This window comes from Amblyomma mixtum, chromosome 2 (assembly GCF_055824585.1).
Source record: "Amblyomma mixtum isolate Tamu chromosome 2, ASM5582458v1, whole genome shotgun sequence".
Taxonomy (NCBI): Eukaryota; Metazoa; Arthropoda; class Arachnida; order Ixodida; family Ixodidae; genus Amblyomma; species Amblyomma mixtum.
The window spans coordinates 216169044-216241132 of NC_143013.1; the positions used below are offsets into that span (position 1 = coordinate 216169044).

Here is a 72089-nt window from a genome sequence, read left to right on the forward strand (position 1 = left end):
TGATGTTTCAATACAATATACAGACCCTTGAAGCTCGGGGAAGGTTACTAAGGCTAGGATTTCTCTTTCTACTAAAAAATAAGAAATTTTCAATGGCTTCCGATTTGTATCTTCAACCGATATCTTCCAGGTCAACAAGAAACAGGCACACTGAATCATTTAAACCTTACTATGCCAGAACAATTATGTTTAAATGTTCTTTATTCCCCCGCACCATTACGACGTTGAATAAGCCACCATCATCATCAGTAGTTGACACCGATGCCTTAGAACAGGCCGTTCAGTGAAATTGTTTTTGCTCACGTCTTGCTTTGTACTTTTTGTTTTTTGTTTAAGGTGCCCCTCCTACCGGGGCCCGGCCTTCGGCCTGCAGTATTTATTTATTTATTTGTTTATTTATTTATTTATTTATAAATACTGCGGTCTTGAACAACAAGACAATCGCAGGTGGGTACATAAATTGTGTAACACCAAAGGACAAAAAAAAAATACAGCAGACAAGGCGTCACCAGCAGCGATATTACTACATCACACTGTACTGTATTGTTTCACATTAGAATACATACACTGCAGTCATAGATCCAAGCATATAGCAGGTTATAGTTCTGTAAATCAGAACAAATTACTGAGCAACAAACACTCAAAACTCAAAAATTCGTCACGTGTTGCAGAAGCGCCTCAAAATGGGACAAATAATTCTGTTCGACTATATGACCAGCAAGGTTGTTCCATTCGGTAACAGTTCTAGGAAAATAGGAATATTTGTAGCAGTTCGTTCTTGTGGATAAAGGTTTTACGGAAAGAGAATGTCGCAGGCGCGTTGCATAACCACTAGAGTAACTAACAATTTTCGAGATGTCAGTGTTGTGTTGCCCATGAATTAACTGGAAAAAGAATTTCAAATGACAAATACGATTTCTATCAGTAACGGATGGTAAGCCACTCTTTTTAAGAATATTAGTGATAGAGGTGCGGCTATAGGAATTATAAATAAATCTTACTGCTTCTAAATGTTCGAAATAAAATCAACAATAAAGAAGGCGTTACGAGCGCAGGCTACCGGAACTATTTTTAGCAGCTGTACTGGTGTCGTGTTGGATCCTCGTTTCTTCCGTGACCTTCGTCGCTTGCGACACTTGGGTGGTCAAGATATTTTAATTTCTCGTATCGATGATGCATTATATAATCGTTATAAAACTTCTGCAATAGGCTGCAGCAAACACTAGCCGATTTATGGCAAAATCTGAAGAAATAAGCTTTAATATTCACTATAAAATGAATACTAACAACTGGTTTTTAATAACGTCTTTTAATTCAAGTTGGCGGAATCAAAACGGGCCTTTTCTGTTATATTTCTGTCCCACATTTTGGAAAGGATGGAACTGTTTCCCTCCAATGCATAAACGACATAAATGGTGCTTCTGGATGCTTATATTTCAATACTTCTTTCAAATGCTGACGTAAACGTCGTCATTTAAAGAATAAATTTGTTCACGACGATCACATTCAGTACCTCTTTTTTTTTAGTTGTCAAAGAGGTGCCTTCATATATATTTTTCGGCACTGCTGTTTGCTCCTTTACGTTATTTTATTAAGCAATGCTGCTTCCCAGGGCTTTTAGCTTCCAAGCTTCCTAGAAGTATCCGTTGAGAAGGGAATATCTAAAATATAAAAGCAACACTCGACATTCAGGTACTTAATCTTTTTTTTAAATAAGAATGTATTGGCTGCATTTCTGAACATTTGTTTTGATTTCACAGTTTCGAAATGAGTTTAAGGTTCGAAAAAATACTTTACTCTCTTCGAAGACACAGACGTCATGGAATATTCTCTATCAACTGACGTCAGCCTTATTAGTTTTTTTTTTATTTTGAACGTACCGCCTACGAAAACAAACTTTTCAATCTAGGACCACGCGAGTTCTAAGAATTTTGATGTGCGAAGACATTTATAAAGGTCATTATAGAATAGCATTTATTTACACGGAAAGTGCGTACGTCACATGCTAGTGAACTGCACGATAAGTAAAAAAAAAAAAGAAGTACTTTTAACTCTCTATCCACAATCTGTTTTTGATGGATTCACACTGCCGACGTTCGTGTATAAAAAGCCGCAGAAATTTTTTCTCCCATAAAATACATACCCCCATCTAAGAACACTTTCCTGTCCTCAGAACGAGAAGAATGCATTCGACAATCGTCTACGTTTGTCTCTCAGCACTGGCAGTGTTTGTAGCTCTACATGGTGAGTTCAGCGTTAAAATATTTTATGATTTTCGAATATTTTACTGTGAAATATTTCATAGAAACCATCATTAAGAACAATAGACTTTATAACAGCAAGTAATACAAACTGATCACGAATGTTCATTTCTTTCGACTGATGAAGACTTTCATTATTTTAGACCCTACTTTTTGTTTGCAACCTCAGGGCTGCCTACGGTTAAGTGCGTGGCCACACTGTGAAACGAACTTGTCCTTTCAAATTGTATGCTCTGCTAAGGCGCCTTAAACACGTTGTGTGAGTAATTTCCTCCGCAGAGCCAAATTCTAGTGCTCTCTTATACTGCCCAGGGACAGCTATTCACCGCAGCTAATTATATTTTTTCGTGAGATGGTTTTAAGCTAGAGAACCAGTGTTGTCTGAACATGGCTTGGTAACGCCGTATTGGCTGGAGTAGATATATTTTCGGCATACGGGCCACCAAAGCAGCATTCGAATTCAGAGAGACAAGTGGAGAAAGTTCATGCAGTTTTGTTTAGGTTAGATATAAAATAGGAGGTTAAAATTAGTTGAGTAAAATATCTCTATTTTGCCGGCGGGTGCCTTTCTACTTGCACCGCACCTACACACTTAACTTGGAGGATGTAACGGTGTAATAAAGGCTAAAAAACAAGCGCGCGAAAAGGAATTCAGTAAAGCTCTACTTTGGGCGAGTTGTTTCAGGTTGAAGGAAAAAACTGTAATGGCGCAAGAAACGAGGGCACGGAAGGCACACAAAAGAAAGTACTGACGTCAACTCGCAACTGGGGTTTATTGCAACAAGCCTTCATTTTTCTACTATAACCAAGTCGTATCAACAAATGCATCGACGTTGAACATATAAATCGGCCATTCCTGCGAACACTAGAAACGCAGTGTCGCTGATTACTACGAAATCTACCCTTTCACTAAGTTGTTTATGCTCTGAGGAAATCTTCAATGTTTGCTTTCTGATATCTCAACTAGGCTCCAGACTGTTTTCTGCTCTAGCGTCATGGCCCTGTTTCAGTTAAAAAATTTGTTGTCTGTGCCCGCGTGAAACATCCACGCACCACCGCCCCTGCCAGAACGAAGCAGATCGTGGCACCTTTTGGACACTTTCCGTGGCCCCGATTGCGGCCTCTGCACTGCACCTCCTCTACAAGATCATACACAACCCTCCACACCTCCACCTTCCAGTAGCCTCGGTGGAAATGAAATCTGTTGTGTTCTATTCTGCTCTAACCTTGATGTTAATATTATAAACGCATTTTTTAATTGGCAATCAATCTAGCAATTCGTTTATAAATCCGACACAACAGATATTTTGGGGCACGTGCCGACATAAGCAGGCCATTGTGTGAATAAGTGTCGTGGTGTTCAATATCTGGTGAACACCTTTATAATCTTGGTTCAATGCGCGTCGTATCATTAAGTATGTTCTTGGAATATTGCCCTAAGGGGCATTTCTACTGTTTGAAGTAATATCTCGCATCAAACAATATTTGGTTGCAAAGTTCTCCATAGTTTATTTCGAATTGCGGGCGCTAAACACAAGCAGTGCCTACAAGCGAGCGCTTCTGTATTTTCTACAGCGAGCGGGTCACCCCCCCCCCCCACCCCTTTTGCATCACGCTGTCCTGATCTTTCCTTGCGCCCTTTCCTGCATTTTATTTCTTTCATATATCTGTACACAATTCCGTTATTGTACAATTGGCTGCGCGTCAATCACCCAAATAATGAGGCAATTTCTTTAACTGGCACTTCTTCCGGTTTGCATAATAGTTGTTACTCCTATCCCAAAACATAATATGGCAGGAAGATACGTTTGTTGCAAGAATATTTAGTTAATTCCTTGATGACATTTTGCTGTGACCTGCAAGTGAAGCTTAAACCTTCACTTAGAGTTTGTTTGACGTGTACTTTGAAAAGCAATTTTTAGATTAACCAACGTTCTATAAACTCAGCTTGAATCCATTATTTATTCTTAGTTCTCAACAATGTATATATTCTTCAAGAGGGATTTACATTCTCATAATTAGCCGTGGCGCCGATATTCAGTGCCTGTCTCTTGTAAGCATACCTACTGAGACGGCCATCTAGTGACTTGTTGGGAAGGTGTAATTAGCAAAATAATAAAAAATATTAGAGCTTTAATAAAGACCCTAGCACTGCCACAACAAACAGAACAGAAAAGAAAAAGGTGTGTCGGAAGTGAATATTCCTTGTGAATCATATCCAGCACTTCTGGGCAAAAGTATTTAATAAGAGGAAATCTTTTATGAATGAAATTTTTCCCTACATTGCCACATTTCACTATAAGAATCAATCCACGGACCTTCACTCTGTAGGAATGCATTTTTTACCACTAACCTCTTTGCTATCGTAAAAAACGTCCCCCAGTGGATTTATATAGCGGTCGTTACTGCTAAATGTGAGCGATGGCAAAGCATTACAATAAAGATTTTTTTCCACGCATGAGAAGGATGCACCATTACCTTTAATATTTCTATATCGGCACCTTACAATGTTTCGATATTCCATTTTTTTTTACCTAAGAATGCTGGACTGTATGGCCAATGCTGCTCGCAGCGTGTCCGCGGTTTGTCAGCATTTTCTGTTCACACAAATTACCGAAAACTAGGTGTACCACATGCGCTACTTCTGTTAGATGCTTCTTAAGTCTAGACAGTGAAGCACGCGAAAACCATTTGACTTGTAAAGGTATTAATTTTTCTTAACTTTTGAGTGCAGCGGAGAAACTGCAAGACTTTTGGACTTTTAATCTTGATTTATTTTTGTTGCGTACATCTGCATGCTATTATAATCTCGAAATATTGGCCGGTACAGGTGTACAGATGAGATTTGAAATGTGAGAAGTTCGAAACAAGCGATATAAATGTTATACAAGAGCGTTCTTCGACGGCAGTCAATTATAGATTTTATATAGGTCCTGAAAAGTGAAATAGTAATGTAAAAACAGCATTTCATTTATGCCAACGGAACTAAATTGTCTCTCCACCGACACTCTTGATAGATATTATGCTTCGCTTTGTATTTTGAAAATCGCGAAAACAATATTAATCATCAGTTTTAGCTGACTTTCGTGTATGGTGTATGCAACTGGCACATTAGAAGTATCTGGATCTTTCACTTTGTCTAATCGTGAGTATCTACAAACCATAACTACCCCAGGTTGAGTTTCCAACACTTCCCTTTTCAGTAGAGTGAAAGCCTGCTCCGCTGCATTCTTGGATTAGGTTGTTATCGATGTTAAAAATAACACATAACTTCCTCTTATCTTTTTTTTTGTCCAGGTACACATTTAGGTGCTCTTGCTGAAGAAGGTGAGTCCACAAAACCATTGTATTCCTACATATGTATTTCTGCAGACGGAAGTACTGTTAAGCGAGACAATCGCAAATAAACACACCGATAAATATTTTACCAGAGTGAGGAGACCTACCATGAAACAAATGCAACGTGGCCTATCCGAACAAGAATCCTAATTTGACTTAGACCAGACAGTGAAGCGTAAATATGACATCTGGGGCGCTATGCTGGAAGGCCCGAGTTTGCTGAAACTCGGAATCTTCCCGAGCTCTGGCGACGCCCTCAGATGAGTGAACTGATGGTAGCCAGACAAAATCCCACCCTCGTCACGCCTCCAACTTCATTGGGTTATCTGGATATATTCCGTGGTTTATCATCACATCGGCGCCACCCCATCGGCTTCTTGGGCGGTCTACAAAGAACGGGTCACGTGAGCCAACCGCCGGTGCACTTTTCATTTGTGTGTCGCTCCACCAAGTGCACTGCGTGTGCAATTAGACAAACGAGGTTTGTTGAATTTTATAATGCACTTAATATACCTTTATAAGCATTTTATAGTGTGCAAGATTTGGATTTAAAGCGCTTTGGAGTGATTTATGCATTATTAAATTTTGCTTTGTACCGCGAGGGAACGCTACCAACGCCCGTCATCAGCTGACTGCCAATGGCGACGAGGTACATGTGCAACGCTACGGAAGTAGTCCGCAAAAAAAAAAAAGAGAGGTGTATCACTCCGCGCTGTTCTGTGGCCGTGTGGTCTAACGCGTCGCTCCGGAGAGTCGACAGGCAATGGGAGCGCGTGGGTTCAAATGCCGCATGGTGAAACTTTTTTATCACACATTTTTTTTCATCGCAAGTTGAATTTCGGGTGACTTGAATGAGAAAACTCGGTTTGTTCAGAATCGCTTGAATATTATGCCGTGTTCTGAAATGAACTGCATGCATCTGTTCATTTCATGCATACCGCGTTAATGTGAGCTGTCCGAAATTCGTTGTCAATGAGCTCGCACCGGCTTTTGGTCAGCAGCGGCGGTTATCTTCCCGATTCTGAAGCATTGTGACTATACTTTTTTACATGCAAGTGAGAGGTGTGTGCGAAAGATGACATTCATTCGTCGGATTTAATTAATTAGCACAGTGGTGAGTGCTCTGCAGTGGCCCGATTAACAAGTGGCCATCTGCAACTTTCGATTTCGCCGTTGCCGAGGAGCCCACTTTTTTTTTGTGGGCCTCTCTTAAGGTACCTGGCATGTTATGAATTGTTCTGTGGAACCGGTTAGGGGCTGATTCAGTCTTCGCCAAAAGAGTCTGGGACCGACTTTGGCACTGTGCTGTAGTGTAGCCCAAAGGACTTGGCGAGAACAATTATTTTTTTACTGATTGCAATGTTCAATGCATAATGTGCCTTCCTCGTGAAATAGTTGGCCTTCACCATGTCAGGGCTGGACTTCGAAGGGGCCTTTACGCCAATGTAGGTCCCGTCGACGCATCCCACGACGTCTGTGATGCCGCCGCGCAGAAGGAAACGCTCCTCAACATACGCACGCTCGGCCGCAGTCGTGGGCAAAGCGAGCCACCGCTTCTGTACAGCCGCGTCGTTAAGCGCGTTGGAGACGCCCCTCAAACAGCGGCTCACAGTGTTTTATTGGCGCCCAATAAAACGGTCTGCGCCGACGCGAAGCTCCCGGTCGCGAAGAACCGGAGGGCGCAGAGGACTTGCTCTTCGACCGAAAGCGAATGAAGCCCGGTACGCACTTTCCGCAGGCGTGGGTCGTCGCCTAACTATTTACATAACCATCGTACCGATTTTTTGGAGAGGCGAAAATGTCGCTAGAATTCGTCGTCGGCCAAGTCAGTAAACGCGTCCAGCCGGCCGTACTGACATTTGCCGTCAGAGGAAGCGATTACCAAGGCTGCTGCTGCTGCCGCCATGACAGTCCCGAGATGAATTCGGGGCACTTCACCGTTCACGAGTTTAGCTCCGAGTTCACCTGTCAATCAAAACCATTGGTCACGCCCCCGGCGTGCCGTACATAAATTATAGGCGTACGTGCTATGGGTGGGCCACTCCCAACATCCCTGCCGGCTACAGGTATGTTGCGCGGCTGTGCTGATTGCTGGCAGACATCGACGATGTTGACCATCGAAATATAACAGGCAAAACGGACGCCATCGCTGATAAATCTAAGCACCTCTGCGAAGGATACGCAACGTGGCTAAAGCCGCCGATTTCTTCGCTCGCATACCAAGATTGCACAACACTATAGCCTGTTGCAACCACGTAAGACACAGCACAACGCTGAAGGCGCGTCACACCTGCTTGCAAGGCGTCAAACACGGAGCACGACGACGAACCGGTGCTAGGAGCAGGTCCTACTCCAACAATATCGCACACAGATGTTTGGCTTGGCCGTCCTTTCATCGGTGATAAAGCTCAGCATCAATGTGTCAAACACATCTGGGATCGACAAACTATCGCTGCTCCAGACCCAGTGCAATGAAGTGTTTGTAATTTCTAGCACGCAAGCACTGCGTACTTCACAACCGTAACACCTTTCTCTGTTATAAGTCCGATTCCATTATTACAAACAGGATCCCTCACCTGCCCGAATGATATTAATGCGATGTCCCTGCGGTGTACAACGGCGATCGACGTTAGTGACCAAACCAGTCCGCAAAACCTTGAAGTGCGCGACGTTAACAAATACCCTCTTCACAGCTTTTAGTCAGCGTCTGATGACATAGGATGAGTTGTGTCGCTGGGTAGCACGCTCTTCGCATCCGCAGTGCACTAAAGAGGCGTCACACACAACAGGCATACGTAATGAATCATTGAATACAGCCAAACAGCAATTTTTTTTTTCTCACACCGCATCACAGCCGCTCGCACGGCCAATTTCTACCGCTGAGATTCGCCAAGAGCGTTCTAAAAGCAATGGTTGGCCATAGCGGGGTGCGGCAGCGGCCGTAGCAGCGGAGAGCTCCACCTGAGGTCACTGCAGAGAGCAGCAGTGACGCGAGGGTGCAGTGAAGTTCAGTTTTTTGCTTTTGTTTATTATGCAAGCCAGAAGATGCATGACTGTTATATTTTGATATACGACACAATAAAATATATTATCGCAATGGCCGAAAAATAAGACAGATTCAGCGTGTAGTAGTTGCCCAGTCTTTCCAGTCGAAGGCAGCGCTACCGGCGGCGTGTCAGCGCAGGAGCTCTCGTTTTCGACACGGTGAGCTGCCGCTCTAGTTCGTATGCAAGCCACGCTGCAAGCAATTGCCTCACTATTGCCTCTAGCGGCAGAAAGTGTCAAATCTTTGTTAATTTCCTAAAGCTATGTTTTTCAACAACGCTTCATTGGATTCACATTTTAAAATACATTTGGAAATGAACAAAATGTTCATAATATTATCTGTTGCCTTTTAACGTATTCGAGAGAAGAGAAAGGGTTGATACAAGAGTGCACCTAGTGCGCACTGTTCGTCTTCGGAAATGGAGAGACAGATAGAGCTGAAAGAGAAGACACGCCTTTCACGCGCCCGAAAAGGCGTGTCAAACAGCTAGCGGCGGGTGTGCAGATAGATAGCAGAGAAGTCACGATTTCGCGATTGCTGATATGGCGCTGATAACTTCAGGTAGCGCTGCGGCCTGGTATTGCGCAGTGAATTGTGTTTGAAGTGTGAAACAGGCGCGCAGGGTGCGCTTGTATCGCCTTTACGTTGCTTTATCTCTACATTTTATTGTCCGCTGCCTGCGCACGTTCCGCGCTATCTTCGTTCACTGACTGCCGTCATCGCAAACTCGGGCGAGCGCCAAACTCGGGCCTTCCGGCATAGCGCCCCTGCACTCCCTAGGCCCGTTGAGCCAGCGTATGGGGCTAGATCATCTGTTTAGCAGAATTATATGGCGTTCTGAGGCAGCCTACGTGCGGCTTAACCTAGGAATTTCACAGAACACCGTTTTTTTCCTTCCCCTTATATGTTCCTTTATAAGTCCTTCATAACCTAGTTTTTAAATTATTCCAGCTACAAGTTCGCAGGTTCAAACTAATGCAAACACATATATTAACATTTGGATATGCATTAGCTATTTATAACAAAATTTACTAAACGAAAGACGTTAAAGCGGAAGATTGGGCGAGTTGGTACGACATTTTCCTTAATAAGAGCGCGAACTTGGACGAGGACAGAAGAAAGACACAAGGACGGGGGCTGACCTGCAACTGAAAACCAGACGGCCAGACGGGCAGATGCCTAAACGAATGGCTAAAACAACACAACAACGTTCATAACACCGTGAAAGGGCATCTAGGCATTCACTGCAGAGATTGTTAGAGCGGAACTTGCCAGCCGGACTTCAAGAAAACCAAGGTGATAAGCAAACACAAAAATCACCTAACGCGTGAAATCATTGAAGAGGAAAAATTCACCCGGTTAGCAGAACCTTGTGACAGCAGCCCCCCTTTGGCACTTTCATCTAAAGAATTGTACTTTTTATCGACCTACAAGTGATATAGCGTATGGCTCCTTCAATATCACGTTGGAGTGTGTATGAACGATGAGTGTGTATGATTGGGTATGTTGTTTTCCTTTATTGTTTGGTCGCCACCCGTTTATTTTCACTATCCAAGCAATAAAATTTTCAGTTGAAAGTAAGCGCCCGTCCACATGTATTTCTTCTGTCCTCGTCCAAGTTTGCGCTGTTATTCATGAAAATTTACTAAATATGTTTTTATTTAATTGGTAGCGAAGTATACAGATGACTCGCTTTGATTGAAAGTATTGACAGTTTCTAATGACTGCTGCCGGGAAGATTTCTTAGTCTCCATTACAGGAAAAATGATCGAATTGGCGGCTGCGCCAAACACCATCCTTGCGTGTACAAGTCACTTAATGTTCGTACATGCATGAACGAATCTAACTGTTGGGTGAAACCGTAGTGCATATCACTTGATCTTCAACAAAATAACACTTCAGTGCCGAAACGTAGGCGATTTCGGTGATGGTTTTGGATCACATTATGCAAAAAAAAAATTCCCCATCAAAGAATGAAAGTTGTCCTTTGGGCTGGGTGGCCATTAGACGCAGCCGTGATTTGGCCACCCAATAGACTTCGGGCCTTGTTCTCTCCTCTTACCGGGAAACCAATGCGTGGATCTTCAATTCATATAGAAGAGACAAAAAAAAAGCGATTTATATGTTTGGACATATCATGTGCCTTCGATGTGAGGCTTGTCAATAGGCCACGTTCTATGTTATTAAGCTGCTTCGTGACGTTGTTGGTGGCATAACCTTTTAAAGGTGCCCTGCACCACTATTCATTAAAGTTCCGGGTATGCTTGGTATATTAAGGAATGAAGCTTCACGAATATGCGCAAGCAAGACTTCTTCGACGGATGCAGAACTCACCGCTCTTAGTGTCGCCGTTGAACACAGCGATCAGCAGCGCCCTCAGCAGTGGTCTATTTTCACCGATTCCAAAGCTGCCCTCCAAGGCTTACAAGCTACTCTTCGCAATGGAGCTCATGAACAACTGGTCGCGGAAATTCGACAACGCCATCACTCTGCCATCAATGCAGGACATGGCATTATCTACCAATGGCTACCGGTGCACAGCGGCATAGCGGGGAATCACCGCGCGGATGTGGTCGCGCGAACTACTCACCAGGACGGCGATTTTGCGTTGATCCCCCTTTCGAGATCAGACGCAGTGGGCAGGCTTCCCGCACTTGCACGGGACATCACGATTGCCGCGTGGAATTCCAGCCAATTTTCCCATTCACGTTTAAAATCCTTGCACCCAGATGTGAAGCTCCGGCTTCCATCCGTCCTACCACGACGCTATGAAACTTTACTGTGTCACGTGTGCCTTGGTGTAGCTTTCACCAACCATTACTATTTCTTAATCGGAATGGATAGCCCTGCATGTGCCATCTGCGGGTATGACGAGACTATATCACACATTGTTACATTCTTTGTGACTGCACAGTCTATAGCGTCGAAAGGCAGGTTCTCAGCCGTGCGCTGGAGCGTCTAGATCCACGCCCACTGACTGAAATGAAGATCCTTGGCCACTGGCCGCGGCTATCGTCGGCGGTGAAGGCCTCAAAGGCACTGGTCCGCATCTAACGGACTTCTGGCCTGCATGACACACTGCGACTTGACGAATGATGACTTTGATGTGACTTCAATTTTCTGTTACTCTGCTTTCTCTTTCATCTTTTTATCCCCTCACCCCCTTCCCCCCCGTGTAGGGTTGCAAACCGATTATTCTTGTGGTTAACCTTCCTGCCTTCCCTCTTATTCCTCCTCCTCTTTACTCTTAAATGGGAGCGATGGCAAAGTTTTAAAACAAAGATTTATTTTCACGCATGCGAAAGATGGGCCATTACCTTTAATATTACCTTCAGATCACTCGGGATAATTTTTGACGCCTGTATGAGCTGGACCGCACACGCAACACATCTTCGTAAGGAATTAGCTCCTTCCGCTGGTTTTCTTGCTCGGTACCGCACTGAATTTCCTCCCTGTATAAAACGAATGATTTATCATGCCCTATTCCAATCACACATTAACTATTGCCACATAGTTTGGGCTAACACATCCAAAACAAATCTACAGAAAATTCTAATTCTCCAAAAGAAAGCTATCAGGATTATCGAAGGTGCCAGTTTTACTGCCCATACGGCTGAATTGTTTATTAAGTGTGAAGTAATTCGTGTAAATATTTTTCTTGAGTACCGCCTATTATACTATCTCAAATTTTCTTCACCATCAATATGTAATTTTTTGCTTAATATCGCAATGTTAAAGCCCATAGAAAAATATGTTCAAACCCGATCAACTGCAAAATGGACACTTCCACGCACTAGAACTAATTATGGTAAACAAGCACTTAATTTTCTTATACCTAATGTTCTAAATAGCTACGAATCTAACCAGCTTAGCATGTATAACCTCCGACCACATGTTTTAAAGTGTGCTTTGTAAATAATATTCCATAACTTCTTATCATACATTGTAGTTTGTGTATGTATCGGTGTCCTGTTCCCATTTGTCATCAACCCACAGTGTGTGTAACTTTCAAATGCATCTTGTTCAGTTTTAATTGTTTTTTCTAGTTTCAAACTACATCCCTGTGTAGCAATCCGTTCAATTGTAAATATTAATTCTTTCTATAGTGTGCTCGTATGCGACCTGCCACCGTTGTATGAATGTGTTTATCTTATTTATTATGTTGTAATGGCTCTTAGATGAGCCACAGGCATTTTCAAGCTATTTTTTTAGCTTTTGGCCTGTGGCTCATTCTAAAGAATGTGCACATTTTTGAAATAAAGTTTGGATTCAATTCAATTCAATCCAATATTTAAACATCTGCACATTACAATAATCCGATATTCAATTTTTTTTGTCCAAGAATGCTGGACTGGATAGCCAATGCTGCTCACAGCGTGTCAACGGTTTATGAGCATTTTCTGTTCACACCAACTATCGAAAACTGGGTGCGCCACATGCGCTACTGGTCTTACTTACTTCTTAAGTTTAGACAGTGAAGCACGCAAGAAACGTTTTGAGTTTTAAAGGTATTAGTTTTTCCTAATTTTTCAGTGCCGTCGTGAAATTGCAAGACTCTTGGTCTTTTATTCTTTCTTTATTTTCGTTGCGTATATCCGCATGTTATAATAATATCTCCAATCATTTGCCGGTACAGGTGTAGAAATAAGATTAAAAATATGAGAAGTTCAAAATAAGCTATACAAATGTTACAGAAAAGTGTTCTTCAACGTCAGTCAACAATAGATTTTATATAGGTCCCAAAAAGTGAAATAGTAATGCAAAAGCAGAACTTCATTGATGCGAACCGAACTAAATTTGTCTCTCCGCCGACGCTCTTGATAGGTATTATGCTTGATTTTCTATTTTGAAAATCGTGAAGACAATATTAATCATTAGATTTAGATGACTTTCGTTTATGGTGCATGCAACTGCCACAATAGAAATATCTGGATCCTTCACTTTGTCCAATGATGAGCGTTTACAAATCATAACTACTCCAGGTTGAGTATTTAACACTTCGTTTTTGTGTAGTGTGAAAGCCTGCTGCGAGGCATTCTTGCGATTTGGTTGTTATCGATGTCAAAAATAATGCATAAATTTCTCTTAATATTTTTTCAGGTACAACATCCATTGCTGAGGAAGGTGAGTCAGCAAAACCACTGTCTTCCTACATATGCAGGACTACAGACTGAAGTGCTGTTAAGCAAGAAAATCGCAAACAAACACGGCGATAAAGATTTTACCGGAGTGAGGAGACCTACAATGAAACAAATCAGACGTTCTCTATCCGACCAACTTGCCTAATTTGACTTAGACCAGAGAGTGAAGCGTAAATATGACATCTGCACTCTCTAGGGCAGTAGAGCCAGCGTATGGGGCTAGATCATCTGCTTAGCAGAATTATACGGCGTTCTGAGGCAGCTTACGTGCGGATTAACCTAGAAAGTTCACAGAATACCCTTTCTTTTCCCCTCCCCTGTTATAAGTTCTTGATGACCTAGTTTGTAAATCATACCAGCTACAAGTTCGAAGATGCGAACTAATGCAAACACTGATAATAACATTCTGATATGCATTAAAATATTTATAACAAAATTTACTAAATATTTTTTATTTAACTTGTAGCGAAGTATACAGATGACTCGCTTTGAAAGTTTTGGCAGTTTCTACTGACTGCTGCCCGGAAGACTTCTTAGTCGCCATTACAGGAGAAATGATCGAAATGGCGGCTGCGCCAAACACCATCCTTGCGTGTTGAAGTCACCTAATGTCGTGCATGCATGAACCAATCTAACTGTTGGGTGAAACCGTAGTGCATATCACATGATCTTCAACAAAATAGTACTTCAGTGCCGAAACGTAGGCGATTTCGTGGATGGCTTTGGATCACATTATGCAAAAAAGAATTACCCATCAAAGAATGAAAGTTGTCCTTTGGGCGGGGTGGCCTTTAGACGTAGCCGTGATTTGGCCGCCCTATAGACTTCGGGCCTTGTTCTCTCCTCTTAACGAAAAACTAATGCGTGGATCTTCAATTAATGTAGAATTAACTAAAAAAAGCAATTTATATGTTTGGACATATCGTGTGCCTTCGATGTGAGGCTTGTCAATAGGCCGCGTTCTATGTTATTAAGCTGGTTGGTGACGTTGTTGCTGATACAACCTTTTAAGGGCGGCCTGCCGCACTATTCATTAAAGTTCCGGGTACGCTTGGTATATTAAGGAATTACGCTTCACGAATATACCCCAGCAAGAATATTTTAAAATCATTTAGCGGTAGCAGCATTATCTGCAGTTAGGATTTGATTTTCACCTCTTCAAACTATTCTCGCCTCCTATTCGCATGGTCAAGGGTATGTGCACTTCTGCTGCCACATCCTACCTTCGATCTAGCGGAGCGCGTTAAAATTCCCCGCAGGGCTGAGCTGCATATTCTACGTGCATATTCTATCCGCTGGAAAAAATATCATGGGATTCGGTCACTAGGTGGAGCTGGAATAACCATTTTTCCTAGAAGACAAGTCCCTTTTAACATTTGGATTTCGATCTCCATGTTAATAAAAAAGAACGAGTCTATACGCTTGTGTGCCGATTATCGCTGGCTCAACGTGATTACAAGTAAGGATATTTACTTGAAGCATAACAGTGATAATACCATTAGACTCCCTCCATGGCGTGGAATTTTCTTTCTCTCTGCATTTACGTTCTGTGCACTAGCACGTACGCTTAACCTTCGACTGTAAGAGTGGAGCGCAACAGCTTGTTACAGCGCTGCTAGATAGTCCGCGGAACGCCGTAGCCCGTTCGGCACGACGCCTTGGCCCTTGGAAACGCCTAAAATGTAACAGATTTTGGAGGAAAAGTAATGACGCAGTAATTTTCTCACATCTCTCAAGACATCTGAACCGCACCGTAAAAGAAGGGAGGCAGGTGGGATTGGACGAAGAAAGAAAGGAAGAGGTGCCTAATGAAGCAAATGAAAATTGTATTTGAGGAAAGGAAATGACGCAGTAACTGTCTCACATATCTCGGTGGACCCCCGTAGCCACTAATTATGATCTCCGGTTGGAATTCCTCCCGCAACCTATGGTCTAAAGAGAGAGAAACGAATTTTAATGAGGGAAAGGTGGAGAGGTCGGCCGGTGGTAACATGGCCCTGGCCTGCTACTCCACACTATGGTCTAACTTAACTAGTAGGTTTACGCTCACGAATCACGGAATCGTATGCACAATCCGCGACATTCTGCGCAAATGGTTGGCATGATACGATTTTTTTGACGCACGGTCCCGACAACTACAACTACTACTACTACTACACCGACGTCTTTTCGACCGAATGAGCTGTATACGCTGTCAAGTAATAATCACGGAGATCACGGAAAACATCAGCCAAAGCAATGCGAAGTGTAAATGCAGAAAGCGCCACGCATAAATCATTGGAAATTCAAAAGAACCAGCCCTAGGGAAGCGAAATAAATGACCCCTTTTTAAAAAAAAATTTCCTCGTCGCATAACAGCATCTGATCGTGTTTAATTTTTTTGTAGTGGAAGCGATCTTTGTAGTGGAAGTAGTGGATCAGACGATCTGATCGTCTGTCAATTTTTGTTTGGGGGGTGGGAGTGGTTTGGCTTTCTCACACCGGTGGATCATCCTAAAAGGGCGTTCTGCTTATGTTGCTAAACGCATGAGACTATACAACCACCTCTTTATTTATTTTTTTGCTGTTGCAGTGGTTTCGGTTTCTCGCCCATTTTAGAGAAATTAAAAAATGCAACACTAGAAAAGTGGGTGCCCAATACCTGCACAATATTACTTGCAATTCCTGAGCTTCTCAGTACCCACTTATCTAGCCGAACTGCAGTGATCACCTGTATATCATTTTGCCTCATCATGAGTACATATTTTAACGTATCCTTGTTCTCAAGTATGGTGCGATATGGTCATAAAGCTTTATTTCTTTTTTTCCCAGGTGAAGTTACTCCCGAATATTATGATCATATGTACAGTGGTGAGCAGCCTTGTCTAGAACGCTTGAGCAGTGCGCACTTGGTAACAAAAACCGAAATTAGAGAGCAGCCCCTCATTACAGGGCAAAGTTTTCGTGCCTGCTTTGTTTACGAGGCTATCTGGCGCTACTTCCGTGCAAGCGTTGCAGCTGGACCATAGAGGCTGCCACAAAATCTGGATTTGTTTGCAAGGAAGTGCACCGCCCGAGCGCTCTAGACAAGGCTGCTCACCACTGTACATGTATATCATACCTTTTCGACGCTGAACAATGTTGCTAGATTTACAAGCTAACTCAAGGGTAAACCAGTCCATGAGTGCTGTATTTTATGCGATGCTAATTTTTTCACGGAGAAAGTGGAACTGAACAACGTGATAATCATCGCGTGATTATCTCAATCTTTCAAGCAATAATCACAAGCATCAGTAGCACCTATTAGGTTTCTTGTTCTTTCGTCTTACAATGCATGCCCAACGGATCTTCTGTTCAGATGGTTGATGTGAAAAAAGCTTAATGCTTTATCTATCATATTCTTTGCAGAAAATTCAACTGATTATGATTATGGAAATGGTAAGTACGGCATGGTAATTTTTTACCTTGCCTGAATAATGGTGATGTACAATTTCATCTGCCCCGAACCAGTCTGACTCTTCAGTGTGACTTCACTCTTTAAGGATGCCGTCCTTTTTAACCACTTAAGTTTATTGCTTTCTGACTGTGACCAATTTAGTTTAGCTTTGAGACTCCTGGGGGTGCTCTAGACAGTGTATTTTTATTATCGCTTGTACTTATTTTCACAGGGTTCTGTCTCTGTTCTGCGTTGTGCATTAGTAGTAACTTAAGTCCTGATTTCTTGTACGGAATGTTGTTCGCAAGAGGACATCAATGCGGGTGTGCAAGACCAACTCACGACCACTCTGAACTAGAAAACTTCTCAGTGCATTGCAAGAAAAATACATATGCGCAGATTGGTTCGAAAAATACTTATTGCTTTCAAGTTAAAATTGAAATCCGGAAATCAAGCACCTGGGCGTCCGCGTTTGCTGCTTAAACACTATGGCGCAGCAGTAATGCAAATTTGATAATTTAGTCTTTCAGAGCGCAGGTCTGTGGCGCCCGTTTCTGCGTCTCGCGAAGTCACCATCAAGTCGCCGTTGTCCGTTGTAACTAGGAGTGGGCGCCTGTCCCGATTTAAACCTCGAAACCAATGGAGCGGGAGCTTGAAAACGAAAGGAAAGGCGCATAACTGCCCTCTTGGAACAGTGAACACCTCAATCATGCTTTAAGCTGCCTGGCGCTAATGACAGATGTGCGCTGCATGCGTTGGCATTGACAACGTTGTGCCATATTAAGGAAAGCAAGAGCGCATGACTAGCTCCCTGGGTTAGTGGACGCGGGAATCGCGCGTTAGGTACGTGGGGTGATGAGAGAGAGATGTGGGCTGCAGGTATTGACAACATTGTACCAGAACCGCGTCGCTGAAGCCACAGGCCGTCGGCGTTCATTGCGTTCATTGGCGTTGGCGTTGACAACGTTTTACACTCCGATCATTTTAAGGAAAGCAAGTGCGCATAACTGGCTTCCTGGGTCGGCGGACGCCTGAATCAGGCTTATAGGTACCTGGGGTGATGAGAGAGAGATGTGGGCTGCAGGCGTTAGAGCTGACAACGGTGAGCGAAATCTCGCGATCAACCATTAACTGCCACCTGCCAGGGTGGGAGGGTTGGTAGGGACTTTAATATACATCTAAAGACAAACAGGAATTTGTTACTACTTATGCGAGAGAACATCCCGTTCCTCTCGCTTGTAACGCCTCCCATGTCTGTGACAACCTAGCGAAATACTTGCATAGACCTCGTTGTTGAGAAAGAGGCATTGCTGCAGCAAGAGGAGCATATATCCATTTTTCCGACAACAAACCTTCCTTCATGACAATCAAGAACTGTTAGTGGAGTGTTTATGAAGAAGGGAAATATGTGAAAAATAACAAGTTGTCTGAAATTCTGCATACATGTCTTGCTCGAATTCTTTGCCTCAATCTATCGAAAGGCTGAAACAGCTGATGAGCTGCGCTCAAGTTTCCCATTAGGAAGTAACGTAATCGTCGGCAAATTTTTTTAGCCCTTTAATTTCTGCCGGATATGAAATATTTTATTGCAGATCCTTCTCTGCATTTTTTTAGAGATGCCCAATTTAAATTACTCTCAGTAGAGCCCACTTGCGATCTAATTTTCTGCTTAAATGTTTCATCCGCCTCCTCTGTTTAGGAGACCTGAAATATCGCGGCATGAGGTTGCTACGATGACGGCAGTGAGCCCTACTAGGCACTTACCTCGTCCATAGCCAGTTGCAGCTTTTGTTGCTTCATTCGCGGTATATTATCACCGTTAATGCATCACATCCGGGACGTCCCAGGATTTTATGTTGTTTGCCGACCATGACAAAAGCAATAAAAAAAGGTCAGTTACCGTATCTTAGTTCGCGCTTCGTATATCAGACGTCTTTAAGCTTATCGTTGCGCTGGACGCAAAAAGAGCGATGTCTCAGGATCCGCGATGTGCGATACGCTGCGTGGGTAAACTTATTATCATGCTGACGGCTGAGCGCTTCCGTTTGGCGACTACTAGCACATCCGACCATCAACTAGATGCGACCAAAATATCACGAAGCGGGCATCGTGCATAAAATTTTCTCGTGCGTTCCGTAGAAGAGATATTATAGTTCATTGGATTCACAGGTGAGGGCAGCAGCGGCATGCGCCACATACACACTTCCTAATATCCGCTTGGTAAAGCGTGTGAAAAGTTTAATCCCCGAAGCGTGCTCGGTATCACTCTGGGGAGGACTGTACATTCTGCAGTCATGTTGAGCTTGCATTACCCTTAATTGCAATATTTACGTATATTTTACAAGTCCAAGCTATCAATACATATGTGCATGTTGTATTTGCTTTAAGTGAAAAGTGCAGTCTGATAGGTTAATCCTTCAGATCCAATTCTCATTAGTTCTTTCTGATTACGACCTTTGCGTAAGTACCACCACCTCACAAAGAAGATTGCTGACAAAGGCATACATGATATTTAATTATTTATTTATTTATTTATTTATTATGTAGTGTAGCAGCCGTGCTCGCTCACTGCGGTGAACTGTAGTAGTGAAAGAAGACGACGATCCTGAGGTGTGACGCTCGCTCGCAGCCCGAACGCTTGGCCTGCACCTTTGCTGAACGTTGCAAAGCGACCTAGGTTCTGCTCAGCCACAACCCCATCTTACATTTGGTGGAGGCTGCTGTAAGTTCCCCCTCTCGTCCTCATCCTGGAGCTCCGTAGCCGCACCTTACCTTCGCCGCCAGTTATGCCTGAAGTCACCAGCCAGACAGCCCCCATCCCGTCGCCTACCATCCTGTGTTCTGGCGGGCTCCGGCAGCGAGATCCCAGCGTCTTCAGCGGTGCCGACGACCACGATGTTGACGACTGGTTGGCGACTTACGAGCGCGTCAGCGCCCACAACAAGTGGGACGATGCCACCAAGCTTGGTAACGTACTATTCTATCTCAGCGACGTTGCCAACTTGTGGTTCCGCAACCACGAGGCCGACTTGCCTACCTGGTCGTCCTTTAAGACCAGCTTCTCGGAGGTATTCGGCCGCCCAGCTGTGCGCAAACTGCGCGCCGAACAACGCCTCCGCGCTCGCGCTCAGCACGCCACTGAAACCTTCACCAGTTACATAGAAGATGTTCTGGACCTGTGCAAGCGCATCAATCCATCCATGCCGGAGGCCGAGAAAATTAGCAACATCCTGAAGGGCATCTCCGACGACGCGTTCCAAATGTTGCTCGCCAGGAATCCGCAAACGGTGGTGGATGTCATTCAGCTTTGTCAGAGCTATGACGTCCTCAGGAAGCAGAGGAATTCTACTCGCCGTTCCGGAGTCCTCGATGAGTCCCTTCCTGCGCCGGCGATCTGCAGTCTGGTCTCTGACTCGGCCTCCCTGCTTCCCCAGATCAAGGCCTTCATACGGGAAGAAGTGGCCCGCCAACTGTCCCTACTGCCTGTGTCTGGCGACCCTGCGTCACCCATCGATCCCACCCTTCGACGCACCATCCAAGAGCAGGTCGCCGACGTTTTGCCCTCTAGCCCTCGGCCTCCGCCTGTGGCTGCCCCCCTCACCTACGCTGAGGTTGCCGCCAGACCCCGACGCCCCGAAGTCTACGTTAACCACCCATCTGTCGCACCGCTACCACCTCCGCCGGCACCTGTCCGTCGTCGCCTGCCGCCTCGCCGTTCCGTCATGAACCCATGGCGTACCTACGACAACCGCCCCATATGTTACTCCTGTGGCTTGCCGGGCCATGTCGCCCGGCTTTGTCGCCAATACCCGCCGAGTTTCCGGGACGGGGCAAGCCCCTTCCACTACGACCCTGCGCCTCCCTCGCAACCAGTTCCCTCCGGCACGCCTGCGGACTCCTTCCACCTTGACCGCTCTTCATATTCTTCACGCCGGTCGCCTTCTCCCCGTCGCCGATCTATCTCTCCCATGCGCCGGCGATCACCCTCTCGTCCGGAGGAAAACTAACAGCCGCAGTTCCGGAGGCAAGAACTGCGATTCCATCGAACTGCCCAAGTCCTCCGTCTTCACCTGCGAATGTTATCGAAGTATTTGTTGATGGCGTCGCCGTTCTCGCCCTTGTAGACACGGGCGCTGCTGTATCCGTTATTAGCGCAGCCCTTTGCCGTAGACTCCGTAAAGTGACGACGCCTGTTTCGAACTTTTGCCTCCGCACTGCAAGCTCGCACCGCATTCAACCTCTAGCATTATGTACAGCTCGCCTTGTTATCCGGGATGTTGTGTATATCGCCGAGTTTTTCGTGCTGTCCTCCTGTTCTCATGACGTCATTCTGGGCTGCGACTTTCTGACCCTTCATCATGCGATCATCGACTGTGCCCGTGCCAGCATTGAACTGTCTCCGCTCTGCGCTACTCTGCCGTCCGACACCTCTCTCCGCCTCGGTAAAATGCTGGTCGCTGCAGATACTGACATCCCTGCCTTCTCTGCTGCCCTGGTTCCCCTCACTTGCGCCTGCGATCCTGATTCAACTGTTCTCTTTACTCCGACCGATGCCGCTGCCCGTCGCCACTGTTTCCTCCTTCCGTTCGCTCTTCTGACTGTCTGCGATGGCCACAGCGCAATCTATGTCACGAACCCTTTTTCTTGTCCATCAACGCTTCTCCGCGGCGAATGCCTGGGCCATGTAGAATCAGTCGATCACGCTCTTCCATACTCTGTCTCTGACGAACCAGCCCCTCTCCAGATAGATGCCATTGGTTCGCCTCCTGCTACGCCAAACCAAGACACCGTTTCTGTTTTTTCCCGATCTATCGATGCCAGCCTTTCGCCGCACCAACGTGATCAGCTCGTCGCCTTACTTCAACGTTTCCGTGCGTCCTTCGACTTCCCACACAGCTCTCTTGGCCGCACATCCGTCGTCACACACAGCATTGACACCGGAACGCATGCCCCTTTGCGCCAGCGTCCTTATCGCGTGTCGGCCCCTGAACGCACCGTCATTACCAAGGAAGTGCACGACATGCTTCAGCGCGGCGTAATCCAGCCTTCTCACAGCCCCTGGGCCTCCCCCGTTGTTCTCGTGCGGAAGAAGGACGGATCCATCCGCTTTTGCGTTGATTACCGTCGCCTCAACAAGATTACGCGCAAGGATGTGTATCCGCTTCCCCGTATTGACGATGCCCTCGACTGCCTGCAAGGCGCGGAATTCTTTTCCTCATTGGACCTCCGCTCCGGCTATTGGCAGGTGCCCATGGCTGCTGCTGATCGGCCAAAGACGGCCTTTGTTACGCCCGACGGCCTCTACGAATTCAATGTCATGCCGTTCGGCTTGTGCAATGCGCCGGCCACATTCGAGCGCATGATGGACACAGTTCTCAGCGGACTCAAGTGGCACACGTGTCTGTGCTATCTGGACGATATCGTCGTCTTTTCTCGAGACTTTTCGTCCCACCTGGCCCGCCTCGAGCGTGTCCTGCAATGTTTGACCGACGCCGGCTTGCAACTGAATTTAAAGAAGTGCTGCTTCGCAGCCCGGCGGCTTACCATCTTGGGCCACGTCGTGTCCAAAGAAGGCGTCCTTCCCGATCCTGGAAAACTGCGCGCAGTCGCCGAGTTTCCCCGACCCACCTCCCTGAAAGAGCTGCGTAGCTTCATCGGGCTGTGCTCTTATTTTCGCCGCTTCGTACGCAATTTCGCTTCCATCCTGTCACCCCTGACTGATCTGCTTGCCGGCGACACCAGCCTCTCGTCTTGGACACCAGACTGTGACGCGGCGTTCAGAACGCTTCGGCGCCTGCTTGTGTCCCCGCCGATCCTCCGCCATTTCGACCCCAGCCTGCACACTGAAATTCACACTGACGCCAGCGGCGTGGGCCTCGGTGCCGTGCTGGCTCAGCGCAAGCCCGGCTGCGCCGAACATGTTGTTGCGTATGCCAGCCGCACTTTGACAAAGGCCGAGCGCAATTATTCCGTGACAGAGAAGGAGTGCTTGGCAATAATTTGGGCTATTGGAAAGTTCCGCCCTTACCTATATGGTCGCCCGTTCTCTGTCGTTACCGACCACCATGCCCTCTGCTGGCTGTCGTCCCTCAAAGACCCTTCAGGCCGTCTTGCTCGTTGGGCGTTGCGCTTACAAGAATACGACATTGAAGTCATCTATCGATCTGGCCGTAAGCATTCTGATGCCGACGCACTATCGCGGTCCCCGCTACCTTGTGACTTAGACTCCACATCTTTCGCCACCGCTGATGCGTCCTCCCTTGATATTGCCGACATGCCGTTTGAACAACAACGGGACCCCTGGATCGCTTCCCTCCTCGCTCTCCTGTCTACACCATCTCAGCGACCTGCGACCCGCACTCTCCGTCGTCAAGCCCGCCACTTCGCAATACGGGATGGCCTCCTTTACCGCCGCAACTACCTTCCCGACGGTCGCAAATGGCTCCTTGTCATTCCTCGCCACCTGCGTTCCGATATCTGCGCCTCTTTTCACGCCGACCCCCAGTGCGCTCACGCCGGTGTGGTGAAGACCTACACGCGCCTTCGACTCCGCTTCTACTGGCGGGGAATGTACCGTTTCATTCGACAGTACGTTCGCTCCTGCCCGGAATGCCAACGCCACAAAACCCCTTCTCGCCGTTCCATTGCTCCGATGCAGCCCTTGCCTTGCCCCATGCGCCCATTCGACCGCGTTGGCATCGATCTCTACGGGCCCCTTCCCATAACTCCGGCTGGACACCGCTGGGTCATAGTGGCAGTCGATCACCTTACCCGCTACGTCGAAACGTCATCTTTGCCATCCGCATCTGCGCCCGACGTTGCGTCTTTCATCCTGCATCATCTCGTTCTACGCCATGGTTCTCCTAAGGAGCTTCTGAGTGACCGCGGCCGTGTCTTCCTCTCAGACACCGTCGAAGCCCTACTTCGCCAATGCCGCATTGTTCACCGCTCTACTACGGCCTACCACCCTCAAACGAACGGCGTTACTGAACGTTTCAATCGCACATTGACCGCCATGATCGCCAAGTATGTTGCCTCGGACCACTCAAACTGGGACCGCATTCTCCCATTTGTGACATATGCGTACAACACTGCCACACAGAGCACAACTGGCTTCTCTCCGTTCTTTCTTCTTTACGGCCGCGAGCCTTCCTGTACCATGGATACCGTGCTTCCGTATCGCCCTGATATCTCCGAGTCTCTTACCCTTTCTCAAGCAGCGACCTATGCTGAAGAATGCCGCCAGCTTGCCCGCTCTTTTACAACGCAAGATCAGAATCGCCAGAAGCACCTTCGCGCCCCTACCAGTCCGCTTCCGTCCTATACCCCAGACTCGCTCGTGTGGCTTTGGGTTCCCTCCACCAGTCCCGGTCTCTCCACAAAACTCATTTCAAAGTACCACGGCCCGTACCGTGTCGTCTGCCAGACCTCTCCAGTCAACTACATCATTGAACCGCTTTCGCCGCCGCAAGATGCGCGCCGTCGTGGCCGTGAAACAGTGCACGTCGACCGTCTCAAGCCGTACTACGATCCGCCTACCATCTGTGCGCCCTAACTCGGCAGGATGCCTCCTTTTTCGCCGGGGGGTAATTGTAGTGTAGCAGCCGTGCTCGCTCACTGCGGTGAACTGTAGTAGTGAAAGAAGACGACGATCCTGAGGTGTGACGCTCGCTCGCAGCCCGAACGCTTGGCCTGCACCTTTGCTGAACGTTGCAAAGCGACCTAGGTTCTGCTCAGCCACAACCCCATCTTACAATTACAATAACTTAAAGGCGCCAGAGGGGCTTGAGTGAAGGGAGAGGAAAAATAAAACAAATTAAAGTCATAATGCAACAAAACAAAAAAAGGTAATACAGCAAAGAAGACCATAATCTTGTACAGAATGCATGATAAGATAAGTAAGACAGCAGATCAGTTAAAGGCACACTTTACAGCGGCAGGTTTAAATAAACACCTGTAACAAGTATCAAAATCAGAGGTGCGCAGGCGGTTCCGATTGCTGGCCGTCTTCGCTATAAATGATTTAAATTTGCAGCGTCTGGTAGTATTGGATGCGTATCATACGGCAATCATATGTGCGAGTTAATAAGTATGATGATAAGAGTGCAAGCGAATTGTAACGGAGACAGCAAGTTAGTTAAAACAAAGTCTGACACTTTCCGCTCATCCGTTTGCTGCATCACTAGCTGCAATAGAAATATACACATATTTTTGACATTTCTTTACTTGACATGTAGCCCTATACCTGAAGTAAAGCCTTTGTTATTCCAGTGTATTCTTGAAGAAGAATGAGAGACTGACGACAAATTGAAATTGCTGGTTATAGATAGATTACCGCCTTTGGCGGTGAAGACGCTACTTTGTTCGAAAGCGGAGCATTCATTGGATAAAAAGGCCACAAACATGTCAAAGGCCAAAAACTACAAAGTACAGGGGCAGTTTTTTGGCCCCGCATCCCAGACGTTCGTTTGTTCCTAGAAGAAGCGGCAGTAAAACGTTTTTTTGCTGCCAAGAAACTTTTGATAGAAGGGGTTGGGGCACAGTCCTGTGGTGATCAAGTGGTTTCCGGCCCACATGGGCAGTGACGTGTCGGAACGCGGAAACGTGAACCACAACGAGACGGCCAACTCGGCCGCGCGAGGACTAACCAACCGCGCGGCTGAAAGTACGGCCGACTCGGAGTCCTGGTCGCGGCGCAGTGCCAAGGACAAGATGACCACCTTCAACGAAATAGTGAAATGGTACAGACTGAACAGACAGACTATGCCGCCACCTCACCCGGGGCTTACACGGAAGGAGGCAGTGTTATATAGACAGTTACAGACGGGGTCCCTGCTCATCCCGGTGCTAGCTAAGCACGTGTGTCCGAGTGTGTACGCGAGTGACATATGCAGACTGTGCGCGAAGGAGAGAGCCACCGCGGCTCACATCCTTTGGGACTGTAGCGTAAATCCGCTCGAAGCCAGCGAGAAGACGACGATCCCGCCGCAGCTAGAGGCTGCAACGAGGAGCCGTGATCATAAGACACAACTCAAGGCCGTCCAGCAGGTCTCGGCAGCTCTCGAGAGGCAGCGACCGAGCGAAACCGAGGAGAGGGGGGCGGCACCCCCAGGAAGGGGGCGGCGGCCCTCTCGAACCCGCGGAAGTAGCGAGGAAGACCTCAAGGAGCACAACGCACGAGATTGACGTAGTGGCCGCGTCGCGGTAAAAGCTTGTCCTCCCTGCTTGGAGGGAGCCTAACCGACTCTGCAGGCTTTCTAAATAAAAGTTGTTCTCTCTCTCTAAGGGGTTGGTGCTTAGTAAATTACTTCACATCATGTGGTATGTTTTCCGCTTTTTGATTACCGTAGTTAAAAACGCTGCTTTTGACTCGAGTAACCGGTTTCGATTCCTTGAAGTAACGGATTGCGAAATATCTACAGTCCCAACATTATCAGGAAATCGAGGGGCTCTGGCGTTATTTTCACAAAAAATGACTTTACACTTTGCAGTTACAAAAAAAAATTGTTTTAATTTCTCTGATTTGATTTCTTTTCCAGATTGTGCATGCCCATTTCCACATCTTAACAACACCAATGGAACTGTCTTGGTTAGTATATAAAAATTTACTTTTCAAACCAGTAAAAAATTAGAGGGGATGAGTGAGTTCCGCCTGAAGTGTACGACGCGATAGCTAATTGGTTATTGCCCATGTGTCCAGAATTCGTCATTCTCTCACATGTCATATATGACATTCATATATCCTTGGGAGTCCTCATGCCCCTTCTGGCGCTTTGGTGCAGTGGATAAGTGATGCGCCACAGCCCTGCGATGGGAGGTTTGCGGCCACCGGTGAATCATGTGCGATGCAGGCTGCTCTATACGAGCAACTTCTCGCGATGATTCATTGGTTTAACTGCCACCTGCCACGATGCGCAGGTTCGCTGACAGTCCGGCGGACAGGTTGGGATGACGCGCAACATTACTAGAGCTGGTGGCCCGCATGCTTGTTAGGTTCCTTCTCTGGGAGTTTTTCGTGCGTTTTTCACTCACGGTCAAAGGCGATGAATTTTCCACGACACAAGCTCCATAACACGCTGTCCAGTTAATTTACAGGCACATTTAGCATTGGAATTCATAGCTACGTTTTGTCTTCGAACCATTTCCATACTTTCAATTATTTGAAATTATAAAAACGCAAATGATCTCTTCTAGCGTGCATTTTGACCTCGTGATATTTTAAACCACCTACTGACTATTAGGGTGATGTTTCACTCGATTTTCTCATTGCGTAAAAAGTTGTTACTTGTACTTATCAAAATTTACGCCCGCTTCTTCATGTTTAGCTCTTCCGGTTCGCTCCAATAATGTTGAACAGGTGCTCACGTTCAAGTCGATAACATAATAAAAAAAAAACTTCTTAATAATTGTTCACCCATTTTTCAGCCAAAGATAACTTTGAATTAGTTTGCTACTTTCTTCAATCTAACATTTAGTGCGCTTTTCGTGCCCAATATTTCTGCATAACTGGTGTTAACCAAATGGAGACTAACAGTTTAAATGACACGCTTCGGTTAGTGTTCCGTCTGCCTTTATTCACTAATTTAGCTATTGATTAAGAACGAGCGTGTGGCCCTTCTGTGACGAAGTCTATGCAACATTATAGCTGGATATTTTAGGAGCACTTAACATACAAGCGTCCCTGCTTTCTCAGCAGTCTCGCAACAGAGCAGAAGATCAAGAGATAGCGATGCGCTCGAAGCGGTAAGAAATTACAGCGGCTTAAGGCAGGTGGTGGCCGCAAGTCATGACTGCGAGAATGAAATAACAAGCAGAATAAGTACGGGGCGGGATGGATTTAGCAGGTGATCTAAAGTGATGAATAGCAATTTACCAATATCCCTCAAGGAGAAGTATATATAACTGCTGTATCAAACTGGTACTCATCTACGAGCCAGATACGACGGTGGTAGCGAAAAGGTTGAACTTAAATTGAGAACATCGCAGGGAGGTAAAAAAGAAAAATGATAGGTCGCACTTTTAGGCACAGGAAGAGAGAAATGCTGGCTAGGGAGAAGACTCTAGTTTTCGACATCCTAGTTGAAATCAGGAACATGCAATTGGCTTCGGCAGGGTATGTAACCTAATGGCAACCTAACCGATGGTCGCTAAGGGTAACGGATAGGATTGCAATGGAGGGCGAGAGCAGCAAGGGGCCTGAGAGATTTGGAGAGGGGGATTAGATTACGAAGTTTGCGGGTATAAGGGGGGCACAGCTGTCACAGGGCATTGTTAACTGGAGAGATATGGAAGAGGTCTTTCTCCTGCGGTGGTCGTAGTTAGCCTGATGATGACGACGTTGATAGCTTAACCAGAGGGCGCAGTTTGTTCGTGAGCAGCTGCTGTGGCATTGTGATAATAGATCTGGCTTATTGTGAGTATGGAAGAAAAGAACTAAATCCCAGCACTCAATATAGGTGCTGTTTTGAACCTGAAAGTCGCTAAAACACTTTCTGTGTTATATATTATCCTGACCACCTCACAACCAAAATGATAGAGACACACTTGTAATACGGCATAATTCCTCACTATCATCCATACAAGCACAGCCACACAGCGACAAGAAAAACCTTGCAGCTTTCACAGAAGCTTAGCAGTAGAAGAAAATAAAAAAAACTACTATAAGGTGTACGCTTTTACCGATTTGCTGCAAACAACCCCTAAGCTCATATCAATGAGCTATTTGCATCGCTATTGGTGGCCCGTACAGAGTGAAGGAGGTGAATTTGCCCCAGCCTTCAGTCAGTGTCAATGACATAATCGTTCTTTCTGCCGTAGCAAGTTTGTCAGAAAGTAGACGAAATAAATTATTGGTCGTACACAATCAGATTTTGGCAAAGGGAAGCTTCAGAAACATTAAATGTTCCAATAAAAAGCCTCAATGTTATGAGAATGCTGATATTGAAGCACCAGAGGCACAAAAGCACGTTCTCATGTTTAAGAACCGCTTGCCTGTAGTTATGTGAAAAAAAAAATGAGAACCACTTTTCTGCATTTAAGCAGCAAGATTGCCCTTTCCTTTGTTTGCGTATATCCCCGTTCTTAAAAAAAAACCAGTGCTACCGCACGGATTCATGGACATTGATCTCGGAACTCATAGACCAACAATGCACACCGCTATTAGATACCACCACTCACAAACGTGAGGAATTCGGATAAATTGTGCCTCCTAATTATGTTATTTGTTTTTAGCTGTAGAGCGAGCTCTTATGGCATGCCATGAAATGGAAGTGTTCGAATGCGCCCCCCAGATAACAAGGAGTTCACCTTTGGCTTCCATTATTGCAGAAGGGAAGTAAAATCTATTTTCGACAGTGTGACTAGAGGGAAACCTTTCACTCAGTGCTTACCATTCGTGCCCTACACACTTTTCAGTGCCGTAATTTCGCAGTTTGCTGTTCGGTTTCTGTAACGTTGCCTTTCACTTTACCGTACATAGAATCGGGGGCTATGGTGATGAAATCGTGGCGAACGCCAGCGGGAGGCGAGAAGTACGCCACCTTGTGCTACCCGCACGGCACCTCGGAGCAGGGGTGAGGATAAGCACCGCAGAGAAGATGTGATGTAGAGGTGCTTGAGTGGGAAAACAGGTTGACGAAGCGGTAGCGAAGGCAGCACTACATTTCTTGAAAGACTACAGCTTACGAAAGACCAATAGCTGGCTAGGTACAGTCGTCCACATACTGGTCTAGAGCGCTACAACGGCGCGCTCTTTTGTGCTCACTGCTTTTAGGTGGGTGTTTGCTCACGTTGCCCCTAAGAGCGTAAGTCGCATTTTGTGCGCGAAGTGTATTTTTTCTTACGTAAAATATATGTACTTCAAGAGTGAAATTACGGTGAGCACTCAAGATTCCTTACGTGCTCTGAATGCGAAAATTTCATTTTCATCTCGTTTCGTTTTAATTAAAAGCCGCTCATAAAACGGCAACTTCGACATCAAAGCGAAGTAATAATTTTTTTTCAGCACAATATGTATTGCTTGTTTTCCCTCAGAAACCATTGGGATGCCACTACAATTGCAGCAGCACACTCTGCACAGCACCTGATCACTACCCATGTTATGTATGTAATTTATTGGCTAAATTTGACCTTTCACTCTTCAATAACGACTTTTTTCAACTTTTGTTTATACTGCTATTGGTCTGGCTGTCTTTTGCGACATCTCTAGCAATTTGCGATCCCACTGCGCTGAACGTACCCCCAAAGCTTGCTTTCCTTGTTCTATTACAGGGATTTTAATGATCGGAGGCCTGAAAACGTTTTCCAAAACATGCTAGGAACATTAGCACAAGAAGAGACCAAATATCGCGGCAGTACATACAGGAGCGCTAAGTTCCGAGGCTGCCTTTGTTGCGACAGCAACGCGAAATATTGATAAAAAAATTTGCAATTAGAATGTTGAAGAAACTTTTCCATCCCACCGCGCAGTAGGCAGGAGCGGTTGCTCTTTCGTATCATTGCGCTGGTACCGCAGACGCGCTACGGCGTTCGCCGGCTGCGAGGACAGACGCTGCGAAGAGGTACGGTGGTCTGTTGCTTGGTCTCCTTCGTAATGAAATTTTCATGGAGCCAGTGAGTCGTTTACTTCGACTACTTACACCTCTAAATGCGCTGCGTGAGGTCGCTCGGCGGAAAAGGTTTAGCAAACTGCAGCTCTTAAGCACCTCAGGCCAAATCACCTCATAAAGCGATCAGCAAAAGGAACTAAACAAGGGAAAGGTCAAGTGGGTGATACGATGGTATTTCGGAAATTATAGTTGAGTTTGCGAGAACGCTGCTATTCTTTTTGTGACCTGTGTCTCACGTTGTTCCCGCTAATTTTCTTGCCTCTTACTCCTACACGTAAGTACTAAGAGGTGCCGTGCTTAGCCTTGCAATCGCGTGGGCGTTTATTCATTGTCTTAATTTTTTTATAGCGCACATTTTTTTCTCCTCAGGACAAAGGCCTGTAGTTACGACTTTTGATTGTCTGTACAGGAGATAAACAAAAGCCATAGATAATGGGCAAACAAAAATATCTGACGGAAGGTAGAGTTCAGCGCGGCATCGAGCAGTGCGATTAAAATATGTCACTGGCCAACTAGATTTCTTCTGTTGCACAATACTCATTTCCAGTGTAACGCTGCATCAAGAACTAAATCAAGCCCTTGAAGAATTCCCCCTCGGTGAATGGCGAAATAAATACAGCCTTCTCGCGCTTACATTAACAAACAATTCGACATGAGCAATGTCCTTAGCGCAACAGGGTGACTAAGAGCAGGCAACAAGACATCACTACTTTGCTGCCTCAGCTCTGTGTCGTCTCGTCACGCTACGAAAGACCTTCTAAGAATATGAACTAACATGCTCATTAGAAAATTTTGTTCTAATGCCGCTGTCTTGGTATCACTTTAGTGGAGCACGGGATTGGCGGAAACGCAACCCATACAAAGCCTCCTGAGTGCTTGCGAATAATTCGAATAATTTGCAATTGCAGTTAGAAGGTCGTGCTCTCTAAAGGGAGAAGAAAAAAATTGGTGAGCATAGCGTCATGCACGACACATCTTTTGCACCACCAACTCTTAAGCAGCGGAATTAAAGGGTGGTCGAGGGGAACGGTGCACAAGGTTTTTAAACGCTTCACTTTCAAGGAGGGGAAAAAAGAAAGAGACGGATCCTCGCAGCGTCTAATCTCGTAGCCAGCGGGCCCCGGTACGCGGCCGCGAAACCAACGCCGCGATACAGGAGAGCCCTCTCGCCAGTTGAATGACCTGGGAACTGCCTACAATTCCTGTACATTAACATTTCCCCAAGGTGGCATACAAGCAATGTGCTACGCTGCAGTGATTTTTTTATTTAGCATTAAGCTGCAGAGAGTCTTCGAGTAAAATGGCGGCTGCTCGGTGGAATTTCCATATCTTGATCGATCTTTTCTCCGCAATCCTCTTAGAGCTGCAAACATTCTAGCTTTTGAGGCGACTGAAAGTTTGGGCAATATCTGGAAGAGTTGCGATTAACATGCACATTGTATTCACTGACGCTTCCCAAAGACAGAGGCGATAGCTAGCCTGTGTATTAATAGCTCCATTGCAGGTACCCTTCCTTTCACTTCCGGAAGAATTCTCCTTGATTAAGGCAGTTGATGTGCCATCAACAAAGCAACAAAAGTGCCCTTAGCATACAGGTCATCGGCTCAGAATTACGACAATGAGCCCTCAGGTCCATAAATCTTCGAAACTGGGCGAAAAAAAATATAGAGCAGAGCAAGCGACACTGACACAAGCGCGGACTCTCAACGTTTATTCGAAAAATTACAAGGAACTTGTAAGTCAGCGTTTGGGTGTGGATCCCTAGCTCTATCCTGTTTTTTTTTTCTCGCGCCGTTTCGAAATTGAACGTAACGTCCCAACCAGCCCGCCCGAAAGCTCGTCAGGTTAACTTGACCAATTTGCTTTCTTATCTTCCTGGGCCAAATAGGTCTGTAAAAGCAGAATGTTTATCGCGCAGCGTTCGCTGCAAGATGCTCCTAATGCAAATTATCACAGGAATTCTCTGTTGAGGGCATAATAACATGCTCTTGGTAATGTCAATCATCAATATCTGCTATACCCTGAAATTTACGCTTGGTTTGTTTTCATAGTTTAATGCCTTGCCATCTTGAACCATCAAACGAGGAAACTTAAAAGGCCGCGTATCATTGCATGAAGAGCATGCCGTGCAAATTCATGAAAGAGTTTGACTAACAAACAAAATGCATGCTCCACCTCGACATCCCGCTGCATACAAAAACCTAAAGTAAAAAGGCCTTCCCGAAGTTTCAAACTTATCAGTGCCCTGGCCGATCTGTTACTTGCAGCGGGATTATGCTCTTTCGGCTATCAAAATCAAGGTTGTTAGCGCACATATTTTTCGAGCGAGCAGTTTTTCGGCAGATTGATTGCATCTTGAGCCTCCTGTCATCATTAAGATCTCAGTCGACACTTCTAGAAAGAGGGCAAAAATAAAACACAGAGAGCTGCTGTACCTCATAACTTTGCTTCAAAGATTTTCTATCAGATAAGAGGCTGTAACCGTAAATGTTTCCCTTTTCATATATGGAAACATTGTATCTAACGCTGACGCCACTTTATTGATATAATAGTTACTCTACCCGCAATGAGCAGTTAAATTTTCACGTATTACTCGCCGTTTTGTATAGTTGTACACAAGGAGCATTAAAAATAGTTTGATTCTTCAATATATCGCGCACAAATCTTAACTTTTTTCTTTTCTCTCAGGACCTCACCGAGGACGAAGCCAGGAACCAGACTTCCCCTCCCACTATGTGGTGTCCTGTGGGAAACTGCAATGACGGAACCTGTGTTCGAAATGGCACGTGGGAGCTATGCTTCTAGACACCTAAACTATCAGAATGACGCCCCTCTGCTTACCCACATTCCTACCATCTGATGGGTGTTACAAAAATAAAAGATGCACAGATGTTGACGTCTTTTTGGAATGCATAGTTGAAATACCTATAAATGTCGGCTACGTTCTTACAAACATGACAGCCCCGAGAAAAAAAAAAAACGTGGTAAAATGCATTTTGAACATATCGTATTAAGATTGTAGTAATAATTGCTTTGTTTTTTTTTTATCTTCTAGACGCAAAAATGAATGCTTTCTTATTAACCTGGGGGTAAAATTTTGAGAATTCTTCCAAATATCTCGGAAATGCAACTATTGCCCGCACAGTATATTTATTGCACTTTAATATACGCCATGTAAAGTTAGGATGAAAAGAGGGACAGACGAATTAAATTTGTTCGACGGCGGCGTTATTCGCTGATCCGCATACGCAACAGTTAGGTCGTTGACCCTTTTAATGCGTTTCTAGAGCAAAGACTGTGGGCCTCCAAACTGTCGCGCAAGTGAGGGACTAGTCGCATTGAAATCTGTGGGGGATCGGAAACCAAATTTTTAGACGCAGTCTGCGTCAAACATCGGTCATCAGCCGAACTGTAAAGCAACAAATACATGCTTGTCTTTGGGATCTGGTCGGTCCGTCGTGTCGGGCTCCTTTTTGATGACAGGTTCGGGTCCGGAGGTTCCCAGACATGCCTGCCTGTCTAATGCTATCACATTCTCAACAGACAATTTGATTAAGCGGTGGTTGTCTCCTTGCTATAAGTTACGATAAACGAAATGACGACAGACAAGCAAGTGTTTAGATTGTCCCCAAAAACATTATTTCGGGCACTAAATGCTTCCACGGCAGCTTCAAAAGGTCTGCAGATATGTTTATGATGATTAACTATTGGTTAGAATTGAAACATATTTTGGGTGCACTATTTCATATTTGCGCAGAGAAGCTCTTTATTTCGCAAGCAGAGGATTTAGCTGGCTTTTAAATCCGTTGATTTGCTACTCTGCATAGAGAAGAGACTCGGGGGAGAGAAGGAAGAAATGAGAGATGTGCACGAAATGGGATGACACAGATCACTGCATGGAGAATGCGCCGTGATAGTGCTAAACCCAGGGATTAGAGTTTGTCTCGGAGGCCAGTGCCATCTAAGTAATCAAATAAAATGTTCATAGCGCGTCTATTCTACCTAGGGCAAGCTAAGGGTCCTAATAGACAGTCTAGTGTCCGACGCATTTGTGTCAGTTATTCCATATTATATGCATAATGTGCAGGCTCCTCAGTATACGCTGACCATTCTAACAAAATATGCTCTACTGTCTCTATGAGGCCACAGTTGTCGCAACACGGACTCGTTGCTTGACCTAAACAGATCTGTAGGTCACTTGGAAAAGCAGCGCTTAGACGAAGTCCATGATAACAAGCTTCCAGATGACAAGGATGTCTGGGTGACAGTTTTCATTTGAGGTGTGGGTTGATGGAATGCAGAAATTAGTGAAAATAGGTCAACAAGCCACACAGCCCATTTTGTTCTCCGAAGCTTTTTTTTTTTTGGCTAGTTGGGGCGCCCCTGGCTTCGCGAAGTAAATCAGCTTGTAATTTCGATGTTGATGTTCCCTTGGGGGCTGCTTCGTCCACTTTTTCGTTTGTTGTGATTCAAGAGTGAGCTGGAATTCACTAAAGTGCAATACATTTGCCTGCGGCAGTAGCCTTGTGATTTAGTTAACTAATGTTCTAAGAAACTGGCTGGTGATCAAGTTCCTTTAATAAATTGTGGCGCTGTTAGAAGTTACCTGAAGACAACGCAACGAGCAGGGCTTCGGCGCTAGATGTTGGAGACAGCCTCTTTAATCACGTGGAGCTCTGCTGCCATCTAGGATGACTTTAATTACAGACGATGGGAAAACGTTCGGCCTGTCGAGGGCACACGAAGACCACAAGAGCAACACTCCTGCGAAGTCGAGGCGTCTGTGAACATGTGGGTGTGCGCAGAGTATTTCTTAGCGAGGAAGGTCGCAATACATTGCAGTGGCGCCGGTGGCGGCATGTGTCTTTTCGTATTTACACCGGGTGTGCGCAGTTTACCGAGAGAGGCAGAGTGTCCAGGCTGGAAAGATTGGAAGCAGGAGTTTTTTGGCTGAATAATATTAGGGTAGCTGAGCGGTTTCAGAGCTTGGCCAAAGCCATAATTACTGTTGGTTATGCGAATCCGATGCAGGAAGTGCGTTATTTCTTGAAGCCCATATCGTACGGAGATGTGTTCGCATATTTTCCTTAGAAGCAATTACATCGAGAAAAAGGTATCCGGCTTCCCTTACTGTTCCTGTAAACGATGAACCCTTTGAGAGGAAAAGACAGATTCGCAGACAGTTGTCCCGAGCGGCCTCTGGTGATCTCTGTGACGATACAACGCGAAGAACTGCCAGGAAGCAACGCATTATTTCTTCAAAATGGGCTCTCTAACCAACAACCATGGAGCGGCAGTTGCAGCCCCATTCTGTTGCCGCATGAATCTGAAAATTAGGGGCGCTGAGGTACTTCACTTCGCCGCGTCAGATATTCCTGTATATAACAATGCCTATGAATCATTGGTAACGCACGTACAGTAATGCCCGCCCATCTAGGAGAAGCAGGTACCTGGTGATTATTTTTCTTGTGTAAGCCATGAGTACGCTTTCTGGCGAGGGTTGAAGACCTCGGAAAGCGAAATACATGAAAATGTTCAATGATACTGTTCGAAGGCGTTTCTGGTTAACATGGCGCGAATTGCCACATTCCAGATGAAGATGTTATTGGCATAAGTCTCAATGTGTACTCTTCGGGGTATGGTTTTTGTGTGTATCACTGTGATCTTGAACAGAAGCCTGAGTACGGCCCCCTGAGGTAAGCCCTTCTGTACTTCGTGAAACGACTCGGGAGGGTTTGACCTACCCATAAATATTCAGCGGTCTTTTAACCAGTTTTCAATCTACTTGTATAATTTTCCTCCGACTCTAATATTGACTGAGGCTTCAAGTATGACATGATGAAAAACAGGGCAGAAAGCAGCCTTGGTATTGTCATGGAACCAAGGAAGGAGACACCGTTCGCCAGCAGTGTTTTCAGAACCAGCTCTCAGAGCGTGTGAGCCAACCCTCACCTCTTTGTCTTCTGTTGCTATCTGGCACCATCTGGTGGCATTATTCCCCCTCCCAAAAAAAAAGTAAAAGAGAAAGGGAAAGCCATTACGACGCTATGAGCTAACTGAAGGGAGTAGGGGAACAACAATCGAAGAGGCAAAATGACAGGAGGAAAATGGGCCTATGCGAAAAAAAACAAAAACAGAAACAACTGTGGAAGCGCTGTCAGTTAGTGCGGGAAAAATGGCTTCATACGGAGTTCGTGCACTACTTCAGGCTGGGTCGACGGCGCGCACTCTGCACAGAACCGTCGGGCAGAACTTCATAAGTCACATCCGTGATGCGAAGCAATACTCTGTAGGGGCCAAAGTAGCGGCAAAAGAGTTTTTCGGACAAGCCTGGGCGACGGACAGGGTCCTACCCACACTGTCGTCCGGGCGGTACTCGACGTGACGACTCGCATATGCAATCACGCGTTCCACGCCATCTTGGTGTTGGACTAAGACAGCACCCAGGCCGATGTTGCTGGCGTCTGTGTGGATCTCGGTGGCAGCCTCCTCATCAAAGTGAGCAAGAACAGGGCAGGTGTGCAGGCGTCGGCGTAGCTCTGTGAAAGCCTCCTCTTGTTCGGTAGTCCACACGAACGGGGTATCGTCCCGCGTCAAACGGGTCAGGAATTCGGCAATTTGGCAGAAGGCGGCGATAAAGCGACGGTGGTGGGCGCACAGACCATGGAAGCGTTTCAGCGCTTTCTTAGTGGTAGGAACCGGAAATTCGGCCACGGCGGCAGTTTTGTCGGGATCGGGTTGGGCACCGGCGGCTCTCGCAACGTGGCCGAGAAACGTCAGTTGTTCGTAGCCGAAGTGGCATTTTTCGGGCTTGAGTGTTAAATTGGCCGACTGAAGGTCATCTAATACAGCCCGCAGGCGTTTAAGATGTTCGTCAAAGGTTTCAGAGAATACGACCACGTCATCCAGGTAAACTAAACAAGTTTACCAATAAAGGCCAGCGAGAACCGTGTCCATCATTCGCTGAAACGTCGCCGGCGCTGAAATGAGGCCGAAGGTCAACACCTTATATCAAATAGACCATTGAAAGTAATGAAGGCTCTTTTTCCCGGTCCCGTTCATCAACCTCAATCTGCCAGTACCCGCTCTTTAAATCAATGGAGGAAAAATATTTGGCGCGGCGAAGGCGGTTGAGCTAGTCGTCTATGCGGAGCAGTGGGTATACATGTACGTCCTTTTTAGTTATGGTGTTCAACTTCCTGTAATCGACGCAAAAGTGCAGCGCTCCATTCTTCTTCTTAACTAAAACAAGAGGCGACGACCACGGACTCTGAGATGGTTGAATAATACCGTCATTGAGCATCTCCTTCACTTGTGTTTGGATGGCCTCGCGTTCTTTAGGTGAAATACAGTACGGCTGTTGGCGTATGGGGCGGGCTTCTTCACTCGTGTTGATGCGGTGTTTCGTAATGGCTGTCAGTTGAACTTTCGAAGACGCAAAGTAAGCTGTGTATTGGTGTATTAAGGCACGGAGAGCGCGGTGTTGAACCTGTGACAGCCCTGAGATGATGTCAATGTGATCGAGAGACATGTTCGGAGATTCCACTGCTGTGCACGTAAAACATTCAGAAACATCAGATAATTGGTCAGCGAACGCGATCGCTGTGGAGCGGAAGAGGTGCCGAAGTTCGTGTGGGAAATTGGTAACCAGTAATTGGGTCCTACCATTGCGTATGTGGAGGAGGCTTCGGGCGGTACAAATGTAGTGTGTCAGCAACATTGAAACATTACTCTCGGCGACTGCTGTCCTGTCACGGAAATTATCGCAGTCGACAGCGAAAAAACACTGGAGCGTGGCGGGATCAAAACACTCTCGGAGGAAACGCGAAGGGCGGAGCGACATGGGCGGGTGTGAGAAGTGTCATCGGCGTTGTCTGTAGAAAACGTAACTGTGCGCTGGTGGAAATCGATGATGGCCCCATTCTCGCGGAGGAAGCCAACACCCAGGATCAGGTCACGAGAACAATCACGGAGAACCAGGCAGCTGACAACGAACGGGGAGTTGCGGATCTGGACTGGAGCTATACACTGGCCAAGCGGAGTGACGATGTGGCCGCGCCAGCCGTGCGGATCGGCGTGGCAGACTATGGTGTCGTAACTTGTTTTAGAAGCGCTGCCAATTTTCAGGTTAAAATGGAAAAATTGGCTCCGGTGTCCAGCAGCACGCTAAATTTGTGACCGTCAATGAGCACAGTTATATTGAGTTAAAACCAGGGTGTCGAACCGGATTTTTTTCGGGTTCGGTTCAGGTTCGGGTTCACACCTTTCGGGTTCAGTTCCGGGTTCGGCTTCGGAGCGACATTCCGTTCCGGTTCGAACCGCTCCGAATAGCGTCGAACCGGTTCAAACGGGTTCAAACGGGTTCAGACTATAAAAAATTCTGAACGTAGGTTTTTATTCAACCTTGTTTTGCTGTTTACTTTTCTATTTGATATTAGCATATAACACAGCACTGAAAAATTTGCTCAATGCGAGATGTTTTACTGTCCGCGGCAAAAAGATTTAAATGTACGCAAGAGCCCCGAAATCAAATGAACTCAGAAGTAGTGTACACCGGCTATGTACGAGGTCTGTTAGAAAAGTATCCGACCTTTGGCCGTTGAAAAAAAACTTGCATAACTGGAGCGTTGCAAACCTAGTCATCTTTAAAGTAGTCTACTTGGGACTCCACACACTTCTCCCAGCGGTGCTGCCATTGTGGGAAGTATTCCGAAAAGGCCCTTTTCGGAATGGAGTTTAGCTCAGCTGTCGTTGCAGCCATAATGTTCTTCCTTGTCTGAAATCGCGCTCCTTTCAATGGCCTTTTGATTTTGGGAACTAGCCAGAAATCGCAGGGGCCATATCAGGACAGTAAGGAGTCTGTTGAACTACAGGAGTCTGGTTTTTCACCAAAAAATCTGATTCGAGTGCGAGGAATGTGCAGGAGCATTGGCGCGATGGGTGCGCCAATTTCCTGTTGATCTCAGCTCCGGGCTCTTGCGCCTCACAGTATCACGTAGGCAACGGAGGACATCCCTGTAGTACTCTTTGGTCATTGTTTGACCCTGTAGAGTGCGTACTCGTGGTCTGCCACACAGAGGGTGTCAAAGAAAGCAGTCAGCATCACTTTCACATTGCTGCGCAATTGGCGGGCCTTCTTAAGTCTTGGTGACGTGGAATGCTTCCACTCTGACGACTGGGATCTGGTTTCCGGGTCGTACCTGTACACCCAAGACTCGTCACTAGTGATTATGATGTTGATGAAGTCGGGGTCACTGTTTGCGGAATCCAGCATGTCCTGTGAGACTTCAACACGAAGCTGCTTTTGCTCCACCGTGAGCAGCTTCGGCACGAATTTCGCCGCAACTCTCTCCATGGCCAAATCTTCGGTGATAATGGAATGTGCGGAGATTTTGCTCATGTCCATCTCTTCCTCAATTTCTCGGATAGTCACTCGACAGTAACGCATCACCATAGCGTTCAGTTCGGCAATGACCTGGTCATTTTGACATGTTGATGGCCGATTGGAGCGTGGCTCGTTCTCCACCGATGTGCAGCCATCTTTAAAACAATTGTAACACTGCTTAAACTGTGTGCTGCTCATAGCATCTTCACCGAAAGCCGTCTGAATATTTCGAATGGTTTCCACTCGGCTGTCGCCAAGTTTATGGCAAAATTTGTTGCAGTAGCGCTGCTCCTTTCACTCCGCCATTTTCCTTTAAAAAACCGACGAGAGCACTGCACACTGCCTCACTCAAACGCTGCTTCCCAGCGACTGACGCTATCGGCAGGCGGGAAAAAATTCATGCATGCGCATGAAGGTTTAAGGTCGCCTGATGCAAGCGCGCTTGTCTTATATCCATCAGGTGTTCGCAAAAAAAAAATTAAGTCGGATACTTTTCTAACAGACCTCGTATACTAGACTCTATCTGATGAGATACATAAAAAGAAAAGCTGATGGATTTTTCATCTTCAAAACCTTTCAGCTTCAGCAGTTTCGAGGTCCCCGTCAGGCGAGTAATAGGTTTCTCTTGAAGCTCGTGTCAATTGGGAACTTCTCCGGCGCAAAATGCTTAAGCGGGCGCAGTCAGGACCGCTGCATGCGCCCACTATGAGCGGAAGCTGCCTTGTATTTGCAGGTATATACAGCCAAGACATCTTTCTGTCACCTCAAAAGCGGCTTGCCAGTAACCCTCCCCCTCACTCTGGCACACTTGCAGCATACATCTAGAGAGTATACCAAAATATTTTATTTTCATCACCTGCTCTACATCGCCTTTATAACTCGCACTATATGTCTCGACCTCCTTTAGCTCAGGTTCTTCAAAAACACAGCTAATCGTGGCTTGTCGATAGTACAGTGTAAAATTAAGATTTTGGCCTATGCTGATGTCGTCTCCGTCTCTTGCTCTGATGAAAAGAATATGATAAAAAAGTAGGCTTGCATTGGTTGGGGGCACTTCGTGTCTCTACGGACTCAAACTTGCGACGTCTTCGATGCGACGTTGCGTTGTGACAATGTTGCAATTGGTGCATTGCAAGAGGAGGGCCGTAAATTCGTTAAATAGCATTTTTGTGACTTTTCTGGGGCACTTTCAAAGGGAGCCCATGCGTGGACAGAATTTCATGCTACCTTGATACAGTATGGTGAGTCTTTCGTGCAGTTTTTGTCCACTAACCTGTTTCATGATTTTTGTTTTTCGAAACCGAAAACCACCGTTTTCTGGCAGCTGTGCTTATTAGGTGACTAAATGCTCATCTGTCTTTTATGGACATAGTCGTGAGGGAATTTTGTGCTGACACACTCGATTTCCTGAATATTCGCTTTACCTTGGAATACCTGTACGGCTTCTCCAGAAGGCACCTGACAAAAGTTTTGATCGATCAATACTTTCTCTACGTGCAGCCTTACCTAGCCTTTCTTGATGGCCTTATATTAAGGCGAGTTCAGAGGATATACATTCAATAGGCCCGAAAAACCTTTCTTAGACTTCAAACGTCGACATTGCGTGTTAGGACATGTCATCGAGCCAAGCGGACGTGTGTGCGATGGTCAGTGAATTGCTACATCTGCAAGCAAGGAGGAACTATTGAAGAACGAAATTATTTGTGACGCGGTTTTCGTTTGAGACATAGCTCACTTCAGCAGTCGCTTAAAAAAGGACATTGAGGTCATGCCTTGCACTATAAGATTTGTGCCAGTAATGAAGGACACCGGAATTCCGAGTGAACTTTTCCTGTTAATAAGACTGCTTAGCATGTGAAGAAACGTATGCTTGATAAACACGCACAATCGCCACTTTCGGCGAGGTCACTGTTCAGAGAACAGTTCATTTTAGCTCAGAACGTATATGCTGCGAAAGTTTAGCCTCCTGACTGATCACCCTTTCTTGACGTGTGCGTCTTCCGGAATTTTTATGTGCGGGCAGAGCAAGGGAGGGATAGTGGCATGAGGCCGTATGCCGAGGTCGCGGAATTCGACCCAGTCGAAAAATGAGATCAGGGAGGTTCCTGATATTCCGTGCGGCAACAATAAAGAATCTTCGAACATGGCCGAGTAGCCTAAGGCATCAGTAAACGAAGCTTCTCTGTTGCGCCCGCCGCCACTGGCTGGATTCCCACTCTGTGTTAGAGTATTATAGTAGGTTTCTTTACTGCGTTAGCAGTTTCGTCCCCTTTCTCAAAAATAAAAAAATTTCCGTGGTGTGTGCGTGCGTGCATGTGTGCGTGCGTGTGTGCGCGTGTGTGTGCGTGTGCGTGCGTGCGTGCGTACGAGCGTGCGTGCGTGCATGCGTGTGTCCATGCATGCGTGCGCTTAAGCATCGCATACTGCTCAGGAACAGTGGACAATGAAACGCTACGCACTTAAGGAAGAAGATGTGTACATTAATGAGAACCTGCCGGCCCAGACAAAAAAGTTGTTGTGGCAAACTAAACAGGAAGCAAAGAAGTCGTACAAGTTTGTATGGCTGAAAAATGGCAAAATCTTTGTGAGGAAGATTGAGGGCTCTGGAGCTATAAGAATTGAGAGCGCATGTGACTTTGATAAGCTTGAGTAACCACGAGTGAGGACTTCTGCTCATTTACCGACTGGATTACACACATTAGTAGTTTGTTTAGCTCCCAAGTCAATTCTGCACTAGATCTTATCCATATCAACATAAGGAGCATCAAGAAGCACTGGAATTTATTAAATATCTACTTGTCTGATTTGATTGGGTACCTTGATATTGTACTTTTGACTGAAACTAATGTTAACGAGTATGAGTCTGATACGTTTATTCCAGGATTTCAATATTTCTCTTGTTGCCGTGACTCTGGTAGGGGTGGCGGCGTATTAGGATTTCTTAAAGAATGTTGGCACATTGAAAGAGTAGCTTGTGCTTTTACTGCGGTGGAAGTAGTAGCTCTTTCACTCAGTTGCAAAGACGAGACATTTATTGTGCTAGCAGTTTATCGCCCTCCGAACTCAAAACTCGAAGTATTTTTAAGCGAAGCATACTACTTTAGCTACCACTTCAGCCCTTCACCGTGGTTATGCGCCTCCAAATCACGTGATACATGACGTCACACCACGTGACACGATGACGTCACGACAGTAGAGAAACGGGGGCCCACCTCGCGCCGTCGCTGTGGTTGTGCGCCTCCAAATCACGTGATACATGACGTCACACCACGTGACACGATGACGTCACGACAGCGGAGAAACGGGGCCCACCTCGCGCCGTCGCTGTGGTTGTGCGCCTCCAAATCACGTGACACATGACGTCACACCACGTGACACGATGACGTCACGACAGTGGAGAAACGGGGGCCCACCTCGCGCCGTCGCTGTGGTTGTGCGTCTCCAAATTACGCGACACGATGATGCTTCGCATTCTCCAGGCTTAACCAAGTTAAGCCTCAGCCATTTTTTTCTGAACTTGCGGATTTTTTAACTCACCACAATCGAATTAATGTAATAATAGCTGGAGGCCTTAATATTGACATTTCCGAAATAAAGAAACCCGTTGTTGATTGCTATTTAGATTTACTAGCTTCATATGGAATAGAAAATATAATTTCTAGTTTTACCAGGGAAGAGGTCATGGGCACCAGACTTACTCAGTCGTGCATCGACTATATAGCAGCCACACTCCCGAATAATGTCGCCAACGCTGCAGTAATACTAAGAAAGGTGGCGGATCATTATTTCACAGTGCTGTGCGTTCTGGCGCAAGAAAGGGAAACGCCTGGTCAAACCGGTAGAACGATAAAAATAATTGATAACAAGTGCTTGGACGAGCACGTTCAAACTTTTGATTGGAGGTCTCTGCTAAGTCAAACTCACATTGATGCTTATAACTCGTTAGCAGCCAAGTTTGAGGAGATATATGCCAGTTCCACGAAGGAGGTTAAAATCCAGTTAAGAAATCCAGAGAAGAAATTGATAACGAATGCAGCAATATACTTAACGCATCAATATACTTAAACTTTCTCATGAGAAGGGCAAACTATGGAATGACTATAAACAAGACGTCGAGAATCTTGCCCTGAAAGAGCAATATAGGGCACATCGTAATAAGCTATACTGCTATGCTGAGGCAAGCAAAGAAGCAATATTTTTCTGCTGAGTTTTCTAGGTGCAGCAGCAATACGAGGAAAACTTGGAGTCTATTAAATTAATTATTAGGTTGACAGAACAAATCTAATTTGGATGAGAAGTTGCACTGTAGTCTTCTGAAAGCAGATCCTTCGACCGTTGCAAATTCTTTTACTGATGCGTTTGTATCATCCATTAGGGAACTTAAAAAAACAAACTGTCGTTTCTACCATTCAATACCAAGGCAAGAAAACAATTCATTCTGCTGCTTTTCCTCCTGTTGATCAAGATGAGTTGTGGAACCTTATTAGGACGCTACCAGACAGCAAACCACCAGGCTACGATAAGATTAGGCTGCGTGATTTGCGAAACAATTACTCCAAACTTAAAGATGTACTTTTACATATACTTAATGGGTGTTTCAAGACAGGAGAAATACCATCAGGTCTGAAGATCTCAGTACTAAGACCCATCTACAAGTCGGGAAAAAAGACAGATCAAACAAATTACAGACCAATTGCCATACTACCAGTCATTAGCATCCTGATGGAAAAAATTGTGCACCAATATATGACATGTTATTGTGAGAAGTAGTCTTGTTTGAGTACTACATAGTATGGTTTCCGTCGTAATATTGGTGCGGTTGAGCTTCTCAAAGATTGCTGTGATTTTATCAATGGTAACTTGGATGTTAATCAATGTATTTTTGGATTATTTTTGGATTTATCGAAAGCATTCGATACCGTGGAGCACTCTGTTTTGTTACGAAAGTTGGAAAGTATTGGATTCCGTGGTCCATACCAACAATTTTTTGCAAGTTACCTATCGCACCGTAAGCAAGCAGTGAAAATTAAAGAATCATTTAGTACTTTTTCTGATATCAGTACGGCGTTCCACAAGGTTCTGTTTTGGGACCCTTTTTGTTTAATATTTATGTAAATGATATGGTTAACCTAACATTAAATGCAAAATTATTTCGGTATGCTGATAATACAGCTTTAGTGATATCCCATGAATCAAGCCCACTCGCACTGAAATTACTTCAGTACGATATCAATAAAATAGTAGACTGGTTATCTGGAAATCAAATATACATAAACATAAACAAAAATGTGTTAATATGTTTCAGAAATCCGCACAAAAATGTCGATCTTACCCAGTCGGTTCTACTGCATGGTAGCAACTGTGCCAATTGCGAATGTTCGCCACTACGCTACTCGAGCAGTGTTAAATATCTTGGCCTATATCTTGATTCCAACATGTGTTGGTCTTCCCAAACTGACTATTTATTAAAACGACTCCGTGCTCTGTCTGTGCAGCTTTATCGTATAAAATACACTACACCTATAAACTTGCGTCACCCTGTGTATAGATCTTTAGGAGAATCTATCCTTAGATACGGTGTTTCAGTGTATGGTTCTTGTGCACCTTGTAAGATTAAGAAGGTAGATAGTTTCCTGTGCAGAATCTCCACTAATTTATTGTATGGCACTGCTCACGAGAAGTCCGACCATAACACCAGAATGGTTAAAGCAGGAGTTATTCCTCTGCATGACTTGTACTTGCAGGTGGTAGTTCTGAGAAATTACTTTTCAGCACAGTTTAAACAGCCAGATAAAAAAACCAGAGTCACTTAGGCACATAGCGCGTTATAAAGTTTCCAGGGTTTACACACATTATGGTAAAAGGACACGACAGTTCTAAAAACCCTACCATTTTAACAAACTACCTGCTAAGGTGTTTGGTTGTGATTCATTGACGGCTGTGAAATCTGGACTGCAAGCGTGGTTTGAAAGTTTCAAAGAAAGGAAATACTGAGTTGCTTTGTAATTTCTATCTTGTTTTTGAAATTTGTGTTCCATTTATTAACTGCAGATTTTCTTTGCTTTACATAATTATCAATCGCTAAATTTGTTGACTGAACTATATGTAATATTTCAGCTTTGTGTTATTGCTTTTATTTTCTTCTTTTTCTTCTTCTTCTTTATGGATTGTAAATTGTGCACTTTCAGCGTTTTGTATTGACCGCATGCTGTTGTGACTGCCGTGGCCCGCCCACAAGCGCTTGCGCTTCTGCGGGCACACGCTATGTACTGTGTATTGTTACGACCCAACTTGAGACCCGCGATGATAACGGTGGCGGATTCAACAGCGGAAATTTCGAAAGTAAATGTTGCACAACGTGATTGGGTCATTGCACCTATGCATATTTATGGTACTCGACACAAAGAAAGGGAAACCATTCTCAGTGCTTTCAGCAGTGCTAACAATTCTCAGCAGTGCTAACAATTCGAGTAAAGCTGTACGTAAGCATGTGAAAGGGTAATACTATAAAATCCAACATTTCAGGTCAGTCTGGTGTAAAATACTTTAGAATTACCAAAAGCACATTGCGAAAACGCCAATTAGCTTTCTTTCTAGACACGAGACTTCTTCAAGTTTTGTTGTTGACCTAGATGCCATTTCGACTGGATGCCATTTTCGCACTCCATAGCGCCGACAGCTTTCGCTTTTGTTAAATCTACGCGCTGGCATATGCCATTTGGTCTGAAAAAAAAGAAAAAAAAAGTATGCCGTGTTGGACAAAATGTGCGGCTGAACAGAGTCCCGAACCGGTTCGGAACGGTTCCTTTGAATCGTTCCGGTTCGGGTTCAGTTCCAAGATGGCGAAAAAAGTTTGGGTTCGGTTCGGTTCCAGTTCCGGGCAAAAATTCGGGTTCGGTTCCGGTTTCGGGTTCAGGTTCGGTTCCGGTTCGACACCCTGGTTAAAACCGGTTCTCATGTCCTCAAAACTCCTTCCCGGAGGTCACTGTCGTTAGTTTTCCCGGCGGGGGCTCGGCGACCGGCCTCGCGCTGGCCGTGGGAAGTGATGGCTTGCCGATGATGGTGACGGTCGGAGAGGTGACGGCGATCTTGACTGCCGTCGCTCGGAGGGTGGCAGACGCTGCAGAGGCGAGTACTCTTCAATATCGTGGGGTCGTAGACCAAATGGAGGTCTGGGAGCGTCGGCGGAGAAGCCGTGCAGGCTGACCTCATGATATGGGCACTTGCGGAAGAGATGGCCGGGCGCTCCACAGCGGAAGCACAAACGCCTTCGGTCGGGGCAACGCCAGACGTCCGCTTTACGCAGAGGTGGTCGATCATTCGGTAAGTACTCCGCGGATGCACTGAAGGTAGCGGGACGAGATCGTCAGGAAGAAATGACGCAGATGCTGGGGTAGGGCGTCGCAGGGCCTCAGCGTATGTCGGGCGGTGGAAGTCATTCCGGTAGGGCTGAGGTTTGTGACCCAGCAACGGAGGTCTGATCACTTGCTGCACCGCCTCGCGGATGACGCTAGCAAGAGAGCCGACCGCTGGCTGCGACGCACCGCAAATCTTCTGGAGCTCTCTGCCATGCCAGCCGCAAGGCGTCCCCCTCACTTCAACCCAACTAGGGAGGACTGGGAGGCGACCCTGCTCGGCTGCTTTGACCTGCAGGCCCAACGGGCCTTGGTCGAGCGAGCCCGGGAGGCGGCCGACGCCACGGGGGTCCCGAACCAGGGACCTCCACCTAGTACTTGTAAGGGCTGGCCCCCTTTGGGTCAGCTCATGCAATACCTCCAGTAGTGCATGTGTAAATAAATGTTTTCCACCACCTCCATACCGGCAACTACAGCGACTGTGTGGAAGAAGACTATGGGTCCCTGTTACGGTATATACATGCTGCAGACACAGACTGAGGTGCGTCCCCATTCCGTGTTGTCATTCTTATAAACATGCGCAAGCCCTTTCTCGAATACTTTCACGACGCATGACTGAGCGGACTACAGCGAGGGCAAGAAAACCTATGTTGTGTCCTGTCGCGAGGTAAGATGACCACAAGTGACAAGAAATGTCTTGAAGCACTTTCTGACTTTTGTTTTCTGTCAGACTGTGAAGCTGAGGGGAGAGAAGCCACCAGGGCTTCAAGCAACCTGTTGAGAGCCTGTACCCAAGGAAAATTATGGCCTCTGACGTAGATTATCCCTGCACCAGAACAGCTAAAGGAAATTTCTGCTTGTTAGTGATAACTGACCACTTGTCTAAATATGATATATATGAACAAAATATGAGATACGAACGGTTAAAAAACTCCATGCTTGTACTGTATCCTGGGGATGCGTCCTGCTGCTGACAAATGCGTGAATTAAATGGAAACTCCGTGATTACGGCCGTGGTCTTCTTACACTCGAATTTGCGAGATGGGTAATGCTCCGAAATTCATTAGGTAGCCGTATCGAGTCTGCACTTATAAATCTATTTATTTATTTTTAGCGGGTGAAAATGTGTTCCCCGTCTATGGTGGGGTATTAATACGAAGGGGCACTCGGCGCGCTTGATTTTTACGAGAATACATCGTCCGAGTAAGCGGGAAAAATGTACTTCGCCTCGAGCTCAGTCGTTCTTCCCAAGGCGCTGCGCAATTGCGGCACGGATGAGGTCGAACAGCAGAGCCGACACTCTCTGGTCGTTGCGCATAAGGAGCACCACCAGGCAAGTCACGGCGGCGCTGGACAGGAATACCAGGTTGCTGAGCAGGCAGACGCCAGCCGTGGCTGCTCGCCGCCAAGCGTGCGCGTAGTACCGCCACTCTTCGCCGTGCAGCTGAACACTTCCTGCGTGTTCATGTGTCCAATTTAAATCAGAAACTGATTTGAGGCTCAGAAAAACACTTTCTCTACATCGCTAGTGTACTGTCCTGTTTCATTCTCAGAAGGCTCAAAACACAAGCCGCAGCCTATTCGTATCACGCTCATTCGCCCTAAGTATAATCGTTACTGAAGCAGCAGAGTATAAAACTTCCCCCTGAAACGTGGATGTCCCATAGTTCGACGTACAACCTTAGGCAGGCGTTTGGAGCCCTCAGGAATCACACCCGGAGCTTGAGAGCTGCCGCGTGGAGGCATTGCTATCGACTGCGGACCCACTTGCGGTGGCGAGGCCTGTCCTCGCATTCGTGAGGCCGTTTAACAGCAATGATATCGAGAGGGACGTCCGTCTCGCTTGGTGCACATTCTCATCCGCGGCGGGAGTCGCCGGTCAGCAGCGCTCCTCTTTCGGCCGCAGTCCCGAAAAGGCACGAAACTTCGATGAAGACTTACATCATAGCAAACGAGGTGGGGCATAAATAAGCGCTGTGTTCCCTCTTCGCCGTTGTTTGTTAAAGCCTGGATTTTTCATAATAAATGTTTACCAACTAGCTCAGCTTTCCGCCCTGTTGCATAAATCAGTTGCTACACGAGCATCGCGACGCCCTTCACGCCGAAGTGTGTGTAGTACTGAAAAACGTCGCAGATGGCAGTGGACTCCTGATTTTTCCATCGCAGAGTAAATTTTTTATCAAAGGCTTCAAATCTGGGGGAGCATGTTCTACATTTTGGATTAAAATTTTTAATATTAAAAAACTCTAAGGTACCGTAATATAAATGTTGAAGTAATTGTCCATTCCTCTGATAGGTAACAAAATCTTTCTTTTAACGTGTTTTCATCTATGGCACCGAGCAGTTGAGACTGCCATAGGAAACCTATTGCGAAAAGTTTTGACGATAGCAAGAACATTAACTGCAAAAAAAGCAACACTACCGTCGTGTACTTTGGGGATATATTGTTTGTTATACTGAAATCTTACACTGTATGAAAAAATTGCGTTCATCAACTGCTTCCCGCTCAAAAGTGCTTTTGTACAGAATTGTTGGGTATGTTGGAATGGATTTTGTTTTTCCTGTATGTTTCGTCCTCGTGGCGCACCAACTGTTTTGTTAAGTGTTGAAAATCTTGTTATGAGAAGAACACATGCACGCGTATATTAGGGATTTGAATACATCCATCACGCTACCCGGTCCGAAACGTCAGCATATTGAGTGGATAGAACCATTTTTCTAACTTGGGACTGCGATGACCAAGTTCACATAGTCGGCATTCTAAGCGAAGTCACTTTTCAGGCTTTACCTAGCGGTTCCAAGGATACAGCAATAGGCATGCGGATAGTGGCTCTAGAACGACTGGTGAGGGGTTTCAATAAAACAGCATCGCTGATTATGAGGGATCCTTTGAGGTGTGTAGTCTCTTTGATGGTTGGTTCTTTCTTGCGCTCTATTAGCGTACCAGTGCTCCAACTGAAATGTAAGAAAACTTTTAGTGCCATAGCGCTAGCACACCCATTCCGAGATTTTGGCGAGCTTTATCGGTCCGAAGCCTACGGCAGGTGGTCAATCCCACGGTGGACAGGTGGTGACCTGCGATCACGCTTTAGGGCCACTACGTACGACGCTTTATGGCAAAATGCTGTAAGGTCGGGAGTTGGTTGCGAACCTAAGGCGCCGTAAATTGAAAGCTTCGCTTGCGACTGCATTACACCATTATGCCATGGCCGCAGCCGAAAATCACAAGTGTTTAACGGCCAGTCTTTTGCATTGTGCTTTGGATGTGGTCGTCTTCATCAACTTCCACCCTTGCTCAATGGATCCAGAACACATCGCTATCTCATTGCTCTATAAGGCAAGCCTAGAAGCGAAATCTATGTTCCTTTTCCTGGATTCGAATCTAAAATTGTCTGTCGGCCAAAAATTGCCGAACATATTGAAAGGCGTTTCTGCCGCAGTTAGTTTGAGAGAGGTGGGTGAGAATGATCTCGTGGGTAACGTTGTCGAATGCTCCCTTCAAATCCAAGGCGAGTACGGCCTTGTCATTGTGAGGGCATTCGACGGGGTCGAGAACAGCCAGACTGAGTTGTAGCAGGACATGCTGTGCAGATCTGTGTGGGCGAAACCCGAACATGGTGTCTGCGAAAAGGTGTTTGGATTCCATGAACTCGGACAACCTGTCGCGTACTATCGCTCCAGGAGTTTGCCCACACAGGAAGTTAGAGAGATGGGACGGAGGTTGTCCTTGTTACTGGTCTTGCCAGCTTTAGGGATGAAGGTGACCAGGGCGGTCTTCCAGTCGATGGGGAGTGGCACTTCCCCAAGCCAGATTGAGTTAATGTAATTCCATAAAAACAGGTAAGCCGGACCAGGGAGGTTGGCTAACGGTTTGACTGTAATTTTGTCGCGACGCCGAGCGGTGCCACGTTTCATTTTTGCCAGGGCCGCCCTCAGGTCATGGAGGTGGAACGGTTGATCCAGCTCAACATTCTCAGAGCCTGCATAAGAGTACGCCGGCCCGCGGGGGTTCTAGATGGAGCAGAAGTACTGGTCCCGGAGCTTGTGCGCCAACTCAGTTGCGTTGCCCTAAAAGCTGTGTATTCCTTTTTGGAGGTGTTTTTGAGTTTCTGTGCGTGTTTGTGTTGGATCAATTAGTGCTTGAAAGAGTCGCCACGTGTTCCGGCTTGACATTTGCCGCCCGGCCGTGTTGCATCGGGCCACCCAGTTGGAGTCGGCGATTTGGGCCGCATACTCAGCCGCTCGTTGAGTGAGCTCGGCGATGCTAGCTTTAAGTTTCCGGTTGCGCTTTTGCCGGTGCCACCGAAGGACAAGGCAATGCCTGGCCTCGCAGAGGTAGAGCAGGTCGTTGTCCACATCCGATACCGCCTCTGAGAGCTGAATTTGAGTTGCGGAGGAGGGAAGGCCAGAGAACAATTGTTCTAACCAAGACTGGTAGCCTTGCTCATGTATGAGTGCCGCAGGGTTATAATTTTTCCTGAACTTTTTCCTGACCTTTTTCCTGATAATTTTTCCTGAACTTACAATTTTTCCTGAATTTTTCCTGAACCGGAATTTCAATGCGTTAGAGTGAGGGCGATCGCAATGATGGAAATCAGGTGTGGTCTATGTTCGCGCTGTGACGATAAAGCAGGTGGCTCACTTGCCACCCATATCATAGAAACGTGACGTCATCGTACCCTGCCAGTCGTGGCAGGTGGCAACCTTTCCTCAGGTTGGTGAACAAGTATCGCACCAAGGCAGGTAGCAATTATCAATTAATGATTGGTCGCGCGCGTTTGCTCAGGGGAGAGCAAACTGGGACTGACAAGCCCTCCAGTGGCTGCGTTTGAAATAGTTACCTTTCGGGGCAGTGGTGTGGCGCTTAACTGCTCCACAGCTGCGTCATATTTGGTGAGAGGGCCTGCCGTGGTGTTTGAATGCAAAGTAGAGAATGACCAGGTCTGCCAAAAGTAATGCAAAAAAATCCTATGCTGCTCAAACAAGCATGCCTTGTATGAATGTTGAGCAATAAAAATTGAATCAATCAATCAATCAATCTATTAACGCTATCGCGTCATACCGTTAACCCATGTATGATGAAACACCGGAAATTTGTAAATATTAAAATATATTTCGGTATAAAATGGTTCCATCAGTCAGCAATTCAGAATCATATTTTTATTGGTGGAAGTATTTTTCTCGAGACCGGCTTTTGAACCGTACTACAATGTAGTATACAAAGCAATTTTGCTACCGGTCCACCGCCTACTCAATCTCAAGGAAAATGATTCAGCACGGCATTTAGCTGTTAATTTCAGCGCGCTACAAGTTCTTGTTGATAAATCTGGGAGAACTTTTAAACAATGCCACTTTACACATCAAATAAGTTCTAAATGTTTCTGAGCAGCAACGTTGTACTTTCAGGTTACTATTCTGAATGTGTGCCTAGTTTTTCCAGCTCTGTGTTTTTTCTGCCCCGCTGAGTCAGCTCATGAAAATTTTTTCGGCGCGTCTATGCACCTGCCATTTACTTTGCTGATATTTAAGATTCATGAAATGGATATATGAAGCCGTCATTAATAATTTAGCTAAACCCTCGCTGCGAGGTAAGCTCTTACGAAGCAGACAGTTTTATGTGGCAACGAATGAGCTGAGGCCTGACTGCTGAAGCTGTTGTACTTTTGAACAGATCATACACAACGTGTTCTTTTTTAAAAAAAGTTCATATATCAGCGGCAGCTGTGTATCTATCGAGAGCCCATTCAGCCTATTAGCGTGAGGCCAATTGGATCAATCGCCCCCTCTCTTCTTCTGAAGCGCTTAAAAAATGGATACGCGTTTTATGAACGAACACGTGTGAATATTCAACCGAATATCAAGAGATACACAACCTGTGCTTCTGTAGCATGATATCAGTCATTGACGTCCTCCCTGAAATTGTAGTATTGATATAAACATGGAGAGTTTATGGTGTGGTTGTTAACAGGCTGACGGTGGTCAGCAATAAAGTTTGGTTTGTTTGGTTTGGTTTGGTTTATGGGGTTTAATGTCCCAAAGCGACTAAGGCTATGAGAGACGTGATAGTGGAGGCCTCCGGAAATTTCGCCCTCCTGGGGTTCTTTAACGTGCACTGATATCGCACAGTACACGGGCCCCTAGAATTTCTCCTCCAAAGAAATTCAACCGCCGCGGCCGGGATCGTACCCGCGTCTTTCGGGTCAGTAGCCGAGCACTGTAACCACTGAGCCACTGCGGCGGCAGATATAAAGTCAACAAAACGCACTGGAAACACGGTTGTTGTGGGAGTGTTATACATATTTTCAGGTCTAGCGCATAAGCTGATTATAAAAGTCATCTTTGTGAGAGTTTTTAGGCATTTGATTGCCAACCACATACATTTAGTAGACAAAATTCTAGTCGGCACACAGCACAAAACTCGGCCGGGTTGGAAGTAAATACATAATCTGCATTTCGTAAGCAATACACGTTATCCTGTAAAGGTCATTTCGACACCAGCAAGTGTGAAGGGAACAAAATGTGCGATATGAAGCATGTTGGTCGCATTTACTAAGAGTAGAGCTGCTTCCTTTTCCTTGGAAAAAATAATCTCTCTTTGAAATATTTCATCGGCACCGGTGGCAGCTGCTACAGACATGACGTTCACAGTTTCCAATTATAATTAACGCTCGGTTGGGTTTGCTCATAATAGCTTTTTGGGGACTATTGACAACGGTTCTTTTGCGATATTGTGATTTGGATCCGCAGGAAGGTGGCCAACATCCCTTTTAGTTCTTTGTCCCCATAGATAATTTTTCTTCTCATTTTAAGGGGCTAATCATTGCCAACCTAGAAACCCGTCGAAAACCTTGTGTGCTAGAGCGAGAACACTTTGAGAAAGATAGAGGCATGAAGAAAGCAATCTAAGAGAGTTAGTTTTGAGGCAAGGAGCAGTAAATGTCTCGCCTTTGTGGACACCGCAGTCACCCCGTGGGTGTGGGTATGAAGAAGGGAATGAAACAAATAAAAAATTCACGCCTCATCGGGCAGCTCTCAAATAAATTTCGCAAGATTGTGTTCTATGTTCTGCACTGATATTGCACAGCATACGAATTTCACCTTCATCGAAATGCGTGCGTCATGGCAGTAAATCATTTAGCGCCCTCGCACGGTGTCGGAAATGCTGCCCCGGCGGAAGCTGCAAGACGGGTATAAATATGGGGTATCGTCCCGAGCATACGTGAGCAGAATCCAAATTCCACGATGGTAAAGCGTTGTGGCTGAACGAAAAACTCTAAAACGTAGACAGCCACGCAAATTCTTTCCAATTCGTAATCTACTCTCGTAGAGTCAAATGTCGCAAGGTGCCAATTAATCGGCCATGGCAAGCCTGTTGTGTGCTTTCTGCATTAAATAAATATAAAATAGCTGGATGATGAGCTCGATTATCGATGAGTGCTCAACTATTAATTGCACCTGCAACAGAGCGTGCTTCTCCTCAGGACCCAGCGATGTTCTTTTCCAGTATATGGCAAGTAGCTGGGACCTTTACTTTCAAAGGTCGAGGGAACTCCTCCTCCTCCTCTGTTTTTTATTCCAAAGCATTATTTGTCCCATTAGCCCAAAATTCGGCGTCCGCCGCCGTCCATGGCCCGAAATGTAGAAGATGTCAGACCACCTGTGTACGAGTTCACAACAGATCTAGGCGAAAATGTCTAGTCGTGAATTACATGACGTAACGTCTAAAAGTCATGACTGAAAATCATTTTACAAAGACATTTTACATTTCGCATACCCGATGGCAAGCAGTCATAAGTGCCACGGCCAACTTTTTGTCATTCGATAAGGCAAGTGCAAGCGTGACATCTAAGATGTAGACTTCAGTTTTGTTTAAAAATTAAGAGATATCATTTAAAATTTAGGCTTTTTTCTTTTAGAATACTTGTGTTTCCGCACGGTTTATAAAACTATGTCTTCTAGTCCTGCCATCTTAATTCACATGACGGTTGGTACTGATATCGGGTCGTTTGAGCGTACTGTAGTTCGTGCTTTTTGTTTTATTCTGCTCGATATGTATGAATCATTGTCAGTAAAGAAACGTCTATATTTGTTTCGAATACCGCGTTGCCGCTTATGTCACGACGTTTCTAACCTTCTAACTGATTTTCTCATTTCCTCTCAATGCGCCCGCCTTTGCATTTTATTTTTCATTTCTCTATAGTAGTGCTCCACAGCACCAGCACGACAGAAAGGCCTGGCTGCGGCTGTTGCTCTTGAAGCTGCAGCCTACGTAAACATCCATCTCAATGTATGATGTTTTTCTACAAGTATTTAAAAAGGTTATACTTACTTAAAACAGTATTTTTTCCATACACCGGCAGCTCCCCCGAAATATTGCCTCAATAACTTTAGTTAATTTGTAATTATGAATAATTTACCAGAATTCTTTGGTCAGGCTTGCCCCAAAAGAAACCAAAGCATTAAATGGAGCATTTACCATTAAATGCAGATATGTATGCTTTAGAGAATATTGCCCATTTTTGAAACAGTCCACCTGGACCGCAGCGCCCCGACTGCAAAGAGAGAGCAAAACCAAATTCTCCATGGTCGGCGCCATGTGGTCGGGAGTCAAAGGTTTGAAAAGTCAACTTTTGCTACAGAGACGAGAGCGTTTCTGTGCTCTACAACCAACATCGTAAACAGATTGAACAGTTTAAACAGTTTCTTTTACTCGTCACGGAGGTACGAGGAGGGGTTCGGACTAAGGGCACGTGCAAGCCTGACGGAGGTCCAAGCCACCTCCTGTACAATTCGACCGTACTGACTGCGTGTTTCATTCGTTCAAAGTATGCTTCTATTACACACAAAAATACTAACAAAACAACAACCTACGCAGTAAGTACACAGATATGCACACAAAGACGGGATCAAATGAAAAATAAGCATATACTACTGAAGTTTGAAATGCAAGAATTTGGCATATGTAAAACATTGTGCATAAATGTTTATAACAATATAAAATAAAAGTGGCCAATAGACAGCTTGTAGAGCACAAGAAAATAACCGACCAACAAGGGCTAGAACAGAGGCAACCGTCAAAAGCAAAACAAAACCTGATGCAAGACTAATGGCGTTAATTAGATTCCAACAAATTTAGACACCAATGAATCGCTGTAATCATAGAAACAAATGCTTTGTGTCAACAAAATTTCCTTATTCACTTCTGTGATATCCTTTCCAGAACGCATATAGTTAATATAAGCTTGAAATTGAGTGTATCTACTGACTGGTAGACAAATAATTGTTTTCAATGATTTGTTCTTATTTGAGGTGTGGGTAGCGTGGTATGCCTGAAATTACATGCTCTATCATTGCGATCATCTTGCTGAGTGTATATTTTTCTTTGTGTATAACCTGGAGAAGTTTCATGTATTAAATCTGGTCGGTGCGCCGAATAGAATACTATTGGGGAAGAGGAATTGTTTTTAGCTTGCATAGGAACCTTGATAATTTTAACACAAACGCAAAACACGTATTTGCAAGATTAAGAATTTGTAGCAGTTGGATTTTTTTGTTATTTCCTATACGAATGTCCCATGGAAATGTTTAGAGAACAGAGGGGCTTTATATAACTGGTTCTTTAACCAGAGTGGAATTAAATGTGCCATTCTGGATATGACGACAATCTTCTTAGAATGTTCATTGCACAGGTAAGATACAGTTGTGTTCTAAGGTAATTCTTCATGAAGCCAGACACCTAGAAACATTTGTTTTCTTACTCGGTTTGACAGCACCAATGTACGGGATAATAATTTCTTTTTTCTTTCTCTATCTTTCATTAACTGCTTTAAACGCTACATATGCTGCCTTAGCTGTATTTAACTGCTAAATGTTGTTTTTTCTGAGTACTCTAAAACAAAGTTACATATTTACAATAGATTCCAGAAGGGTAATATCATGAGGAGTTCAACATACGTTAGTGTGGTCTGCATACATTTTCAGTTGACCTTTGCAGGTGCAACCTAGCTTCCCCACAGATCACAGCAAAGCTCGTGGAAACTTCTGGTCGCAAGCTGGACGCTTTCGGTAAGCTATCATTTTGTAACTTTCGAGCTTTCCACAAGCACCTCACTTGTTTAATGAAGTTAGGTCTACATATATTCAACTGGAGGGCATTGTTTCTGCACATGTTGCGGAACATGGAGCTAAGTAACATTAAAGAGTTGGTTAACCCTGGTGAACACGGGCCGTCCACTAAGATCTGCGAGTCACGTCTTTACTCTCTTTAGCTTGGATGGAGTGTCAGCTTTGATGAAGAGCACATGAGCCGCCGCATTCATCAGAAGCTTTCCTGGATATCCAGACCGAATGCATCTTTCGACCGCTACTAGCGAACACCTATATTTATTTTGATTAGAGGCAGCAAAAGAGTACGGAGCGGTGCTGCACGAAGATGTTCAAATTGATGGCCTAGCCCTCCTAAGCACTGCAGATTATCAAACTTATTATAAACAGATTATAGAACAGATTATATACTTCATACGATCGGATTTACTAGCTCTCATAGCTATAGAAAATCAAAACTTTTTACGAACAGGTCAGGCTTCCCGGGTTAATTTTAATGTTAAGCGTCATCTAGCGCATGTTGATCTCCGAAAAAAACTGGAAATGCTTGTCTAGATACCGTGGGCTAGCATATATCCTGAGGGGTTGGGAGTGCACTTCAAGCAAGAATAGCCCAAGATCCCCAGGTATTTTCGCAGCTTCAGTCAAGGGGTTTCTTTACAAATGCCTTTGGGAATACAAAACACACTAGGGCGTTGCGTTTCAGACTGGCTGTATTATCACTAATGTCAACCTTAGTTTCGTCAGACACGCGTGGGTTATTCGCTCATGTCCTTTTCCTTTCTAGCTGCCGGCTTGTATGGCATTGAAGGATCGCAACCTTCTTTGTAAAGCGATAGGCTAAACTCGAGCCTGTGACGGTTCGAGAGGCACAGTTCGAGGCACAAACACAGCTAGAAATGAAGTATTTTCTAGTAAGAACCTAAAGGCTTCCAATAATTACATTTGCCAGATAGAAGCGCGAGCTGTAGAGGTCTGTTGGACGTGCTGCTAGGTGCTCTCTAATAGACCATGCTGTAGAAACGTCATTTAACAAACACGGCTACCTATGCTCTTGCTTAACAACTGAGTGCTGCGCACAACAAAAAGAGCCATGAGCGAAGATGTACCACTCATTATCTTTTTTTGGGCACACCTTGTTTGCTGGGCCATTGAACTTTTCAAGGTGCTCCGCCCTTTAAAAGCGGCCGTCTAAATTCTTTCCCAGCGCGTTCTCTTGTTTGACGTCTGTCGTGTCCTTTAAAGGTGCAGTGAAGAGAAATCTGAACTCGTCTTTTTGCCGCGGGAACTCAATCTACACGTTCCCAGCACTCTTAAAAACTTCAATTTATTGCCCTGTGTGGTCGATTTTCTCTAAGTAAATTGAATTAACATCCGGCTCCCGTATTTTTTATTTAATTCTCCCCGTACGGTGTGCGGAGTCGACGAACGCGTGGAATGCCTTTCACCCAGTCCCGTGGCGGCTTGCCGCTCTACCATTAGCGGAGTAATACGTAGTAATCCGTAGAAGCAAATAGTCCGCGGGTATTTTTATTTGGGCAGGCTTATTTGGCGGCTATATTACCTACTAATGAAACCATTTAGCCGCGGAAACCTAAAAAAACGAAATAAAGCGAAAGCAAAGCCTCCACGGAGCTGGCTGAAAGGCACTCCACGCGCTGGTCGACTCCGCCCACCGTACGGGGAGAATTCAAAAATAAAGGCGGGAGCCGGACGTTAATTCGATTTAATTAGGAGAATCAGCCACACAGGGCAATAAGTCGAAGTTTCTAAGTATGCTCAGAGCGTGTAGATCGAGTTCCTGCTGCAAAAAGACGAGTTCAGATTCCTCTTCAGTGCACCTTTAACGACTAGCGATCCTTTCCAGTTTCGAAACTAAACCCACGATGAAATTGTTTTTGCTCAAGACCAGTACAATCTAACTATAACGCTCATAGTTGGCGGCTAGAGTCTCACCTAAACATTGCACACAGCAACGTCTTAAATGTGACAATAATTAGTACAAATAAATCATGACACTTCGAGATAGAGAACGGCTTCTTAGTGAAAATCAACTGAGGTAAACAACGAGGCGGCGAAGGGCAGTTTTCCTCGTTCCAGTTTTCAACGTTTTCCGAAGGGCAGAAATCGATGATTAGAGGATTGGCTATCCCTCTAATTTTCGGCGTTTGTTCTCAGTTTGAGTACACTTAGATCTGATCTTTCTGCTTTGTATATTCGCCATGGGACGACCTGCGGCTTCCCGCTCTCCGGAGAAGCACGCCAAGCGATTCTTTTGGTGCTCGGCGCCGTATCCACCGCGACTCGGAACATCTTTGCCGGCTGCGCTCCATGTTGCACTCATCGAAGCAGCGCTAACCACTGCTCCGGTGGCTACTGTAGCCCTAGCGACAGGCCAAAGTCCAGCAAGTAAGCCGCTGCGGGAAGAACAAGCCTCCTCTGAGCCCTTAGGCGATAATACTTACGAAATGGACCAGGCAACCTTCACGGTTGTATCCTACAAGAAAAAAAGCTGCTGGTGCTTGTGTAAGTCTAGAAGCCTACCATGGAAGGAGGAAGCTTATGCAAACTGAAAACCAACGTTGTAACGTCGGCAGTTGTAACGTCGGCGCAAGAAGAAGTTCTCAGCCATCGAATCAACAAAGATTAATGCCTCATGGATACAGTTTAAACACTAGCTGACCATCCACAACACCCTTCGCACATGCCTCATTTTCCAGTGGAACACTAGTGGTTTACCCTCGAAACTCTCCGATTTCCGGCAGCTCGTGCGAGCGTACCACTTCCCTTTTATAGATATCTCTGAATCTCGCTTCCAGAAAAATGTTCGACGGCACGGATACCCCTTTCACCATTTACAAGCACCACGTGATGTCAGCAGACTGGTAGCAGACTTCCGCAAGGATATCCCGGCTTCTTTGGTAGATGTCTCGTCTCACAGTGACCACGAATACATTGTACCCTAAAGCAAATTGGCAGGCAAGAGTGCACTTTCATTCAAGTGCATCTCCAGCAAGGCAAACCAATCGACGCAACAAGGCTTGAAAACTAAAATTGCAAGGGCGCCCTCTCCGCGCATTGTTTATGGAGACTTCAGTGCTCACATTGAAATTTGGGGCAGCTCACACGAATGTGCCCGAGGGGCGAAGCTTGCAGAACTTGGCATTAGTCAAGCTGCGTGAGCAGCTTTTAGCCAAGGAGACCCTCCAGGCACTTTCTGGAAAATAAGCATTGAATTGAATTGAATTGAACTTCGCTCAACACATTCAATTGCGCCGCTCAGTGATGATAGCATAACCTACCTGTGCGGCCTAACGACTGCCAACAGCATCGATGTGATCGTTGTAACTAGTTCACTGCCCACAACTTTGCCTGGTGCACAGATTTGTAAACACGTCAAATTTACGGCGGCGACGTAGTCTACGCATATTTCCGCGCAGCCTCCGCCTTGTTGTCATGCGGCGCAGCGTAACACGGCTACACGGAGGGCTGCATTACCGATAAAACACAGAGCCACCACTGCGTAACCCGAGGCATGCGTCACCAACGGTGGCTACAAAAACAGGCCGTCGGCGCCGTCGTCGTCGGCGCCACCCTTATGCGACACGTAGACAGCACCTGGTATCCCTTGGCGTTCTTCTACAAGAAACTCTCAGCGCGAAAAACGACCCATTCTGCGGCCAGTCCCACAAACGAAACCACGACTCTCGCCCCGTCGGGTTAGCCAGCTTACTTCAGAGAACTTCTGGCGATATACGAAGCAGTTCAACACTTTCGCCACATTTTCGAAGCACATCACTGCACTATCTACACCGACCATAAACATCTTACCTACGCTTTCTCTCAACGCTGCGACAAACTCGCGCCGGTCCAGCAGAACCAGCTCTCGTTCATTGCCCAGTTTACCACCGACATCGAACATGCTAGCGGGAAGGACAACGTGGTCGCCGACGCTCTTTCGCGTGCTGCAGCTATCAGCTTTTTGCAGATAACAGCTGACGTCATCGCCGAGGCTCAGACTACGGACGTCGAACTGGAGCAACTTCTTAAGGGGGGGTCCTCACTACAGCTGCAACTAGTCCCCAGAACCAGATCGACAAGGAATATATTCCGCGACATGTCAACAGCACGAAGCAGGCCTTACGTGCTCATTTCCCATCGCTGTGGCGTCTTCAACCAGCTGCATAATCTCAGCCATCCCGGCATACGGGCCTCTACACGCCTCGTGGCTGATCGCTAAGTCTAGCCCTCCATGCAGCGTGATTGTCGCACCTAGGCGCGCTCCTCCATTCAATGCCAGCGCGCTAATGTCACCAGGCATGTCACTTCAGCGCTCGGAGCATTTCCCCAGCCCTCTGGTCGGTTTAAACACGTCCACCTTGATATCATAGGGCCCTTTTCTACAGCTGGACCCCATCGCTGCTGCCTCACCGCCATCAATCGGTATACTCGATGGCCTGAGGCATGGCGCCTCGAGGGAATCACCGCGGAAGACGTCGCCTCGGCCTTCTTTGCGGGCTGGATTACTCGTTTCGGTCTCCCTCGCCGCGTCACCACCGACTAAAGACGACAGTTCGAATAGCATCTGTTCAGGCTCCTCGGCCTGACCGTCGGGTTCGAGCGCTCAAGGACCACTAGCTACCACCCCTGCGCCAACGGGACGATCGAGCGTTTCCACCGACAGTTCAAACCAGCCATCATGTGCCACCCGGACTCAACCTGGCTCGAAACCATTCCAGCCGTCGCCCTTGGTCTTCCCGCCAACTTCCCGCCAAGCAGGACATTCAGGCTACACCCACACAGCTCGTCTACAGGGAACCACTCCGTCTCCCAGGCAAATTTCTTGCTGCACCGCCATCCACCAACGCGATCTCAGATCCTGCCGATTTCGTCGCCCGGCTCCGACGCACCATCGCTGCCCTCCACCCGTCACCCGCAGCTCACCACTGTAAGACTGCTCCTTTTGTCTTCAAGGATCTGGCAACGTGCACGCTCACTTTTCTCCGCGACGACACCGTCCACAGGCCTTTCCAGCCACCTTACAGCGGGCCCTATTCAGTTCTCCGTCGCGACGACAAAACCTTCACCATGAGCGTTAGTGGGAACGACTTCCGCGTCTTTATCGACCGGCTGAAGTCAGGATACATCAATTCCGCCGAACCAGGGAATACTAGTGCATCCACAGGCGTCTATCCACGACCCCCGACATCGCAGCCTGCTTCTGTCACTACACGCTATGGACGTCGGGTACGCTGTACAAAGCTTTACAAGCCCCAAGGGCTCTCCACTCCGCGGGGTTGTGTTGGGGGGGGGGGGGGGGGGGCACACTCTGCCATATTTCTGCGCAGCCTCCGCCTTGTTATCATATGGCCCAGCGTAACACGGCTACACACTGGACTGCGTTGCCGATAAAACACAGCGCCGCTGCTGCGTCACCCCAGGCATGCGTCGCCGACGGTCGCTACAAAAAAGGCTGCCCGGCTGGAAAAGGGCGGCTTTTTTCTTCCGCTACCGATACGAGCATAGCGTTGGTATGCTCGTCCGCCGCCACCGTTAATCGAATAAACAGTTGTTACGTTTATATGTTGGAATCCGTCCTTCAGCAGACACGACATCCCACGGGACCATTACCCAGTCCTCATACTAGGTGTCTGCGCGCAGACGTCGCCAAAGAAATTCCTTATAAAATCGACAAAATGGTATGCATGCAAGGACGCTACAAGGAGAGGATTTACTGCCGCAACCCGGAATAGGTTGGTTTATGGTTTATGGGATTTAACGTCCCAAAGCGACTAAGGCTATTAGAGACGCCGTAGTGGAGGGCTCCGGAAATTTCGACCACCTGGGGTTCTTTAACGTGCACTGACATCGCACAGTACACGGGCTTCGAATTTCTCCTCCAAAGAAATAATTAAATAGTATCGACAATCGCGCAATGCCTGAGAGAATGTACTACACGAATTACAATTAAAAATTATAGGCACCCTTGAGATGATGAGAAATTTCAAAGTGTGTGCGCCACTCGCAGGCGAGCTTAAAGGACGGCTCTGAGCACACAAAACGCTGAAGTCCTCCGTGCCGCTGAAGTCATCCTTGCCGTAAGAGATAGCAGGGAATTAGTCCTACGCTGAATGTACGCTATTCAGTAGCAAAAATTTGGCGAATGAACAGCTTCACCCCTCTGGTGCACGCTCGCTGCATGAAAAAAAATCCCTGAAAGAAGTCTAAGAAAAGCGCTGCAGGTTGCTGTCAGCGGGGTCAGAGCCTTTGACACTATCCGCAGATGGTAAATTAGGAATCCCACAGGCGGCTGCGGCAGCGTTGGACCTGCTGTTCGCAATTGGAGAGCTATTCGCAGCTATTTTGGAATCAAACCGACGCACGTCTCGTTGTCATAATGAAGTGACCTATGACGCCAGCGCAAAGACAATGTCGTCGCCCTCGTCACGTCACTTGAAGAGAACCTTCAAGCTCGGTACATCTCTGCAGTTGTTTTCCTTCACATCAAGGTCGCTTTTCACTGTGTTTTTCCCCATCCAATACTCGCAGCCTTGTCGAGCATTCGCTTTGTAAGAATAAGAACTCTGTACAAATGGAATGGAATCTGTTTAAAAGAACGACAAATTTTTTTGAGCACTCCAAATGGTTTAAAACTGTTTCATACCGTGGAGAAGGGTGTACTGGGGGAGCGGTGCTCAGCCCTATCCCGTTCGATATTTGCGTTAAAGAAATAACATGAAACTGTCCCCGAGGAGTGCGCATAACGATACATGCAGGTGATATCTGCATCTGGAACGCGTCACGTTCGCGCTCGATTACCAGGCACCGTCTTCAGAGAGTGCTACTGCACATCTCGATGTACCTGGCTACTGAGGTCTTCGTCTCTCGCCAGAAAAGTGTGTTGCCATGGCTTTTGCAAAAAAATAGATATCCGCTCTTTCTAGTTGGACGGTAACTACCTTATGTACGATCACATCGATTCCTAGGCGTTATTACAGAAAGCAATCTCTCGTGGTCATCTCAAATAATAAAAAAAAAAACTTCGCGTGAGGATCACTGCATCATCGCAGGTTTTCAGGTGCATGGTGGGAACACGATGGGGCAGCAACTGCCGAACAATGGTTCTGCTTGAAAAAGCCTCCGTTGGAGGAACCTTCCGCTACTCTCTACCGGTGTTTCAATGATTATCTCCAACAAACAAGAAAATTCTCGACACCGCGCGGAACAACTGTCTGGGGATATGCCTTCGCCTCCCAAAGCTTTCCTCTGCACCAGGAGAAGTATCGGAAGCAGGCTGTCTCCCGCTAGATAGGATTGCCGCCCAGGAAATCATGCATACCCACCTCCTCCATGTCATCCAAGTGAAGAAGCACTTCCTGCACCGTGTCCACTCAACTCACTGCAACTCCGGTTTTGGACAAGCTTTGCAGATCCTGCCTCTTCCCAATATTAATCATAAAGAGAAACTACTGAGTATTTCCTCTCCCCTCTGGACATTCTTGCCTCTAAAGGTGAAGCAGTTTACTCCAGGCGTAAATGGAAAGAGCCGCAGGTGACAGGAAGCGGCTATTAACTTAAACAAGGAATATATGCTTCAAGGTTGAAATGAACAGTGCGCTTTGTGACAACTGCGGCTCGACTGAAACCGTGGACCATATCCTGCCTGAGTACTCGCATATGTTGGTGAGCGTGCGTACTCTGAACATTGCATGGAGAAGCTCTCCCCAGTGTCTCTAAATATGGATGCAGACACATGCACTGAATTTTTTACATCCATGTTTAAAGTACATTGGGCATATTGACAAGCTCTAATTTCACCTTGCTTGTTAGCGTCAACCATTCTTCACGCAGTGAAGTTTGTTATCGCACATGTTGTACTATCATCGACATCATCACCATCAGCCTGGCTACGCCCACTGCAGGGAAAAGGCCTCTCTCATGCATCTCCAATGAACCCTGTCCTTCGCCAGTGGCAGCCACCGTATCCCCGCAAATTTCTTAATCTCATCCTCCTACCTGACTTTCTGCCGCTCCCTGCTACGCTTGTCTTCTCTCGGAATCCACTGCCTTACCCTTCAGGACCAGCGCTTATCTTGCCTTCGCATTACATCCCCTACCCAAGCCCACTTTTTCGACTAGGACGTCATTAACCCGCGTTTGTTCTCTCACCCACTCCGCCTGCTTCCGATCTCAACCTTACACCTATCGTTTTTCTTTCATAGATCGCTGCGTTGTCCTTAACTTAAGCTGAACCCTCTTTGTTAGCCTCCACGTTTCTGCCCCATAGGTGAGTTCCGGTAAGATACAGTTCTATACTTTTTTTCTTGAGAGATGTTGGTAAATTGCCATTAATGATCTGCGAAAACCTGCCATATGCGCTCCACCCCATTCTTATCCTTCTAGTTATTTTCCTCTCATGATCCGGTAAACTGTCACTAACCTGCCCTAAGTTGACGTATTCTTACTACTTCTAGCACCACGCCACCGATTTCGAACTGCTGTTCTCTTGCTAGACTGTTGAATATAATTCGGTTTTCTGCATGTTAATTTTTAGCCCCGTCGTTCTGCTCTGCTCGCCTAACTCATTGATCATGCTTTGCACATCATGTCCTGAGTGACTTTGCAATGCAATATCATCAGCAAATCACAGATTACTTAGGTATTCTCAATTAACTCTTATCGCCAACTGTTCCTATTTCAAGCCCCTGAATACCTCCTGTAAACAGGCAGTGAATAGCATAGGCGAGGTCATGTATCGCTACGTGACACCTTTCTTTATTGGAATTTTATTGCTGACTTTATCGAGAACTATAGTAGCTGTACCATCGTTATCAATATCTTCCAATTATTTCACACAAAATTTTTCTACACTCTGGTTACGTTATGCCCGCATGAGTGCTGAGGATTCTATTGAGTCGAATGGTTTCTTGTAATCAATTAGCGCTATATATAGGGGCTGATATATTCTGCGCAATTTTCCATACCCTGTGTGATAGCGAGAATATGATCTATCGTCGGATATCTTTTACGAAAGCGTGCCTGATCATTTGGTTGATTGAAGTCTTAGGTTGTCCTGACCCTATTAGCGATTACTTTAGTAAATACCTTGTAGGCAACAGACAATAAGCGGATCGGTCTGTAATTCTTCAAGTCCTTTACGTCTCTTTTCTTATGAATCAAGATGTTAGCGTTTTTCCAAGCTCTAGGTACTCTCGAGGTCACAAGGCGTTGCGTATATAGGGTGGCTAGATTTTCGAGCACAATCTCTCGTTCATCCTACAACAAATCTACTGTTATTTTATCCTCACCAGCTGCTTTCCCCCTTCGCATTGCTCCTAAGGCTTTTTTTACTCCCTCCTTCGTTACTGGCGGGATAGCAATGTTTGACTATGCACTTCATAATTTTATATGTGACATCGTTACTCTCCGGTTCACCTTAGTACGCATTTAATTCCTGCATTTTATCTTCTCCCCTTTTTGTTTTACCTTTTCCACACCGCTGTTCTTTTTCACTCCCTAATTCTCTTTACGGCGCAGAGTAGCATGCCAGCAATATTTGGATGCCGGCTTAATTCTTTGCTTTTTCATTAAATGGTTTCTCTCTCTCTTTCTACCTGATGCTGTTGCAGTCATTATGCCCATAGAATTCCAGGCGTTCGCCTCAGTGCGAGCTTTATGATGTTGCTTTGTGATTTGAGGAATAGGTGTCGATGTCTATTATAGTGATTGCACAGCAGTGGCGACTGAGGAGAATATATATACAGGTATTGTACGACATTGCTGGCTGAACAGCGTATGTTTGAAGAATCGTGATGTTTCAAAATGTGTGCGATGTTGGTAAGGAATGGGTTGTGTTTCCTCACGCCTTATAACTCACCGATAAACAATATAAATGAAGTGCAACCCTTCCGGCGAGTATTACCACTAAGAATTCGCAGAATAGTTTTTGTGGCCATTGGGAGATGCTGCTATAGACGTACACTCCAGGAAGATATCCCCTCTGTTTCATGGCGCACTGCGTTCCTAATAAATGTTCCATTGCCAGTCGGTGGTTGTGGGCTGTCTACCTACGTTCTGGTGTTTTTCACGCAGTTCACCACCCAAACCAAAGCTGGAAAGCCTCCTAGCTACAGAGAGTGCATTGGGGAGATGCAAAAGTGGCTGGTGAGTAGTGTTTTTGAGGATGAGGCGGAGGTGCGGGACTGCTCGCTGCGCTAGAGGCTTCGCTTAGCTGACATCACATCCCAGAAGGAGCGGGGATAGAGCTGCACTGTTTCAGCAAAGAATTCCACTGCCAGCGATAATGCTGCAAGAAGAACACTGAGCTATAATTGCATCCTCACACTAATAGGAGCAGCTGAAAAATAGGATGGTGCTCACATTTCAAGTACCGTCGCGAGGAAAAAAAAGATTAGCAGACATGATGGAGCACCGGAGCGCCGAAATGGCAATGCGTTGCGCTGCGGGTGGCGAAGAGGCTGATAACGAGAGTGCCGTGCCGTTCCCATTCTGCAGTATAAGGGAGATTGAGCGGACTGTCACGGACCAGCAAAATTACTGGCTAAAAGCAGCGCTATCATCTATTGTTCCCGCTAATACCTTTTGACAAACCATAGCGGACATAAAAAATAGTAATAAAAAGAAGTCATCTTTGCTTATGATAACCAAGCCAAAATAAATGCCGCATGCGCAGTCACGTAGGGTCGACACTTCGACGCTCGGGCGGTGCACGCTTGATAAACATTACTTCCTGCCGTCTCCCCCTCGGCTGTACACATGGAAACGGCTCGATAGGCAGGTCTGCGATACGCAGCGCTGCGTGGTGAAATATCATAATTCTGATCGCCAGTAATCTGCGCTAATATTTTTTGCTCGCGACTGTACATGAATGATTGTTCGATGCTCACGAGACCTCAGTCGCGCATCTCTAAGCTCCAAAACAGGCTATAACTCACACACCACGAGAAGACAGCGGTCACCTTCGGGCACTTGTCGCGTGTGCTCCGAGACACCTTTAAAGCGGGGGAGAGAGAGGTGAATGGTAGCGCTCTTGGTCTCGAAGGAGATGCAGTACATGAATGGCAGGATAGGTCGTCACGCGCTCCGTATACTCCTTGCAGCGAGCGACAGAATTAAAAACAAGAAAGAACAAAACGACAAGATCCCACACAAAATTGTGTGGGTACCGGGGCACACGGGGGTGGCAGGGAATCAAGAGGCCGACAGGATAGCTCGAGGATACATTACTTTCCGAGCATCCGACGAGACCGCGGAACTCGTGCCATCACCCAGGGAATACTCGGCCATACTACAAAACTATAGAGGCAGAAGAATGCGATATCCCCCACCGCACAAATCTCTCAGCAGAGAGGAAGCTGTCACTTGGAGACAATTACAAACATGCTCTTTCCCAAACCTGCATATACTAAACAAAATGCACCCTACGATATACACGGACAAATGTCCCTGGTGCGACGAAAAACCTACTCTATACCACATCACATGGGCCTGCCAAAACATACACGTGGTCCCTAAAATACAAAACCCGAGTGCGGAGCAGTGGGAGACTCTGCTGTCCAGCGACCGCTGTGAAGACCAACAAGGTCTGGTACAGCGAGCTCAACGGGCGGCAGTGGCCAGCGGAGCCCTGGACTGAGGGCAACCGACCACTGATTAGAGGCGGACGACTTCGACAGAGAAGGCTCCTGGGGGTAGAACCAAGACGTCTCTGAAGATGCCCCCAAACCGAAGGAAAAACCATTAGTGTAAATAAAGTTTTCCCTTCCTTCCTTCGACTGGACTGAGCGTGGCAAGCACCACCAGAAAACAGCTACTTTGTGTCAAGGAGTGCGGTCGTTTAGTGCCCAGCTATAGCCAGTTGCAAGACAGAGAATTAGTCGGAGGCAAAGGTTCACAAAGAACTTTTATACAGCAAAGAGAATACACAGATGAATTTCATCTCACTCATACGAACACGTACAATGTAATCTACAATACAATGCAACACATGCAAAGTAGCACTCCAGAGATACTACAATACAATAAAAGCCCTTGTACCTAAAGTTCACTGATACACGAGAGAGGTAAACCAAGCAGAACATAAATTGTTCATCGCGCACTGTGACGGTCCGACGGCAGAATGATCACGATGGGTTGTCCCATAAACTGGAGCCCGCTCCCTCGCTGGTCCGCGCATGGGCGAAAGGTGTTATCCCGGTAGTCGGTGGAGCTCCACAAATATTGTCCAACCCAGGCACTTCCAACGAGATAGACTTAGCGTGGCCGTTTTTATTCGGTAAAACGAAAGCCTGCGGATTTTAAAACATACCACGTGACTGCGCGCTCCGTGTGCCCGGATGCGGCGCGATTACAGCGGTATCATTCATGCTTCCTAAAAAACATCGCTCGCTTCGCGCCTTTCGTGCTGCCCAAGACAGGGCTTCGCGTAGTGCTTGTTTCCAAGATAAGCGCCAGTTGGTTCGGGAGGCACATGACGTTATTCATGTCCAACGTACGCCCTGCACTTGAATACGCCTGCACCGCTTGGGACCCGCATACAAAACAGAATATTGATGAACTGAAGCGTGTTCAAAAACAGGCTGCTAGGTTTGTCTCCGGCGATTTCAATTTCGAAAAAAGCTCTTCTTTTTTGCGCGACAAGTTGGGGTGGCCGTTACTTGAAAAAATGAGAAAATATTTGAGACTCTCTTTCTCTTACAATGTTCTTAATGGAAAACCTGGTATTACAAAAGACAAATACATACACGAGCCAAGTTACGTTTCCGCGCGCACCGACCACCCACTAAATGTCCGCGAGTACAATTCCCGAATTAACACATTCAAATATAGTTTTTTCCCACGAACAATACATGACTTGAACAGTCTGCCTGCACAAATTGCTGCTTCCCCTCCCACATCTTTTTACATTGCTTTGCAAAACCACCTGTTATTATGACTGTATTAAGTTAACATGACTGTTAGTATCAGTGTAGCAATAGCTCCTATCCTGGTACATTGCGTTCTAGTTTTGTGTTTGCTAAAACAGTGCTGTATTTTGAATATCATTTTGAATATCAGAATCGCTTGAATACTATGCCGTGTTCTGAAATGAACTGCATGCTACTGTTCATTTCATGCATACCGCGTTAATGTGAGCTGTCTGAAATTCGTTGTCAATGAGCTCGCACCGGCTTTTGGTCAGCAGTGGCGGTTATCTTTCCGATTCTGCAGCATTGTGACTATACTTTTTAGATGCAAGTGAGAGGTGTGTGCGAAAGATGACATTCATTCGTCGGATTTAAGTAATTAGCACTGTGGTGAGTGCTCTGCAGTGGCCCGATTAACAAGTGGCCATCTGCAACTTTCGATTTCGCCGTTGCCGAAGAGCCCACTTTTTTTTTGTGGGCCTCTCTTAAGGTACCTGGCATGTTTAGAATTGTTCTCTGGAACCGGTTAGCGGCTGATCCAGTCTTCGCCAAAAGAGTCTGGGACCGACTTTGGCACTGTGCTGTAGAGTAGCCCAAAGGACTTGGCGAGAACAATTATTTTTTTTACTGATTTCAATGTTCAACGCATAATGTGCCTTCCTCGTGAAATAGTTGGCCTTCACCATATCAGGGCTGGACTTCGAAGGGGCCTTTACGCCAATGTAGGTCCCGTCGACGCATCCCACGACGTCTGTGATGCCGCCGCGCAGAAGGAAACGCTCCTCAACATACGCACGCTCGGCCGCAGTCGTGGGCAATGCGAGCCACCGCTTCTGCACAGCCGCGTCGATAAGCGCGTTGGAGATGTTCCTCACACAGCGGCTCACAGTGCTCTATTGGCGTCCAATAAAGCGGTCTGCGCCGACGCTCCCCTGGAAGCTCCCGGTCACGAAGAACCGGAGGGCGCAGAGGACTTGCTCTTCGACCGAAAGCGAATGAAGCCCGGTACGCACTCTCCGCAGGCGTGGGTCGTCGCCTCACTATTTACACAACCATCGTACCGATTTTTTGGAGAGGCGAAAATGTCGCTAGAACTCGTCGTCGGCCAAGGCAGTAAACGGGTCCAGCCGGCCGTACTTACATTTGCCGTCAGAGGAAGCGATTACCCAGGCTGCTGCTGCTGCCGCCATTACAGTCCCGAGATGATTTCGGGGCACTTCACCGTTCACGAGTTTAGCTCCGAGTTCACCTGTCATTCAAAACCATTGGTCACGCCCACGGCGTGCCGTACATAAATTATAGGCGTACGCGCTATGGGTGGGCCACTCCCAACATCCCTGCCGGCTACAGGTATGCTGCGCGGCTGTGCTGATTGCTTACAGACATCGACGATATTGACCATCGAAATATAACAGGCAAAACGGACATCATCGCTGATTAATCTAAGCACCTCTGCGAAGGACACGCAACGTGGCGAAAGCCGCCGATTTCTTCGCTCGCATACCAAGAT

The 72089-nt window shown here is 46.2% G+C and overlaps 1 protein-coding gene across 1 annotated transcript; it reads left to right on the forward strand.

Annotated features, from left to right (window-relative positions):
• The first annotated feature begins 2116 nt into the window (after nt 1–2116).
• Nucleotides 2117–33629, forward strand: LOC149362553 (evasin P991-like). The gene is made up of 7 exons (XM_089569753.1): nt 2117–2244; nt 5559–5588; nt 13747–13770; nt 17175–17204; nt 26742–26791; nt 30235–30303; nt 33498–33629. Exons 1-7 carry the CDS (start codon nt 2184–2186, stop codon nt 33612–33614), a joined length of 381 nt encoding a protein of 126 aa, XP_089425879.1. The 5' UTR covers nt 2117–2183; the 3' UTR covers nt 33615–33629.
• Nucleotides 33630–72089: the final 38460 nt, after the last annotated feature.

Coding starts and splice junctions, on each gene's coding strand:
- LOC149362553 (XM_089569753.1), top strand. CDS start 2,184: ATGCATTCGACAATCGTCTACGTTTGTCTCTCAGCACTGGCAGTGTTT. Junction 2,245..5,558: donor AGTGTTTGTAGCTCTACATG/GTGAGTTCAGCG, acceptor TTTTTTGTCCAG/GTACACATTTAGGTGCTCTT. Junction 17,205..26,741: donor TGATTATGATTATGGAAATG/GTAAGTACGGCA, acceptor TTTCTTTTCCAG/ATTGTGCATGCCCATTTCCA.